Raw genomic sequence first — 72089 nt, forward strand, 5'->3', positions numbered from 1 at the left:
TATGGAATACAATTCTGTCTCCTAAAATATATCAATCAAACTACAAGTCTTCTAGTCCTCTAACTATTTCTATGCATATCTTCTATTGTTTTAGCCCAGATATTCTCTTCTGTAAATCAGCTTCTTTCCTTATCTGAAAGTCTTCCCGCACTTAAATTCTGATATGACCTTAAGTTCTGATATTAAGTTCTGACTTCCAGTAAGTCCTAATTTCAGTAAGTCCTGATATGTCCTGTTGTTAAGTTCTGAATACTAAACACAAATAAAGGATTGAAATACTATCTAACATTACATTAGGGAGATTGAAATACTTTGTTCAATAAATAAAGGAAAATATTACGTTGTCAATTTTACAATCTTAACTCACGAGCACATATAGCAACAAGTAGTAAATTAATTTATTCCCACGAAAATTATTAATAAGATGTTAAATACCAAATATTATATTTCTCTCAATTCAAGTATAATAAAAATTAAGTGATTTTTTTACTAAATTATCTTTTTTCGCGCATTTTAATTTTTTTTTTAAATCTTGCCTTAAGAAATTTTGTTGGATTTAAGAAAAAAGTCTACTATACTCTACAAATTCTGCATGAATTTTATCAATTCTATATTGATTCTATGTAAATTGTTAAATTAGCTAAACTCTATCAAAATCCATGAATTATTAACGATCCGTTAAAATCTGAATTGAATACACCCCCGGATGGCGGTTCCAGATGTACTTTTAATCTCTAGACCATTTTAGAATGAAAGAGAGAATCTCATTATTTTAGCTTGAGCTGTTGAATCGTTCAATTCTGACTTCTGAAATTAAAAATAGAGTCCAGACAAGGTAGCATGTGTGTGTAGTCCAACAAATCCAAATATCCTTCTAATAAATCTCTAAATTCAGCTTTATGTTCTCCATTCTAGGGGTGTTCATGGGCCGGGTTGGCCGGGTTGGAGGCGTTTTTACGACCCAAACCAATTAAATCGGTTTAAATTTTTTTAACCCGACCCAAAAAATATAAAATTGTAACCCAACCCTACCCGTTGTGCATCATTTTGGTTTGAGTTGGTTCAGTTTGAACATGTTAACTGATAATATAAAAAAGTTTCAATATGATATATCATCCCTAATTTAAAATATTTAAATAAAATAAAATACGTGTTACTTACTATTATAATACTTATTGAAATTTGATTAACATTGAGATTTTAGTAATGTATATTATGTCGTAAATCATATGCACTTACACGTAATGTAACTATAAATATAAATATATTGTATTGCATAATGTATAGTTATATATAATATATAAATTATATTTAAATTATCGAATAAGACTTAAGTTAAATCGGGTTGTTGGCCGAACAAATCTTGAACCGATACCCAACTCATTTAATGCGGTTTGATTTTTTTAACCCAACCAAGTATCATGTCTTTTTAATAGATTTAATGACCGAAAAGAGGGACGAGTTGAGTCGGTTTGATTGAGTTGATGAAACTATGAACATCTCTACTCGAATCCTTCCAAGTTTAGGATTTCTTACTTTCAACAATAAAATATTAGAACTTATTTAATAAAAATTCAACTAAATTACTCCATCCGTCCCGATTTGTTGTCCACAATAACCTTTTTCCTCTGTCCCAAAGTAATTATCCAGTTTGATAAATTTGGTAAATAAATGATGAACAAAAGATAAGTAAAAGATCGGTAAATGGTAAAAATTGTTATTTCAGTTTTATATTATGAAAATTATCATTTTATTTGATTTGATTGAATAAAAGGTGGGTTTAAATTGATGGACAAGGAAAAACGTAATGAAGAGAGTATAATCTTTTGATATTTCGTGGACTTCCAACTTTGTTTTTTTCAGTATAGTTCAAGTATTTTAAATTTTTATTGATACTTGACTCAATTTTAAAAAAACTCGAGATTTAATCCGAATCGTGATATACGATTATCAATTTATTAAATTTCTTTTAAAAATGTAATTTAAATACCCAAAAATTTAAAATCCAAAAAATCCAAAAAAGTGAATGGCCGGACACAAACAAGCCACGCCCAAACAGTCTAACTTCTGAACTTACCCAGTTTCGTATGTTTGTCGGAGAGTTATCTAACACACACACACACACACTTAACAAGCACACAATCTAACCAAACACACACACACACACACACACACACACTTAACAAGCCCATGTTGCTTAATCTTGAAATTGTAATGTAAGTAACAAAATATTCAAGAAATGAATGGTTGCTTTTGCTGCTGCTGCTTATGGGTTGAATCAAGATGATGATTAATATTATTATTCTAGTAGAAGACTAATGAAAGCCATTTCTTTATTATCACCAGCCTTTGCTTTCTCTTCAAACATTAAAATTGTTGCCCAGAAGAGTAAAAAGCCCAAATCATCCTCCTCCTCTCCTGCCAAGGTCTTCGGTTCTTTCGTGTTCTGTACTTTCGTGTTTTGTACTTTTTTTTTCTATAAATGGTTGCGTGTTTTCCTTTTTCTAATAGAATGTAGTGCAAGATTATTTGTAGCCCAAAAGGGTATTTTTGTGTGTATTTTTAATAGAATGTTAGTAATATTATATTCTGTTTAGGTGTTTATTAGGCCTTGATCGAATTTAAATTTACGGAATTTTGGGATTTTTGGGTATGGAACTTAAGTAGGGAAATAATTAAGGAGGGGTTAGTAAATTTAATATGTATATCGGGCATTCGTGCTTATGTGTTTAATTTTAGTTTATTTTTGATATTGATGAAGGCTTGGCAAATTGTTTTTATGTTTTCATATGCTTATTCTACTGCTAAAATTGGTTCATGAACAGTTTATATTATTGTTCCAGCTCAAAAGCAACATATATGACCTTTCGGATGTAAAAGAACATATTGTACTAGTTTTTAGTTTTATTGAGCTAGATCCTTATTAGCTTTGGTTTGACAGAGTTCTGAAGTAGCTCCTCCGAGGATTACTTCGAATGTAAAACAGAATTTGCAGTTCTTGAAGTTGTGGAAGGTAAATATCTAACAGTGATAATGAAGTTCGTATTTACTTGTAAAAGGTATTTTTTTAGATCATCTCTCATGTTTAAATTCCAATTGTAGGAGTTTCAAATGAGAAAATCTGGTGCACATGTGCCTGCAACTAGTTACCGCAAAAAGAAGGTGGAGAAGGATGACATCCCAGATGATACAGATCTCTATCGTGACCCCACGCTGACCCTTTATTAGTATGTTTTTCCCAGATGATCTCATATGGTTTTGACAGTAATTTATAAAACTTCTAAATTTTGAATTTTCTAATGTTGCGCAACAGTACAAATCAGGGTATTATCACCGCAGTTCCAGTGTTGCTTGTTGATGGTTACAATGTATGTGGCTACTGGGCGAAGCTAAAGAAACATTTTATCAATGGAAACCTTGATATTGCTCGCCAAAAGCTTATTGACGAGTTAATAACATTCAGTATGCTTAGAGGTTACTTTTGCTTTTCCTTTCGCGTAAAACAGGAAGCATTTTTAGTTGATATGTCAAACAGTCAGATTGCTTCATTGAAATTTAATTCTCATATAAAATTATGATACACACAAACTCAGAGTAAAAAAACTTGAGAAAACGTTCGTGGTATGTGCAAATCTCTTTACTGCGAGGCTAACTGATCTTGATGGCCTCTGTTAGCTTTATTTGGGTACCCAGGCAAACTACTATATACCTGTAGCACCAAATAAACATATTTGTGATCCTTTGACCAATCCTGGTATGCAAAATAATTTTCCTAGGACTAGGAGTCAAAACTTACTAAGATAGTAAAGTGGTACATTCAATTAATATAAAGACTAATACGCAAAATAATGGGAAAAATTGTAACCGCAAAGTTAGCAAACTGAACATAATCGTGTTGCTCTAATGATTCAGAGGACTACTTCCTATTCACTATTAGCACCAAAAAGTTTAGGTCTGTCGTTGATTTGTCTGTCTTAAAAATGTAAACTAAAAGAAATCCTGATATAGGGCAAGAACTAGGAAAGAAATATTACTTTTCCCCCTAAAATAATTATATATAGATATATAAAATTTTCTTTCAGCTCTGTCTTGCTCCCCGTTCCGCTATAAAATGGTTTTCTGTTTATTTTTTTCTTTATTGTCATGTTAAATGCTAGGAGTTTGAATACAGTAAAGTTTATGAATGGTTTAATGTAGCAATTGTTAGATTGTGTCGTATGATGCCTTATATTCCATTCTAATTTATATGCAGAGGTAAAGGTTGTGGTTGTGTTTGATGCTATGTTGTCTGGGCTACCCACACACAAAGAGGAGTTTGTTGGGTAATTTCTCCTAAACCTAAACTACCATAAAGGATAATCTACATGCTAGTTATTTATGCAGATATTGTTTTTTTCTTGTTAGACTGGATACAATTTTAGTGTTAAAGTTTTCATTTTCCATGGAAATTGTAGTCATAGTAGTTTATACTTAACATGCACCCTTTTCCCTTTGTTGGTTCCTGTTTCTTGGTTATCAGCATGCTCAAGGTTTTAAAAGATGAGCATCTTGAAATCAACACCTTAATAAATCTATGGAAGATCAAAGATTTTGTAAAGCTTTACTTATTTGTAAGCTACACACTCATAACATGTTGCATAGCTAAGACTGTGAGATATGACCTAGACTGGGCTTGATATGTTTTATGGACTCATAAATTGGTTGGTAGAATTTGAGATAATCACAGCCCTTCTGCTTTAATTTGGAAATTTGAAATACCTGTCCACCTTGCAAAATGTGAGGTTTATGGACGTAATGAAACAAAATATGAGGTTTATGTTTGTCGTGAAATGCCAGTATTTTTTTCTCTAGCTAATCTACAAGTACAAGCATCCTATGATGAGTGCTTTCACTGGGCTGTAGTTCATGATTTGCGTCGATATTGGACAACCACAATTTTCTTTAGTAAGACTTTTGCGGATCTATTTGTTTATCAATTATATTTACTTTGTTTTCTTAAGGTCTATCTGACTGATTCACAGTTGAAAACTCTTTCTCAATTTTATGTGTAATCATGCATATCAATTTATTTTATTTTATTTTTAATTTTTGATGCTAGGAATGACACAGTTTCCAAAAGCCATTAACATTGAGCTAGCAAAGATATAAGAAACCATTATGTTTTTTTCCCTCTAATGACATGGATGTTATTAAATGTGATTTTGTGAGCATGGCAGAGATGAATTTGGTTTTTGTTAGATTATTGTCTAAGTTTTCAAGCTTTTTAAGTGATAGATTATTACTGGCGAAGCATACATAATCACAGATAATCTATAGTGGCTTATCACTATTTACTATGTCATTTATGAATGTTTTGATGTGACTATTTTATAATTTTTATACATAAATGTAGATATGAAAATTGATTTTACCGTCTTAATTTCCAGTCCCCTGAAATTAAATTTATGGTCCTTCAATAATTTAATAGGAGTTCATGATGTTGCAGAATTGATGTGGTGTTCTCAAGCGAAACCTGTGCTGATGCTTGGATTGAAAAAGAGGTGCGAGATAGCAAATGGTTGTAGATTGTTATGCTTATATAGAAGATTAAACCAATATCTCCTATGCATCACTCACTCATCCAGTAATCTCTACATAACTTCTCGTTTCTCTACTTATTGTTATAATTATATACAAAGTTATTAATTAAATAAAATAAGTAGCGTGTCCTTGCACAGAAGTATATGTATTATCAGAAGTTCAGAACAGATGTGCAATTTTTTGTTGGCTTTAGAAAGAATGGTATGGAGCAGGAAATAACAGATTACATCCTTTGCTTTTAAATAATTAAAGATTAAAGTGAAGTTCCATCTCGTCTCACCCTTGATAAGGTCAGAGATTTGAATCATCAATACATCATGCGGAGTAGGGGTCCTCTTTATTACCCTGCTTTCCTTTTATTAGTTGTTTGTTCAGAAAAACTTAAGTACTAGCATGCAGCTGTAAGTTAGCTGCAGGAAATGGTGAAGGTTCTCTCTGAAAAGTCAAAATCCCAAACTTTCTAAAATCAAAAAGTTTTTATTCTTTAATGGAGTATTTTTACCAACTCACAGCTGTCTTCAGAACTTTCATAAGCCATGAGGCGGTTTTTTTAACAGTTATATTTTGTTAAACAAATTTGTCTTTATTACTGACAGAAATCTTGGCAAGAAAATATCTGAATTTTTGAATGTCATAACTGGAACTCTCAAACACTTACAGCCCCTCTCTTTGTTTGGTATTACCTTTTTTTTGTATCATCAGAATACTGTATAAAGTCTCAGGATGAGACTCTTGCCTCATAGTAGGAGGCGTCCTGCTGTTCATTTTAAAGTCTGCAACTTATGTTTACATAGAGGCAGCAATTTTTTTTTTGTTTTATCAGAAAAAGAACAATCACGAGTATGAATCTTGTAACATTTCCTATGAATTAGTCAAGTATACCATGGACACTTTATAACCTAGGTTGTTGTCTTAACAAAATATCAAAGTCTGGTTAAAGGACTTTATAACCTAGGTTGTTGTCTTAACAAAATATCAAAGTTTGTTTAAAGGTTAAACAGACTACAAGGCACCAGAGTAGATAAACATCATAATGTATATAATAAACGTGATAGGTGCCTAGGTGGGTTTAGTGGTGTTAACAACAAGTCGGACATAAAACTGGTCCAGATCCGATCCATTTAGATATAATTAAAAACTTCTTCCCGATCAGAGGCGGATTTAGGGGGGGGGTCCGCCCCCCTTAAAATTAGAAATATAATCAATTTAGTACATTTTTTCCGTATTATCTGTAGCTTAGCTGGTAATTTGAAGTGTCTTTGTCCCTAGTGGCCAGTGTTCGAAACTTTGTATCTCTCTTTTTTTTTTTCATTTTTTGCCGTTGCTTCACTCTTTTTCTTCACTTTTTCTTACCATGCTAATATTCTGTGCAATTACAAGTCTACAAGTCCTGTCACATTATACTAAACAAGTCCAGGATCACGGCATGTTAAATTGTTGTCATGTGTATGCAAATTACAAATTCCTTTCAACATCTTAAACCGAATCAACTAATAAGATTTAACTATTTTCCAACAGAATTAGTTTGACTCGTGGTGTTTCAACTTACTTTTTCATTTTCAGATTCAACTTGAAATTTTTAATAAACTCCCTTTACTTTTACTCATAAATTATATGTAAATATATTTTTTTTAATTAATTCTTCCTCCCCCCCCCATAAAAATATTTTCTGTGTCCGCCATTGTTCCTGATAGAGAGCTTTGGACCGATGAGAACATTTGGGCCGATAGAAATTATATTCCCAACCGGATATAAAGCCTTATCAAATATTATTTTAAACATATTTTTGAGCCTATTTAGCCTTCAAGGTCATTATTAACTAAGGGTTTATGGCGGTGGAACAGTCCTATTTTGATAAGGAACTTGGCCAATGAAACTCATTTCCATGAGGTGACTTGCTCCTGAAGAGTTGGGATATTGACAAAGATAGACTTCTAAACGGAAGAGGTGATCTTGACCAACAGAGCTACGGAGACTCGATTTTAAATGTAATAGAGATACGTAGGCAACTTGAGAGGACATTCTAGAGAACAAGCCCTCTAGCACAGTCTAAAATTCTTGAGCACCTTACACAATTCGTCAAGTTCTTTAAGCGGAGACCTGATACATTGAAACTGTTATAAGATGAAAATCGGCTTCAACACCCACATATACCAAATCTGTTTAATTGAAATCCTTTAACGAAACCGAACATACCCTGTGTGTTCCACTCGGACATAGGTTCTAGGGAGGGTGAGATCTACACAGATCTTACGTTGTCTCCTAGATTAACTGCTACGGCTTAGGAATACGAAGATTGATTTTGTGAAGAATTACTTGGAAATTTCTAGAAGATGTTGAAAATTAAAAAAAAAAATCTAGAATTATCAATTTTTTTTTTTTGAAATTTTATCTGTAGCTGCAAAAGGATATCAAAAGGTAAGCATTCATGTGAATAGCAGGAGTATCAGTTTAAGCAATAAATATATGGTGAAAAATTGGCTATAAGAGCATAAAAAACTGTATCATTAGATGATGTCCGAATTCAAAGTTTAAGAAAAAGGTAATATCACTGTACACATGCTTCCTCCATGGACTACTTTGAAACTTGGCAAAAGAACTCTCTTTGTCATGATCTCCAGAGCATGCATAGTTTATTGTGTGCACAAGTGGGGAAGAGCTGCAACAAACACTCAATACGTGTTTCTGCTCTTTTATTTTATCTTGAGTTTTGTTAACTTTATCAATTCTAATCACTTTAAAGATATCGTCAAGCTTCAGGCAGCTGTTGCTTATGTTTACTTCCTATGGAAGGACCTAACTTATTATCATTACTGATTACATTGATCAGAAATAACTGTTGTCAATTTCATTGGTGGTATTCCATTGAATTCATTGTTATTGTAGTCGGTTTAAGCAATAACTATCATTTTTCCTGATATTTTACGTTACAATTTAAATTGCTTCATATGACTTCATTGTTGACACATCGCTGTAATTTTGTTCTAGAGTTTAGGCGTGTGATCACTGTTACCAATAATCTTTGGCAAATAGCTGACTGGTTTGGCTGATTTGCTGTAATTAGGTGATTGCTGCTTTTTATATGGTTTGACAACCTTGTTGCATAAACAGGTTGTTGCTTTAAGGGATGACGGATGCCCAAGAGTCTGGGTCGTAACATCTGACCGTTGTCAGCAGCAAGCTGCACATGGTGCGGTATGTGCTTCTCATTAAGAAGGGCTCTTATTAATATGTGTGAAACCATTTGAAGATACAACAGATGTAAAATGGAGCTTGTAGGCTTAAAGCTTTATATTTATCTTTTCTGCTTCCTCTTTCGTGATTCCTTAAACTAAAGTGCGTCCAATAGTCCATGACTTTGGTCATATGGTTGTTTTAGGGTAGAAAGGATGACGTATATTTTCAGTTACGTAATCCTCTGTGACTGTAGTCTCTTTCAGTAAGGTAATTTATGTTATCTCAATTTCTTGTGAATATGTCATTTAAGGTAAATTCAAAGTTTAGGTTTTAATATATTTTTTACAAAGTTAATATCGTATTCGTAGATATCCATTTTAACCACAGTACCTGCGGTTATAGGTATCTCTCCCAACCCAAATACATCTAACATAACTTTACAGATGTCCATAGACTCACCGAAACAAATTTTTTATCTACAGTTATTCCACAATACTAATTTTCATATTCATACAAACTAAAATTATCTAGTGCGATCTTTTGGTACCTTGTTTTTTAAGGGGATGTGTGTAGATTTTTAGGCAGGAGTAGTTTTACTCAACCAAAACTGTAAAAAAAGAATTTGGTATAAGCTGATTGTTTGCTTATGCCAAACTTTATTGGGCGCTTATGACAAACTTGATTGGCTTCTTATAAACTTTCTAATTTTCATCAGGGAGCTTTTGTCTGGACTTGCAAGGCACTGATCTCAGAGGTTAGTGCAGACTCTGCTTCTTGTGTAACATGGATTTGACATTCCAAAAGTTATGTACAGTACAAAGTTCCTGTTCAGAAAATTGATGCAAGCATTCTACCTAGTATCCTATTGTTAATACAAATCACTCAATAGCCTATATTACCAACTTTCCCCGCTTAAACATATGCTTTCATACCTCCAAAAGATCTTTTTCCAGCAAGCCACCTGAAATTGGTTTTTCTTACTTCAATCTGTATATTGTTTTGATACACTTTTAAGTAGGTTTGAAAGCTTCTTGTTCCTGCACCTCCAACTACGTGATGTTTTCTTAGATCAAGTTAGTGTCATTAACTTGATCAAAATCAACCTGGTTATCGTTTATTATTTGGGCACCTTTCAAAAGTGGAATTTAGAGGGGGACCAAAGATATATCATATTTGTATCTGGCCAATATCTTTCTTTCATGTTTCATGATATGAAAAATATCTGACATTACAAGTATAGAATTAGTATCCCTTTCAGATAAGTGTTATAGGCATGGAGACTGAACAATAATATAGATATGAATCTGATAGTATTACAAGGATTTCCAATTTAGTTGAACACTGGAAAGAAATCAGGGTCATTGGATGAGCATTTGTTAGATACATGGCATGTTTAATAAAATTAGTGCACTAGTAAATTATCACTTCCTTGATGGTACATGCATTGTAAGCTTTATTGCATTCCATCCTAATATAAGCTTTATTGCAAGACAGATCAAAGCTTCACAGAAGGAGGTTGAGACAATGCTTCAAGAACAGAGGTTTGTCTTTTGCTATGAATGTATTTATATACGTGCTCCACAAGTTTATTGGTCTTGAAATTTAATTGAGTATAGTTTTGCTTTTGAATAGTGCCTGAAAGTAATCTTTACTTCCATAGAGTCAAATAGTACAGCAGGACAATTTGGCATAACCTTTTTTTGTTATAGTTGCAAATGTATAATATATATTAGTCATAAGTTTTAGAAGAAATAATCAATTATTCCAATGCAAAGAACTAAAGAAGAGATCAAAGAGGTGCATAATAAAGGAGGGTTGTATAGTATGAGATTTAAAATTTATAAGAACAATAGCAAATAAAGGAGGTGCATAATAAAGGAGGGTTGTATAGTATGAGATTATAAAACAATATTTAATAAATTTAAATAGGAAAGGCTAGCAGTTTATAGATAAACCCAAAATTTTCGCTTGTCAATGCATAATAAGGAATTGAAAGAGTCAAATGCCCCATACCCTTGAACCACCTTGTCTCTGACTAGAGACTTGGAGAGGGAATTTAAAAAGCTGCTACTTGCAGTTAAGAACTAACAATATGAAATTTTCGTAATAAGTATTCCCTTTCATTGTTATAGCAGAATGGACAGATTACATATATGTGTATCTATGAACCTTGAATTTAAGGAATAAAGAGTAAAAGGCATTCAGTTTGCTACCTAGGGAGAGGAAAAACTGTAATAATAGGACGTTGTATATAAGTCAGGAACCAGAACAACCTGAAGCTTTCATGTGTAATCACCTGTTTCCATGTTGTCACTGTTATTTCAATGGTTGAGATAGCAATATTGTACTTGATTTGGACAATAACTAGAATCAGGGTTTTATTAACTTTTGATGAACAAAGACCACACTTCCAAATGGATGATTCAGATATTAGAGGATGCAGAGGCCAAAAACCAAGACAAAAACGTTTAAACTATATGGAAGGCTCTATCTCTCACTGGATGAAACATGATTTTAAATACCGGGGTTTGACACTGGTCATTGTTGCATAATTGCATTAAGAAGCATTTCCATTATTTGTCCAATATGTTCTGTTTAAGATGCGTTTACTGTCATCAGTTTTATATAATATATTCTGTATTTGTCATTGCTAAAGTTTTTCTTTTGAAATTCTTATCTTACATTTCAGGAGTTCCTCTATGCAAGGTAAATTGTTAAAGCACAATCTTGATTCTCAAGTTGTAGACGCGCTCAAGGATCTCAGAGATAAGCTATCTTAGATTGAGTTGTAAATGCAATCAAGGTAAGCCATCTAAAAATGAGTTCTAACGGCTCTAAGGGATCTCAGGAACAAGCTGTCTGAAAACGAACTGCACAGTTATTTTAGAGATGTCAAACCTTCTAACCTCGGTTGTGCAACTGAAAGCGCTAGTACAGGCCACTAAACCATGTCATCCTTCTTAGTCCTCTGTTGTACAACTTCTGAATTTATGTCGTAATTTTTCTTCTTAAGCAATTTTTCTTCTTAAGCACTGCTCTTTTCTATTTTCTTCCAAATCATATGCAATGCGTACAGTTTTGTATTGATAGTTTGCTAGTGCAGTATTGATAGATTTGTATGTGAAAATGACCAGTTCTTGGTGCTTTACGAGTCTCTTTATTGTGCAGGAAATGATTAGTTTGATTCTCGTTTAAGTACATAATTTATCATTGTTGTTGAGCATTCATAGACATTGTTCAACAGTTAACATCAATTTATTATTAAAAATCTTCAATTTCTTCCTAAACGTACATAAAAAATATCAGTTTTTCGGTCTTTCTATTGTGTGCCCATCGGCACGTGATAAGTGCGAAAACTTATAATTTTAGGTCAATCACTATTCCATTCGTTCCTAAATACAAGTCCTCTTAACTTTTTACGCGTATTTTAAGGTATGTAAAAATCATAACTCCGCATATTTTTTTCTAATTTTTCTTTTCTTGAATTAAAATTTAATATGTATACTTTTATTCAGAAAAAGAAAATTTGAAAAATAATTTATGGAACTATCATTTTTGTTCAATTTAAAATACACGTAAAAAGTTAAAGCCACTTATATTTTGGGACGGATATAGTAATCAAGATGCATTAAAATTATAAGTTTCCACGTTTATCATATGTCCATGAACACATCGTAAAAAAAGTAAATTGAGACACTAAAACAGAATTTCTTTGACACTAAAACAAGGCAAATTTATGTTATTTCTAGTTCAAAACTACTAAAGAAGCACTATTTTATTTCTTATAAAATTGCGTTTTCGTTTGTCAGCAATTTTTGATAAATTATTAAATAAACCGAAAAATGTGTTTCAAACAATTTAAATTCATTTATAAACCGAACCAATACAATATATGACTCGATAATAATTTATGTCACGGCTAAGTTGAACCGAACTGTGTACACCGCACATTCTTAAAACACATTCGTAAAATCAAACACTCACTCCGAGTCTCTGACATGCATATTTATCTCAGAGAACAACACAAAATAGCAGAACAAAAAAAGAGAATTGTTCTGACAATGAAGAAGTTGAGTGGCAGAACAAGATCTGCAGGTCTTGTCTTGAATGTGTTTTTCATGGAGTATAAATTGGATTCAAAACATGTAATAATTTAAGAAGAGTCTGACAGTCAACAAGAATGAGTCAGAGAGTCAACCATGTCAATTTCTTATTAATGAGGAGAAAGCCAAGCTTTAAATGTGAATGAGATTCCAACGGTGGATTTGGTAGCCTCTCAATTTATGTGTATCTGTGAGTTTCTTTTCGATAGTTGCTTGACTTTTTTTTTTCCGTAGGTGACCTGCAGCCACGGGCTCATGTAATAGTCTGCAAATAACGTGAACCAAGAAGAACCGTATTTAAGCGACAGACTCTGACTCATGAAACATAATCATAAATTCTCCTCCCGTGAGATTCGAACCTGTGACCAAGAGAATAGTCATCCCCTCTTTAACCAACTGAGCCAACCATTGCGGGCATAATTGCTTGACTTGTGTGTACTTATTTTGAAATACTTTAATGATATAGTTAAAATAATAATTTTTATTTTTTTTTCTGAATAAAAATATATAACTTAAATTTTTATTTACAATTTTTTTTTTAAAAATGATGATTTTTACTATGCGATAAATATATCTTATTGTGTAGAAAAGTTAAGAGACAGTTAAATTGCGGCCCGTTCTTTTTTGACGCATTTAAAATTTTAATGGGCTCGGTTGAGGTATTTCTAGATAATATCTTTTCGATTTTCTTTTTGTTTTATATAAAAATTTATGTAACACAAACTTCTAATTGTGGCGCAGGTAAATATTTTATCACAAGTTAAAATATCGGAACGAAAAAATTGTCAAAATTAACAAAAGGGCTCACATGGAATATCATAATAACTTACTATTTATTTTTAAAAAATTGTCAAAAGTTAAAATATCAGAACAAAAAATCCCATATTTGTTTTGTAGTAAAAATAGTGAAGAATTATCTAAATATTATAATTCTTTAAATTATCCTATCGAATGTTTGTTTTGTTCGAGGATAAAACTATAATCCGCTATAGTACTTGATGGTAGGAGGTATTGTTTGTATCCTCTCTTATAAGTTATTTTTAAAAAGTCATTTTTAAACAATTATAATTGCATGTGAAATAAACATAAGCTACATTTGATAAAAATTTGTCAACTTTATATTACTGTCTACATATGCTAAAAAAACACTCGTAATGATATGTCATCATCATCTATTATTATATTAAAATAATATAAAATATTTATAATAATTTTAATAATTTTTAAAATATAACCAATCATTACTGAACTGCAGATTTTGGCAAACAGCGTTGGAGAACTTTAAGGGATTAATTGATTTAAAATGGTAAAGAAGACGGAGGAACTGGAGTAATGGTTAAAAATACCCATTTTTGGGTTGAAATTGCTCAAAATACCCATTTTCAAAACATATGTTGAAAATATCATTTTGGTTACGCATTTTTTAATTGGGTAAGTGTAATACACATTTGAGAATTGAGTATGTAAAAAAATTACTAAAGATACGTATTTATAGTTTTTTTTTATCGTAGGTAACCCCGCAGCCGCTACCCTTTGAGTGCGCACGGGGTAAACCCTACGGGCTCACGCAATAGCCTGCAAATCACGTGAATCAAGGTAAACCGCATTTAAGCGACATACTCTGACTCGGAAGCCATAATCATAAATTCTCCTCCCGTGGGATTCGAACCTGTGACGAAGATGATAGTTATCCCCTCTTTAACCAACTGAGCCAACCCTTGCGGACAAATGAATATTACCATTTAGATACGCATTTAACAAATGGGTAACTAATACAAAATAAAATATCTAAATGACAAATACGTATCCAAGAATTTTCAGCAATACACTACTAAAATGGATATATTGAGTATTTTACATAAAAAAATGTTATTTTTAACCTTCTTTCGATGCATATACGAGGCTTATGTCCAGAGGCCGAATTGGTGAATAAATAAAAGGTCCAATTAATTGTGCGGTGGCTCGGAGTTGGTATTCATGTGCATGCGTACGTGTCAACTTAATGATAAGACATTCGGGTCTATTTCTAATAATTGACATGGACGTATTAAGGAAAGAACAGTCCGGAGTTGTGCGGTACCAAATTGCAATTTGGTATCAAAGCTTGTTTCTAAAAGAAATGAAGTTGATAATTTTAAATTGCTTTATCACTAAAATTTATGTGAATATAGGTTTTATTATTATTAACTATATAATAGCTATATAACATCGGACCGCACCTTCACGGTTCGATTCGGTCGATAACTATAACATTCAAGACCATAACTGAATGTGTACCGGGACCCAACAACCACTCACCACCTGAAAAAGCTAGCGATTTAGTACATGTTAGCTATTGACTTGTATTTATCGATGTGGAATTTTACAAACATCCCCTTTTATAGAAAATATGTCCTCGTCGAAGTCACAAATACACATACGAAACCCGGGCAGTGCCTCTGCACTTCCGGCCGAGCAGAGCTCTAATACCACATGTCAGTCCAAAAAAAGCCAGCGATTTGATACACGTTAATTGTTAACTTGTATCCATAAAAGTTCCAAACACTCTTATTCTTATCGATGTAGGATGTTATAGTAACGATTTGAAACCTAACTAAACACATAAATGTTAAAAGTTATTATTTTTTAAGATTTAGATATAACTATTACACATAAAATACTGAAATACTAATATGAAGATATTAAATAATAAAATAAACATATAAATTTATAAAATAAACTTATGTAATTAATTGATATGTCTGTATATCTTTAAAAACTATATATAATTATTTATAAATATATTAATATATATTGAAACGGTCCGGTTTGACCTTAACGAGCCGCGATTTGAAGATGAAAATCAAATTGAAACACAAAATAACGATTTTTATTTATACTAAACCTAAATCAAGTCGAACCATCGAAAAAACCGAAAAAACAGTTTGGCCTGTTTAATCCGGTTCGATTCGATCGGTTTGACTATTTTTTTCACTCAACACTAGTGTCAATTTTGAAAACCAATTCGAATTTTTTCGCAAAAAGTCTATACCATACTATATATAATTTCTTTTTACCAATTTAACATGCGGATCCACATGTATTTTTTCAATATTATTATCATATAAATAATATTATATAACTATAATATAGTTATATAATAATTTATATTTATCCCATTTTTAGGTAGTCATTTATTTTTATACCATTTTAGGTAGTCATTTTTGAAATATAATCATTCATTTAACTAGTTTCACTGAATTAAAATATCCTATTACAATAACTTTCAGCCCGAGTAAAATTTCATATTATTTTAATCAATTACGGACAAAACCATTAATAATGCTGTAAAAGAACAAGAGAAATGTTATTTTCAGAGTTCTTTTTTTGTTTCCAGAGCAAAATAATGCGAAAAGACCAAACTACCCTTATATTCATATTTTTCAGGGCTTTGATTGTAAATGCAGGGAGGACAGTTTTTTCTTCTCACACTCATGTTACTCTGGATATAAAGAAATAACTCTGAAAATAACATTTTCCAAGAACAAAACTTACAACAGAATTAAAATAGTTTCCTAACACACCGCTCAGAAGATATTGCTGTGTGCAGGCCACCCTGTTTTAATTGTTTCAAATGTCCTCCTCTTAATTCATCTTTCTAGTAGGCCCAATTATCTTATATAGTTCATCATTGCATCTACATCTTCCACTAAATGTTTTAACAATCTTCTCTCCATTAATTCTCTTTCTTTTGTACCTCTTTCTCTAATTCTCTTGCACACCTATATATATATAGCTATAATATTCAAACTTTATTCAAAAACTGTATCGGATCGAGGTGCGTGTAAGCTGGCTCTCACATTTAGTATATATAAATATAGCATAATATAGAAATAATTGAACTCAGAATCTGAAATAAAAATATATGAAACAATGGACATCAATCCCTTAACCACTAAGTTGACCAAACTAAAGATCTTAGGTAACCAGCGGCCGCTAACATTCGGGTGCACCCGGTAAATCCTAAAAATACAAAGAACTCCTTAGAAAAGGAGCTGTAAAAAAATGGATGGAAAAAATGGATGGAAAGGAGAGAGTGATATCTTATCTTTACTAAACATGTACAACTTGCACAACCACTGTCATTGTGTACCATACTTGACACATATCTATATCAAACCACTTCATATTAAATGTATACATAAAATTAGTTGCATGCCCTAAATTGTTCAATTGTGCTTAGTTTATGGCAATAGCTTCAACCATGAACCAAGATCATCAACATCATAATAGCGACAACAAAGATGATGAGCATGATCATGACATGGTGATGCCGGGTTTTCGATTTCACCCCACCGAAGAAGAACTCGTGGAGTTTTACCTTCGCCGTAAGGTTGAGGGCAAGCGTTTCAATGTTGAGCTCATCACTTCTCTTGATCTTTATCGTCATGACCCTTGGGAACTTCCTGGTATATATATATCCCCTCTCAACACACACAAGCACACGACCAATCACTACAACAAATAAGGCCATTTACGAAAGACTTGGTATTTAAATCCACAGTCAATAGCATGTTTTGTTGTAGTCACTACTAGAAAAACTGCAATAGACATCGGCTATAAAACGATGTTTGAGAATTTTTCAACCGATTCGTGAGTATATGTAGTCATGATCTATGATGTACTGTATTAGAGTTATTATAGATCATGAAAACATAAATTTGTTTATATCTAGCTAGGGTTTGCTAATTGTGTATTGATTGAATGTGTATGGTTTATTGTTTTATAGCTTTAGCAGCAATTGGAGAGAAGGAGTGGTATTTTTATGTGCCTAGAGATCGAAAGTATCGAAATGGGGATAGGCCTAATCGTGTCACAACTTCCGGTTACTGGAAGGCCACAGGAGCTGACAGGATGATTCGAACTGATAGTTTCCGGTCAATTGGATTGAAGAAAACCCTTGTTTTCTACTCCGGAAAAGCTCCCAAAGGTATTCGAAGTAGCTGGATTATGAATGAATATCGTTTGCCTCATCATGAAACCGAAAGGCTCCAAAAGGTAAACTAACCAACTCAACTCATATCAACTCATATTGAAGAAGATCACATGAGAACAGAAAATATTACATTTATGTAATTAAATCATTAGTACTCCAGTAGCTAGGGTTTATCTTATACTTGCTATTTGATTTGAAGCTAAACTTATCTAATCCTGATTTTGTTAAAGGTTTTTGTTATTCACAGTAGTATATGAATCGAATTTTGTTTTTTCTTCCGATAAGTTGATGATTTTCTGAACTACCTTGCTGAAAGTTTCTGATGGGGTTTGATTGAAAATGAAATGTGATCTTTCTTGTCTGTCAGATAATTTGAGTTTAGTGTTCATTTGTTAAGTCCTGTAGTTTTATTACAGAAACTTTGGTAACATATATATATAAGTTAATTTATGCAGAAACAAATCTTGTATATGAACATTAAACTCAGAACTATATCACCGATATCATTTATTACTGTTAAAGATCTACTCATTAAACTCTAGCTAGTAATGATTGTGGGTGACTACATAGCTAGGGACTGTTTGGAACATGAGATCTTGATTCACGGAAATGAAATTGCAGTGAAACTCATTCTCATTTTTGCTAACCAGGTTGAAATCACGTGATCCAAATGACACCTCGTGAATTATAACTCTTTGTTATTAACTTTGAAAAATATTTACAGGCTGAGATTTCGCTTTGTCGGGTGTACAAAAGACCAGGAGTGGACGACCACCCGTCTCTTCCCCGCATTCTTCCTACCAGAGCTTCCACATCAACCAGTGGCAAAAATTCGACCCACAATTCGTTAGAAAAACTTAAAAATATCAGACGGGAAACTCATCATCAAGAAGAAGCCCATGACAAAATCAGTGATCAAACAAGTGGAAATAGTACTAGCACCGATGTTGGGACTGCTCTAGGACTTTCTTATAATGTCAACTCCTACATTACCCTGGACCCTAATATTTCCACACCAAATTGCAACATCTACTCAACCGTCTCGTCGCTTGTGCCCTTGCCTAATGCCATTGATGATCTTCATAGGCTTATAAGTTTTCAACAAGCTTCGGTTAATCAGCATCATCAGCAAGTGTTTCATAATGTCGATAACCCTAATATCGCTGACGTGTTATCGGCTGGTTCAGTTCAAGCTACCTTCCCAGAGAGGCTGTGGGAGTGGAGTTCAATCACCGGAGCTGCAACCAAAGATTATGATGTCCCTTTCAAGTAACTAATCAGTATCTTGCATATATTACAGGTGCTTAACTAAATGGTACTAGTAATTTATATACAGTTTCAATAAAGTGCAGGTACTGCTGTTCATTTACTTTATTTTGTCGCTGATTAGGGCATTTGGCATCATATTTGAATTCAGAAACTCTAAATATATAAAATTTCTTTAGGTTGAACTACCAATATTCCGGTTAACTGGATTGAAATCCCATGCTCCGAGAAGTTTTAAGATACAATATATTGGTCCCTCAACATTATTTGAAGCCTATGTTAATTAGTACTCAATGGATCTAAATCCTCAAGATGCTTGGGGAATTGAGGGAGGCCGGGAATATAAGTTAGCCAAACACTGGCAATATCTCTTGATTATCACCATGCAATGCAATATGAACAGTAAATAAAATATAAGTACTTTGAATTCAAGGAAGAAGGTTACTGTGTATTATTGTTACTTGTACATTTTATGCTTGAAGGGTTTTGGTTAGGATGACGAATCATTTGCTGTCTACCATTTATCTGCAAACTTTAACATGTAAATTTTAACCAGATTAGGTGACTTTTGCATTGACATAAAAATAATCAAATATTATTCTTATATTCCTGATTTAAATAGAAGATAAATCAAATAAAAATATATTTTTTTTTTAATTTAATAAATCGCCCATAAATCACAATTCGGCAGCTCAACCTACTAGTTCGATTTACAAAATGTGCAATCATGCTCCCTTACCAGTTATTTACATTTTATTTTTTTTCAAAAGTAGTAACTTCTTAAAATATAAAATTTAATTACACTCACTATTTTCATCTATCTTTCCAAATCTATCACTTACTTTTATTACATCTTCTACATTTTCTAACGACCCTAATAAAATCCAGAGCATTTTTCGAAAACCGGGTGAAGTCCCGATTATATGGGTGAAGAACCAAACCGAAATCTATGGATCCGAGATCCGATCCGAGATCCGAATTATATAATCCGATAATTATCCGAAAACCAAATTAAACCGATCCGAAAATTACCCGAACCGAAAATTTAACCGAAAATGATCCGAAATACTAGATCCGATTATAAATTGGAACCGAACAAAACCGATTCATATAATATTTGAACCGAATATGATCCGAAATAAGCAAAATTCATACTTAAATGTATCTTATATTCGTGATAATTTAATTATTTAATTATAAATTAATGTAAAAGTACATTATATTATATTAAAAGTACTACATTTAATAAAAATATATTTTTTTAAGTCTCAAAATATGAAAAAATAAATAAGTTAAGATCCGAAATATCCGAACCGAATTTAATCCGAATCGAATTTTGTCCGATCTTTATCCGAATTTCATCCGTTTTTTATCCGAATTAGACCCGAACCAAATCACATCCGATCCGATCCGAATGACCTCGAGTTATATCATAATCCGAAAGTGGAACCGATCCGAAACCGATCCGGTTATCCGATTTGCCAGGTCTAGTAACAACTAGCTCACAGCATGCCCCTAAAAGATCATAATTTGTTGGTACACCTAGTAGTAATACTTTAACTTATAAACGGGAAATCTTATCGATGTGGGACTGGGGCGTTACGGCCATAAAAAAAATGGATATGTCAGGCACAGCACAGGTCTGAGACCCATGAATCAAAAAATTGCACAAAGAACAACTTCTGTATTTAACAGATACCAGTACTGATCATTCTCCGTGTCTAATCCTTAATAGTAGATACAGCTACATTCTTCTTCGTCCTCTTGATCTAAACTAGAATAGCTAGCTATATAGCTACATAAACATCCCGGCATATATGCACGCGTCTCTGAGGATTCGAACTTTGAGTTTTTAATAGCCTAAATAAAAAATGAGTAATACTCCCTCAGTACCTTCCAATTGTTTATATTTCTGATGAAGTGTCTGACACGCATTTTAAGGTGCATAAAATGTATAGTTATGTAACTTATTTTTACAATTTTCTTTTTCTTAATAAAAGTTGAATATTTTAATTTTTATTCAGAAAAACAAAATTATATAAAAAAATACATAACTATACTTTATATGCACCTTAAAATACGTGTCGGACACTTTCTGAAAAATGTAAGCAATTGAAAGGTACGGAGGGAGTAATAGATAATCCAAAATTTATATCAAAATCGTTATAAAATGATATGACAAGGACATGTGTCGAAATTTAATTCGTTTACGTAAATAAATGCATGCAGGATCTCATATTATAACGAGAAAAATCATCATTTATAAAATATTTGAATTTTTTTTAACAATATTCAGGCCTCATGTCGGCATGCATGCGCCTCTGAAAGAAATACAGATAATTGGTCCATCTACACTACGAGTACATATGATGATAGGTCCTTTGATTAGAAAGGCCACCGCTATACTATAAAGAAGATAATTATTACTCTCTCACACCATGAGGGGTAAAAAAAATCACGTTATGCATATTTTTAATTATAATATCAATTACAAAATTTAGAATATGAATTTTAGTTTGATATCAAAATTTTAATTAAGTAGTACTATATAAGTTTCATATTTTGACAACAATTTTAATCCCACTTTTGAAATTTTAAAAAGGATCCATAAATCATGTGTATTCTCTTATTTGATTTGGAGCACTACACATGTGCATCATGCACATATGCTCAAAATTAAATTTGAAAATACGCATAACACATATGGACCTTTTTTGCAAACTACTTTCATCAAGAATTAGGGGAGTACATTGCGTGAGCACGTAGGGTTTATCCAGTGCGCATCCGAAGGGTAGAGGTTGCGGGTTATCTACGATAAAAAAAAAGGATTAGGGGAGTAATTGGAATCTCGACTTGAACAAATGGAACTCGATTCGGTTCAAACTTGTTATCGAGTTCGAGTTTGAAAACATATATAAAAAACTCGAGTTGATCATCATTTTTTTGAAATCGGCTCGAACTCCATTCTTTTTTAAAAAAAATTAAAAAAATATATTTATGTGTTTGTTAATTGGGTTTGGATGTTATATTTAAATTCCCAAATTTCTCTGTACGAAAACCAAAATGCCCTGCCACGAAAAAAATGACCAAAATAACTTATTGATACGAATGTGAAGTATACATATACCACCAAAAATCCGCATATACATCATGCGCATTCTCTGTTTTGATTTGGAGTAATACACATGTGCATCATGCATATACGCTCAAAATTATATTTGAAAATATTCATGACACACATGCATATTTCTTGGAAAAATTGAAAAGTCAGACAACACAGTACTCACATTCGTATTTAACGGGTATTTTGGGCACTGTAACACGCTGGTTATTATTTTGGGCATCGGGTCTTCAAAAATGGAGCAATATGGACATTTTTTCTTTGTTAATTTATGCATCATCATTAAACATCTAAAATACTGTTTTTTTACAAATTAACTTACCATTTTTTCCATATATTGCATAAATGATTTATTATATCTGATAAAAACTTTAAATTAAATTATTTTAATACGAAAGTATGATAAATTTAATTATACAGTACTTTTCATAATTGATTTATAAAATTATTTTTTATTATAAAATTCAACAGAATTTTAGTAATTAGATCTTTTCATTTGCAAAATGCAGAACTGCAAAATTTACATGTTTATATTTTTATTAAAATATTCAGTTTTGAAAAATGAGAGGATATCAGAACTTTGAAAAAGAAAATATTAAATTATTATAAAATCAAAATAACTCTGATATCGCGATTAATGTGTTTTTTGACAAAATATGTGAACTATTATTTTAATTTATCTTTTAAACAATTCTTAGTGGATGTATGAATTAAATGATTGTCAATTTCTCGAGTTTTACATCCAAATACTTTGTAGAATTATAGGTATAATAATAAGAAGGTAACATTGTAGCATGCACCATTAATGTTAAATTAAAAATATTAATAATGACTTTTAATACAATTAGATGGTTTTTATGAAATTATCGAATTCAAAATTTGAAAAATTCTATATGAAACTAATAAACTCGAAACTCGACTATAACGCGATATTTGAAAACTCGATAAAAACTCGATAAAAACTCAATAAGCTCATTTTTTTTATCATTTTTATCAGTATTACTTACGTTAAATAAATACAACATTCGAGATTTAGAGTTGGACTAATATGTTTTAATTATTGTGGCTACCGGTTGTCAAACTTAGATAGATCGAGACATGTTGATAAGATTGCAAGAAAAGATGATCGACTTTTTCACAATTTGTGATGACGATCTAATTAAGGTGTTCAAAACTCATAAAGATGTCAACAAATTCAGAAAATCAATAAAGAGATATTTGATATAATGTTTGACATGAATGCGTAGATTATATTGTACATAATAATAAATTTAAGTTCAATGACTGTGAGACGTGATTGATCATTGCAACAAAATATTAGTGTTGGCCAAAGAATTCACATGTGGCTAAAAATGAGATTTTGAGTATATATACAATTTATGGGGATATTGTACAGGATGCCAAGTTCAATTAACATGGATACCGCTTTAGTTTTGAATATCATAATCAAAATTGCACATCATCTTTAATCACGTGATTCAGAGTGGAACATGATTGATCATTGTAACAAAATTTTGGTATTGGTGTGACAGTGGATAAAATGAGTTTTTTGAGAATACAAAATTTGCGGGGATATTCAACAACAAACCTAACCCATATAACATCGATAATAATTTTAAGGTTGAATAACACAATTAAAATGCATATGAGCTTTCCGCAACTTCGATTATGAAACACTATTTGATAAATAGTCAAAAGTAATTAAAATTATGCTTACTTAGTTCAAGAAATATTCCAATCAAGTTATCAAAACAAGTTACAAGGAAGAGGTACGTCCTTTGAAGTAAAAACTTTAATCCATATTAATAAAGAAAATATTTTCTATTGAAGATTACTAAAAGTATAAAAAGACTGAATATTGAAAATAAGAAATTCCGAAAGTTGCATATAAAGTTAATATGTGAGAGTTTTGTGTAATTATCGATTTTTTTTGCTTAACAAATATTTGGCTTAGGGTTTCCTCGTAGCCAGTCACAAAACCTACACACAACCTACAATAGCTATATTAGTCAAACATATGTACAACCGCAAATGTGTGTATAATTAAAATTTTGTTGTTGACATAAATCGTACACAGGTAGAAGATTCCAAAGATATATACACAAATAATCGTATTTATCAGTATATAAGTGGAATTTTGATAATATAATAGGGAAAAGAAGGAAAACACAATTAGATGCGTTCAACAATTACAAAATTATAGCTTATAGAAAACTTAAATTAAAATAGTATACAACTGTGCATCTATGATTTAAATCTTACACTTCTTATATAATAACTTTTAAGATTAATCATTTTTATCAATTTGATTTGAAATATCTAACGGATGTGAAATGAGTGACCAAAACTACAGGCGGATTAGAGTACTAAAGAAACTTTCAATATAATGTAGATTTGTTAAGATTTTAGAATTCTGTCTTCAAGTATTATTTAAATAAATTCATATAATAAAGAATTATCAACAAAGAAAAAAAGAGTATTATATGAATAAATCTAAAATTTGCATATAAAATTATTAATAAATTACATACCTCGAAATGTGAACTTTCAAAAATGTCAAGGTTTTGATTTCTAGTATGCGTGATTTTAACTATGTATATAAAAAAAGTATTATAAGGATAAATTCAAAATTTTTAAAGAAAATTACATACTTCTAAAAGAGGTCGAGGTTTCGACTAGTAACGTATGCGTGACTTCAACTATATATATAAAAATGAAAAGTATTACATGGATAAATCCAAAATTTTCAAGGAAAATTAAAGACCTCTAAAAGAGGTTAAGGTTTCGATCCCTGACATGTAAAGTATTATATGAATAAATCCAAAATTTTCAAAGAAAAATAAGTATTAACTTATTTTTTCATAGAGTATCTCATTGTTTACATCAGAAATCCTACATATATATATTGAAATAAAAGAATAAACGCAGGTGCCTTTCAAATAATGACTAGTATTTAAATTATGCTAAATGAGATAATTTTTTTTTAAATGTATACATTCTGAATTCGAAATTGGGTTGAAAATTTGCGTTCTAGTAGGGCGGATAAATAATTTCTAGATCTTATTGAGTTCAATTCAAAGGTTTTTTAGAATAAAATATTATAAAATCCAATGCAAATTATCGAGTTTGATTTAAGTCAAAACTTATAACCAAATTCAGTTAAATACGCGAAAATGTAATGAAATGTAAATATGTAAAAAATTCTTGCAAAACCTAAATTTGAACCAAAAAATTAAATGAAATTTAATATTTATTATGTCATATTTTAAAATTAAAACTTTTTATTTGCATAAAAATTCAAAATATGATGTTTGGCTTTGTTTGATCCAATCAAACCAAGATTAAATGAAGTAACCATCATGTGAATATATAAAAGTAAATATTAGTTTTTTAAAAATTAGGATTAACTATCATTTACTGACTTGTACTATAAAAAGCTAAAATTGATGAATATTTCAAAGGCGTCATATGATATATGCAAAGATCAAACAAATGTTTGAAAATCAGGCTCTATTCCAAATATCATGGAAAAATGGTAAACTTATATATGAAAACGTACTCTGTTTGTTTTGCGGTGGAAGAACTAATGGTATGATAAAAAACTGGTAAGAATATATAAGTTTTAGTGCATTCGATGTTTTAAGAATTATATCAGTTTTTCATTATGTAAAAATTTGATATCCGTATGAGAGTTTCGGCGAAAGATCGAGGAAATTCTAATGAGGATCGTATAATGTGGGGATTAAAGAATGCTTGATTTGGACTTTAATTAAGCAGTTTAAAAAGTATAGAATGTTGTCCAGTAAATTACAAATGTATAAGAGGAGTTGGGATACTATTTTTTATAACAAATTCAATTATCAAACAAATATGAAACATGTTTTATATATTTACGTAAAAATTGTTACAAGCTCTCTTAAGAGATATTTATGTTCTTGAGAGCTATTAGGTTCGACAACCAATAATATTTTTGTGTTATATAACCGACATATCAATCTCTTGTATAAATCCCGGATTAACAAATATCATCAAATACTGATTAAATCCTGACAAATTAAAAATTCTGACGGCATAACAAATCCTAATGATGTCTTCCTACTTAAAAAAAAAGATTATACAGGATTGTTCCTAGAAAGTCAGATACTTTTTTCTAAATACAGTTCATAAATATGTCAAAAATATAAAGATAGGTTTATATTTCTAATATATCATATTCCGCTTGTTCTTTTAGATATTTTTGAAGACGATATCTCCTGGTTTGTCCCATTCTAGTGCATTCGCTGGAATTAGATTGTGATGCTGACTCATCCCAATATACAAAGATGAAGTAGATAAATTATTTCAACCCACCGGGGATTGATACAAGGTCTCAAAACTAGTTGTCGCCTTCAAGTAATGTAGAAAGAAGCACCCAAAAGTCATCGTCCGTTCCCTAATATCATTTCACAAATGATTTAATAAGATTATGTAGAAGTTTATAGTTTAGAATTTGAACTGCTAAGATACTACTATAAGATATAATAATGGTGTTGTTGCTGCCCGAATTTGCGTTGTTCACCACCATTTTTCTGCTGCACATAATATGGAGTCGAATTTAGGTTTAAAAGTCTTTTATATATTATTTTTGTTGAATTTTACATATATTGAGTATATATGTTGACCATAAACTCGGGGAGGCGATTTTATGGTCTTCAGTATCACTCGTCGGATCCGAAGCTTATCCGTTTTCTCCCTCTGCATTTCCGGCACTTCCTCTCTCAAATCCATCATCAACTTAAACCGATCTGTAATCATCCTTTCTGGAGGGCCCCACTCGGTCCACGCGCGCAGCGTGCCGTCATTCCTAGATGGGTTCGTTGAGTATGTTGAGACTAAAGGCATGTTTCTTTTGGGGATTTGTTATGGATTACAGTTACTTGTGGAGAAATTTGGTGGAGGGAGAAAGAAGAGTATGAAAGAATGAAGATTCATATTTTGAAGGAGAGTTATGGGTTGTTTGATTGTCAAAAAATTGGGGATAAATAGATGATCTGGATGAGTCATGGCGATGAGGCGGTGAGGTTGCCTGAGGCTTTTGAAGTTGTGGCTAGGAGTCAGTAGGGAATCTCTTGCGTTTCAATTTATTTTTTCCAAGCCTTGTGCTTAAAGGGACATCATCAATGGATTCATGACTAGAAGTAGACATGTTGAAAACTTTCGGATCCCGAGAAGAGTTGAAGATGGTGCAACATCGAATCCTGTTACGTTACTTCGAATTGAATCTTAGCCCACCCCCCTGTGATTTGATTTCTTCAAAATCTTGAGCTTCAGCCTCAAGGAAAGATGCCGTCCTATGATACTCAGGTAATTTTGGAATGAAAGAAAGAGCGAATGGGGAATCAAAACCCAATCGTCTGTTGAAAGCTTCAAATGGATGAAATAGAGAGGATGAAGACGCGCCCTCGCCTTCCAGCTGAAATAAGAAAGTAAAAATGCTAAGGGCGCGTCCATGATATAAAGAAAGGTAAAAGAGATAGGACGCGTCCATAAGAAACACACAACACAACATATGGGCAGAAAGATGAAGATTTCTGAAGTGAGGACGCGTCCTAGATATCTATCACATGTGATTTACGATGAATGAGAGGCTCAACTGGGAGAAATGTGCAAGTAATTAGGGAGTCAACTAAAAGGTTAAAAAATACAGCACATGACGCGTCCTTGTTTGAAGACGCGTCCATATCATCTTCGTCATAACAGAATAATCAGTATCGACTAAGTTATGTAACAAACAAAATACTAGGACGCATCCTGAGATATAGACGCGTCCACGTCGCTAAAATACAGAGGAATGCTAATCGATTACGGGTCAATTTGGGGAAAAAATTATGTAACCCTAGAAACATGTGATTGAAAATCAAAAGATCAAAATATGGTAATTTTCCCAATATATACACATATACATACAGAATAAGGGGAAGAACAGTGAAATGAAGTTAAAGAATAAGAACAATTTGTTAGGTCATACACACTGTAGAAGGGGGTTGAATACATTGTATAATACAATCAAATCGAATTAAAAACATAAGTATGTAACAAAGAATAATCTTATTAATAAAACAGTATTGCAATGGAACTATTCTCTCTCAGTAATGAACAATATCACTAAGAGCTGCTAGGGTTACAATGAATAATATTCTCGATAGTGGTAACACTTCTAGTGTAAACCCTATGCTGTGTTTATATACTACACATTTACAAGATAATCTCTAATTGATATCGAATATAATTCTGTATCCAAAAATATATCAATTAGTTATCTTTTCCTCCAAGTCTTCTATTCTTCATAGAATTCTTCTCCATGCATATCTCTTCTTATTTTAGTCTTGATCTTTTTTCCCTTCAATCAGCCGCCTTTCTTATCTGAAAGTCTTCTTAAGTCCTGATATTATCTTCTGATGAATATCTTCTGATATCTTAAGTTCTAATAACTTAAGTTCTGATATCTTAAGTTCTGACTTCAGTATAAGTACTAATTTCCAGTTAAGTCCTGATTTGTCCTGTTAGTCAAGATCTGAAAACTAAACACAAATCATTATTAGACATGACATCACAAATATATCTAACAATCTCCCCCAACTTGTAAATTAGCATAATATACAAGTTCAATAGATATTTGATGATGTCAAAAACATTAAGTACAAATGCATATGAGAATTTTTCTAAATAACTACAACTCACAGTCCTTATAGCTTTTACCATCCTTAAAGTCTGATATCAGCTTTAGCCTGTATATCTTTCAAAATTTAACAGTTGTAGTCCTCGACCTGGCTTTAGTGTGTGATCTCTTGAATGTCAGGAGTTGTTCTGAGATAGTTCTTCAGAAGAGTTCTCTTAGCATATTCAAGTTCATTTATTATCCTCCTTTTAGCATCTTTAAGTTCAGCTGTATCTTCTCCTGTAAAGATAGCAGCCCTGAGATCATTAATCTTTGCTTTCCTTATCTCCTGATCCAATCTGATCAGATAAGCTTTGTCAGACTCCAGATTAAATTCAACACCCTTAATACCTATAAAAGTAGTAATCTTGGCGGTATTGGGCTTCATCTCAACTAAATCACCATTGCGAGCTCTGTACTTTGGATAGTATGGGCTGTCAGACTTTATAGAGTAAAGTTTCTTCTGCCTTTGAATATCAGATATTAAGTATCTGGTAGCACCATCTGTTGACCTGTTCTTCACTTAAAGTAGAAATAAAACATATTGCAGTTCTTCATAATACTTCAACCGAATTGTATCCTTTCTTATCTAGAATACTCTCCCATCTGTCATAAAATAAAGCATTATGTCTTCTTTCAGCTTGGAGTTGTAAACCATATGTACAGACTCTAATTGATTTAGTCTTTCTGGAGTTGTCCCTACTCTTGGTTCAGTAAGGGATGTAGGATATGAGGTAGAGTTGTTTATTCTTTTCTCATTAGCATTACCCAGTCCTTTTTTATCTCTAGCTTCCTTCCCTTGGATCAATCTACCCTGAAAAACATTTGTTGAAGTCTTCATAGGTTGAGCAGATTGTTGAGCTTTAGTAAATCCAGGTAGTAGAACTGTTGAAAATTTAACATGAGCAATGTCAGAGGTTTCCTTTTATTCTGATGTCAAGACAACTTGAGCTTTGTCAGAGGTCGCTTGAATATTCCTTTTCTTCTTCAAAATCAGACTTGTATCTTCATCAGCATATACTTCCAGATCCATAGTTGGCAGATATATCTTTACTGATTCATCAGCTTTTGCCTTACCCTTGAATCTAGGATCAACTTCCACCTGTGATTTGGACTCGGCCTTAGATGCCTCAATATTTGTCCTCTCTTTGATCACAATGCCCTTAGACTTAGGTGGTTTCTTTGCTGTGACTTGAGTTTTAGACTTTGACTTAGATTTGTTATTTTCAGCTTTCAGTCTAATCTCTTCTTCCTTCAGACTTTTAATATCCATGCCTGGATTGTCCTTTAGGAACAGCCTTTTGGAGATCTCTTCATCAAGTTTCAGAGTTTGTTCATCAGAACTTATCCTTTTGGTATCAGAACTTGTTCTTTGACTTATAGTTCTGGCTTCCCTTGATAAAGAACCCCTGCCTTGACTTAGACCTCTACTCCTTTCAGAGTTTCCCTGGTCTTCATTATCATCATCCTTACCCTTCAGTGGTTGATCAGTTATGCATTTGGACTTAATTACTTTCTCCCCCTTTTTGGCATCATCTGGTAGAAGCAGGGAGACAAGCAATTCCACAGAGTTTTCGATTTCATTGAGTTGGTTTTGTTGAGCAGCTTGATTCTTTAAAATATCAGATAGTTGAGCTTGCTGCTTTTCTTGAGTCTTTTCTATATACTCAATGCGGTCAAAGGCTAGCTTAAAAAACCTTTTCTTGTCCAATGTGACATTCATGGTTTGCTTAGTCACTGTATCTTGAATTTGGTCCACCTTGGCTTGAGTTATTGAGTGTTGACCTTGAAGGTTCCTGGTACTCAATGCAGTAACTCTGAGCTGTGCTTTGAAGTCATCATTCATCAGCATCTCATCAGCTTTAGCCAGGTGCTCAGCAAGAACATCTGCAGTAAGAACAAAATCAACTTTGTTCCACTCCTTGATCCACTCTCTTCCTCTATGAGTTTCACTCCAAGGAACTGGTGCATCCTTTCTCACAAACTACTTAATTAAGTAAGCTTTATCAACTGTTTGTGAAGGTGTATGTCCTAAAGGACCAGCTGCATCAGCATTTATATTTGTAGCAGCTTCACCAGTATTTTCTTCAACAGAACTTGTAGAATCTTAAGTATCAGCATCTTGTGATAGAATGATTATATGTGAAATAATAGAAGATTCATCTGCATGGACATCTAGCAATGGAGTTATTGGTGGAGTGTGTTGAGAAAGATGTGAAGTAGATGGAGCTTCCAGATACAAGACCATAGGCAAATCCAAGTTGTTGATATCAATTTCAGCACTTGTGCCTGGGTTGTCAGCATGTACTGGAGAGTTTATTGGAGACACGGGAGGTGTAGGCATTGGAGTAATCTCTGGCTCTTGGATTGGAGATTTGTGAGCTTCATGAAGTTCTGGCTCAACACTTAGAAGAGATTCAACTACAGTAGGTTCTTGTGGGATCAGAGATTCCTGACCCCCTTTCACAGCTGCTATTTCCATTCCTTCTTCAGAGATTGATTCTTCTACAGCCCTCCTTGCTCTTTGCTTTTTAAGTCTCTTAGCTGGTGGAGAGACTCTGGGAGCTTGATCATCAGAGTTTAACTTTCTAAGCCTTTTTAGAGGCCTAGAAATCCCAGTTTCTTGAGCTGTCTAAGAAGAGACCTTCTCAGCTACTTCAATAACAGGTTCTGATGGTTGAACCTGTGCCTCATCATCAGACTCATCTCTTAAAATCATCTTCCTTCTTTTCTGCTATGCCTGAGGTACTGTCTTAGTCCTCTTTGCTCTAGAAGAAGAAGGCTTCACCTGAGTATGTGCTGATGGCTGGCTGACATGTTCAGATGTGTGTGTTTGTTGAGTGGCAGTAGTAGGTTTTGATGGCTGTTGTGGTTGTGGTTGTTGTTGTGGAACATCAGGATATAATACAGAGTAAGTATCAGCATCAGCATTTACAAGGGCTTGCTTTACTGCTAAAGGAATTCTAAGGGGCCTCAGAACTTTCTTTTTGTTATCAGCAGTTAAAAGGTCAGTAAAAGCCCTTTTTGCTAACCTAAAAGGTTCTATGTGTTCACTTGCTAGTTGTGGTTCATCTAATCTACAGTAACTGTAAATTAACTGACAGAACCTAGCAAAGTAAACTACATTCCTGTCCTCTTCCATTCTATCTCCTATAAAACATAACACAGTCTTGGCATAATCAAAGTGAGACTGGTTTAGGAGAGCATACCCAATTTGTTGAGTCAGAATCGGAATGGCGTCAAAATTTGAGCATTTGTTTGCGAACGCCTTGGTGATGCAATCGAAGAAAAAGCTCCATTCGCTTCGAATATGTGGGCGTTTAAGTTGGCCCAACTTTGCCAAACTCTCCTCATACCCTAAATTAGCCATCATTTATTGTAGCAATGGCTCCTCAACAGCAGAACTGAACTGGCAGTTCTCAGGTAGATGTAGAGCTTTCCTGACTGTTGCCAGAGTAACAACGTACTCCACCTCCTTTGCTGTAAAAATGATGCTTGGAATCCCATCCTTACCACCATCATCATAAAGTCCCGTTCGCCAGAACGTCAGAACTTAAGTTCCAGATAGAGTGGATGGCTGCGTCAAAGCGAACCCTATTTCACTGTGAGCCAAGAAGTCCTGAACAAAATGAAGTTCCGACGGAGCGTCACTCTTGGTTATAATGGTAGTGTAGTTGTTGGGGACGAACTTTGCTCCATTAAAGATTAGATCCTTGGGTGCCATTGAAAAAGAAGTGAGAAATAAGAATGACTGAAAGGTGTTTGGTAAAATGTCTGTGTAAAAACCGTCAGAGAATATAGAGAGAATAAGAGAAAAGAGAGAGAGTATAGAATACAAAAGTAGATAAAAGATTTAAAATCTTTTCTCTCTTTTACTTATACACGCCACTTGATAGAAGTTAAGACGAATTGGAACAGTCTTTACACCTGTCAGCCATTCAGTAGTTAAGACAATAGTTAATAGGCACATGAAATAAGTAATGATTACTATGCACATGCAGTTTTTCAATAAAAAAACTGTTCCCACTAAACAAATGATTATGATTGTCTTTATCTCACTTAAACCAATATTCTGATAAAATAGAACCGTTCAAGTATTAACCAAAAATATATCAAGTAAATAAATACTGCCACATAAGCATCAGAACTTGATTATTATCAGAATTTAAAGGTCTTCAGAATATGGCTTCTGTACTCAAAAAGTGAATGTTTATTTCTGTATTTCTTCACACAAATACTGATATGGTTTCCGCAGAACTTAATCATCAGAACTTCCATCAAAACTTGTCCTCAGAATTTATGCAACTGACACTTAAACTGTTCATCTAAAACAACATTGATCATCACAGTAATTTTCATCATTCATATGGAGTGTAAGTGTGTGCTTTAAGCTAAATATCAGACAAAGAGTAAAGTCTAATTCACTTCAGTACATCTTATAAATAAGGCATAACTAAGAACTTTGCTCAAAATCTGTCATTAGTCTGAAGTCTACTATAAAATGAGTTCATGCACGAGTCCACCTCAACTGTCTTGTGCTCATTTTATGCATCTTTTGATATTCTTTTTCACAGGAGCTCCTCAGTGTAAGTGAGTCACAACTGCTTATCAGAATTTATACTATTATCAGAGTATTTCTCCAGTAATCAGAGAATGTGAAAAGTCACCAAGAAAATTTTATTTTGCTTTTCTAATGCATATTACTTAATACCAGCAATGCACTTGGGTCTTCCCTTCCACATATATTTTTCTCTAGATCTCAAAGGAGTACCTAATATTTATTTCTTTTTTTTTGATAAGTGAGGCTTAACAACACGTAGTACATCCATATGATTTACCAACATCAGAACTTAACAGATAAGAAGCACTATTCTAGTTTTTGACTTAGTAAAAAGATACACAAAGTAAACCTAACCAAACTCAATATTAGAATTTTCTTGTGTTAAAAGATTTCCATATAAACAATTACTTCAAACATGGGATCTTCAGTATATTAGAGACTACTAGGTCAGCATCTAGCACAGTTATCCTCATTGGATTGAATAGTCACAGACACATTCATATCACTATCAGAGTTTAGAAATTCACATCAGACAACTATCAGCACTTAGGAAAATTTCAATTTAAGCACAGATTACATAAAGATAGTAATATCTGTAAATACTGATCATAAAGTCTGATGTATCAGAACATAAACTAAACAGATTTAGAGAAAGAACCTGAAACCATTCCAAGTTCATTTACCAATCTTGTAAAAGTAGCTTCACATACTGGTTTTGTGAAGATATCTGCTAGTTGTTGATCAGTTGGAACAAAATGCAATTCCACTATACCTTTCATCACATTTTCCCTTATGAAGTGGTACCTAATGCTAACGTGTTTGTCATTGAGTGCTGAACTAGATTACCTATCATAGCAATAGCACTTTGAATATCACAGTAAATGGGTATTTTTGAATATGTTAACCCATAATCCAGTAACTGATTCTTCATCCAAAGAATTTGTGCACAACAGCTTCCTGCAATAATGTACTCTGCCTCTGCAGTTGATGTAGAAATTGACTTTTGTTTCTTGCTAAACCAAGAAACTAATCTGCCTCCAAGAAATTGGCAGCTTCCACTTGTGCTTTTCCTGTCAATTTTGTACCCTGCAAAATCTGCATCTGAGTAACCTATTAGCTTAAAGTCTGATTCCCTAGGATACCATAATCCTAGATCAGATGTACCCTTAAGGTACTTGAAAATTCTTTTCACAGCTGTTAAGTGAGGTTCTCTTGGATCTTCTTGAAATCTTGCACAAAGACAGGTAGCATACATGATATCAGGTCTACTTGCAGTTAGATAGAGTAATGAGCCAATCATACCTCTGTAATCAGTAATATCTACTGATGTACCAGTATCCTTATCCAATTTTGTTGCAGTGGCCATAGGAGTGGATGCACTTGAACAGTCTTGCATTCCAAATTTCTTCAACAAATTTCTGGTGTACTTAGATTGACAAATAAAAGTTCCTTCTTCATTCTGCTTGACTTGAAGGCCCAGAAAATAGCTAAGTTCTCCCATCATACTCATTTGATATCTTGACTGCATTAGCTTGGCAAACCTTTTACAAAGTATGTCATTTGTAGAACCAAAAATGATATCATCAACATATATCTGCACCAAAAGTAAGTCCTTTCCATGGTTGAGATAGAATAAAGTTTTGTCAATAGTCCCTCTGTTAAATCCACTTTCCAGAAGAAACTGAGCTAATGTCTCATACCATGCTCTTGGAGCTTGCTTAAGGCCATAAAGTGCTTTATCAAGTCTGTAGACATGATTAGGAAATTTTGAATCTACAAAACCTGGAGGTTGTTCAACATATACTTCTTCTTCCAATTCTCCATTAAGAAAAGCCCTTTTTACATCCATTTGAAAGACTTTAAATTTTTGTGAGCAGCATACGCCAGAAATATCCTTATGGCTTTCAATCTAGCAACTGGTGCAAATGTTTTATCATAATCAATTCCCTCCTGTTGAGAATATCCTTTTGCAACCAGCCTTGCTTTATTTCTTGTAATTATGCCATCACTATCAGTTTTATTTCTGAACACCCACTTTGTACCAACAACAGATCTATTCTTTGGTCTTGGCACTAGGGTCCAGACTTTATTTCTTTCAAATTCATTTAACTCTTTCTGCATTGCTTGCACCCAATCAGCATCTTGAAGAGCTTCTTCCACTTTCTTTGGTTCAGTCTGAGAAAGAAAAGAATGATAGAGACATTCATTTGATGTTGCTGTTCTAGTTCTAACACCTGCTTCAGGATCTCCAATAATTAAGTCAGGTGTATGTGCTTTAGTCCACTTCCTTGCAGATGGAAGGTAATCTCTAGAACTGGATGCTCCCCCATGATCCATGCTGTCTCCATCAACATTTTCTAATACTCCCCCTGAAATTATGCTCTCTGAGTTGGATCCTTCAGAATTTGAGTTTCCAGAATTATCAGAACTTGGCCCATCAGAACTTGATGAATCAGAACTTGAAGAGCCTGTTCTAGGTTCTGATGCTTCTTGAGATGTGGTTGGATCTTCAATATGCTCCCCCTGCACAGGTGAATTTTCCTTTAGCGTAGTCACCACAGTTTCAATAACATCAGAGTTTAACCCATCAGAGTTTGCAGTATCAGGATTTAGACTATCAGAATTTACAGAATCAGAATTTAAAACTTCATTCTCAAATCTCAGCTGATCATGATCATTGAAATCTTCAAGTCCAGTAATCTTCTTATCATCAAAAGAGACATTGATAGATTCCATGACAACCCTTGTTCTTAAATTGTAGACTCTGAAGGCTTTTGTGGAAAGTGGATATCCAATAAAAATTCCTTCATCAGCTTTTAGATCAAATTTGGATAGCTGTTCAGGATGAGTCTTAAGAACAAAACACTTGCATCTAAATACATGAAAGTACTTCAGATTTGGCTTCTTTTTCTTCACCATCTCATATGGTGTCTTTCCATGCTTGTTGATAACTGTTGCATTCTGAGTAAAATAAGCAGTCTGCACAGCTTCAGCCCAAAAGTAGGTTGGTAACTTTGCTTCATCAAGCATAGTTCGTGCAGCTTCAATAAGAGTTCTATTCTTTCTTTCAACAACTCCATTTTGCTGTGGAGTTCCAGGAGCAAAGAATTCCTGCTTTATTCCATGGTCTTTGCAGAACTCTTCCATGATCAAATTCTTGAACTCAGTGACATTATCACTTCTTATGATTTTCACAGAGTCTTTGACTAATTTATCCAGTTTTTTGACATGATCAATCAAGATAGATGCAGTTTCACTTTTTGTGTGCAAGAAATACACCCATATGTATCTGGTAAACTCATCTACTATGACCATAACATATTTCTTCTTTACAATAGACATAACATTCACTGTACCAAATAGATCAACATGTAGTAGATGATAAGGCTCAAGAATTGAAGATTCAGTCTTTCTCTTGAATGAAGATTTTCTTTGTTTTGCCTTTTGACATGAATCACAAAGGCCATCAGGAGCAAATACTGATTTTGGCAGTCCTCTCACAAGATCTTTCTTGACTAGTTCATTTATATTGTTAAAATTTAAATGAGAGAGTTTCTTGTGCCAATCCCAGCTTTCTTCAATTGATGCTCTGCTTAACAGACAGATTACAGAACCATCAGAAGTTGTTGAAAGCTTGGCTTCATAAATGTTACCATGCCTGTATCCCTTCAGAACAACTTTGCCTGTAGATTTTCTTACAACTTCACAGTGTTCTTCAAAGAAATCCATATAATAACCTCTGTCACAGATTTGATTAACACTCAGCAGATTGTATTTAAGTCTTGAGACTAGAGCCACTTTTTCAATGATGACATTCCCAAGATTGATATTGCCATATCCCAGAGTTTTTCCCATGTTGCCATCTCCATAAGAAACTCCTGGGCCAGCTTTCTCCACAAAGTCTGATAGCATGGCTTTATTTCCAGTCATATGTCCTGAACATCCACTGTCCAGAACTAGGATATTCTTTCTGTTGCCCTGCAATCACAAAGACCACTAATGGTTAGTTTTAAGGACCCAGACTTGCTTGGATCCTTTGGACTTATTAAGTTTGTTAGCATTTGCAACGGATTTAACTTCAGAGTTTATGCTAACATTTTTCTTATCAGATTTTACAGTATCAGACTTTGCATCAGAACTTACACTAGAAGGAATAATGCTAACTTTCTTTAAAGAAGGTTTTATTTGATAATAATCATAATACAAACTATGATATTCCTTACAAGTATAAATGGAATGCCATAAACTACCACAATGAAAACAAGGATTTTGTGGTTTAAAACTAACAGTCTGACTCTTAACTCCTGAATTAGGAGGTAAAGAGTTTATATCCTTATTCTTCCTACAAAAAGAAGCAAGATGGTTAGAGTTTCCATATTTATAGCATTTCTTTCTAGGAGCATTAGGAACAGACTTATAATTATTGCTTTTATTCACACCTTCCTTTCCATTCCTATTTTTCCTAGGCGGCTTTACCTTATTTACATTCTTAATCTCTTTCAGCTTATACTTAAGCTGCTTCTTTGTCATTAAGCCTATGTTAACTTCAGTTAGCTTAGCCTGTTTTAATTTGTCAGAAGTTGACTCTGAGTTAACTTCTGTCTCAGTATCTTTCATCTTTTCAGAATCAGACTTTACAGTTTTAGCTACAAACTTAACAGGATTTACCCTTGGCTTGACGGTCTGTTTAACAGTAATTGGCTTAATTTGTTCAGTTCCTATTTCACTTTTATCATCTCCATAACCTAAGCCCTCTTTCTAGTTTCCACTACTTAGCAAATTCTGAGTTGTTCTACCAGAGTTAGTCCAAGTCCTGATAATCTCTCTTTCTTTTTCTAACTCAGTTTTTAGAGATTGATTTAATTTGAACACTTCATCTCTAACATAAAAAGCATCATCTCTTTCTTTTTGAGTTTGATGGAACATAACTAACTCTTTTTCTAAATAGTCATTCCTTTTCTTAAAAGCCAGATTTTCAGAAGTTAACCTATCACATGTTAAAGTCCGATCTCTATAGCTAATGAATATGGTTTTAAGATAAGATCTCAACTCAGTAATATCATCAGTATGAAAAACATAAGTTGTTTGAGGTACCTTTAACTTAGCAGCATCAGAACTACTATCAGCATTTGCCATCAAGGCATAGATCACCTCATCTTCAGAATCTGAAGTGTCTGTCCAGCTTTTCTTCTTTGTGACAAGGGCCTTGCCTGTGTCACTCTTTCCTTTCTTGCAATCATGAGATATGTGGCCTTTCTCACCATAATTGTAGCATTTAACATTTGAGTAATCTCAGCTGTCAGACTTTCCTCCTTTGCCTTCAGATTTTCTGAAACTTTTCTTATCAGAACTTCCACTTTTCCTGGAAACCTTCTTTCCCTTTCTGAATTTCCTGTAGGTTATCTTTGTGATACCCTTCACCATAAGAGCACACAATTTCATCATCTCTTCATCAGCATCCATCTCAGATAGACTTTCAGTTTCTGAATACTCATCATCATCATCATCATCAGAACTTGATGAATCTGAATCAGACTTTATGATGAGAGCCTTTCCTTTGCCTTTCTTTGAGACAGCCTTTTTGGAGGATTCTTCCTCAGCCTTAAGAGCAATTGTCCTTGAATTTCTCCCATGTCTCTTGCTTCTTTGATCCATCTCAAGTTCATGAGTTTTGAGCATACTATAAATTTCATCAAGAGTAGTTTCATCAAGAGCATAATTGTCTCTTATAGTAGTTGCCTTCAAATCCCAACTTTCAGGAAGGGCTAAAAGGAATTTAAGATTTGAATCTTCAAGATCATATTCCTTATCCACCAGTGACAGATCATTCAAGAGTTCGACAAATCTGTCATATAATTCAGTTAATGACTCATCAACTTTTGAGTCAAAGTACTCATACTCTTGAGTGAGTATAGTCTTCCTGTTTTTTAATTGCATCAGTTCCCTGACACCTTGTTTCCAAAGCATCCCATATCTCCTTTGCAGTCTTGCAGTTAATTACCCTGTTTGACATGACATTATCAATGACACTATGCAGCAAATGCCTTACCTTTGCATCCTTGGCAATAGATGAGATATCTTCACCTGTATACTCACTTTTCTCCTTTGGTACGATCTTTGCCAGCTGATCTACAACTACAACAGAGAGCTTGGTTGCATTATGTGGTCCTTCATTAATTTTGTCAAGGTATCCTAGATCTGTAGCTTCCAGAAACATAGCCATCTTCACTTTCCATATGGGATACTCAGAAGGTCTCAGCATGGGAACCCTAATAGTCTCATATCGACTGTGAATTTGAGTCTTTGGAGTTTCTTCAGTTTTGGTGGGCTTGGTTGGAGTTTGTTCTTCTTCAGACATGATTATTTTGGATCTTTACTGTATATATGTTAACAGATAGGCTCTGATACCACTTGTTAGGTCACACACACTGTAGAAGGAGGTTGAATATAGTGTAGAATACAATCAAATCAAATTAAGAACACAAGTATGTAACAAAGAATAATCTTATTAATAAAACAATATTGCAATGGAACTGTTCTCTCTCAGTGATGAACAATATCACTAAGAGCTGCTAAGGTTACAATGAATAATATTCTTGATAATGATAACACTTCTAGTGTAAACCCTATGCCGTGTTTATATACTACACGATTACAAGATAATCTCTAATTGATATCGAATATAATTCTGTATCCTAAAATATATCTATTAGTTATCTTTTCCTCCAAATCTTCTATTCTTCATAGAATTCTTCTCCATGCATATCTCTTCTTATTTTAGTCTTGATCTTCTTTCCCTTCAATCAGCCGCCTTCCTTATCTGAAAGTCTTCTTAAGTCCTGATATTATCTTCTGATGAATATCTTCTCATATTTTAAGTTCTGATAACTTAAGTTCTGATATCTTAAGTTCTGACTTCAGTATAAGTACTGATTTCCAGTTAAGTCCTAATTTGTCCTGTTAGTCAAGATCTGAAAACTAAACACAAATCATTATTAGACATGACATCATAAATATATCTAACACGATTTTTTACACATTTCAAACGATTTACATGACAAAATGAAGAAATTAGCACATATTAACATGCCTTGTAAGTTGAAGGATCGATTAAACACAAAAAATTAAAGAATGAGTGAAGAAATGGCCGGATTCTTCGAACTCTTATAGTGGCAACAGTGGTTTTTAGTGAGAGAAAAGAGTAAAGTAGGTTTCTTACTTTATTTGGGTATTTATAGGCAAGAGGGAAAAATGAAATGGTGACCTGTATGACAACTATGATGCAACCGTTAAAAGTGATACAAAATCTGATAGGTGCTCGTACAAAATGTTGACGAGCCCATGGTGGACGACGCGTCCTACTGCTTAAAAGAAGGCAGTCCAAATTTTTACTAAAGCTTCAAAGGTTGAAATTCCAATTCTGTTTTCAACTATAAATAGAATTTGGGGTAGTTGTTATAGCCAAAATTTGACATTAGATCATTTCGGGTCACGAACAAGTCAATTAGAATCAAATTGGGCAAAGGAATGAAGGATTAGGTTTTAGGCCATAAGGAATGAAGGGTGGTTGTGTCCTAGGTGGAAGACGCGTCCTCTATGGGTGAGATACATGGTATGGATCGTTGGAGATTAAGATTGTAATAGGAAACGAGAGCGTCTCATGGAGTGGGGACGCACCCAAGTTGTAGGACGCGCCTTCATGGAATGAAATACATAAAATGGACTTTCTACACGTTTGAGTCACAATAAAAGGAAAATGTGTGCATTTCACAAGGTGAGGACGCGTCCTGGACTAAAAGTTTGTATGATTTTATATTTACTTGGACATTTTGGGCTTGTCCTCATATAGGACAAGACAAACAAGAGCAAACTCAGGAGAAGTGCAAGTATGGAAGGAACAATAAAGGATTATTTTCACTAATGTATTTGTTGTAGGTACTCTTTGAATAATTCCCTTCTTGAGTCGGTCAAGGAGGGGGATGTCCGTGAAAAGTTAGAAGGCCTCCAGGGGTATTCCTGATGATTGAAGGCCTCCTCCTGTATTCAACGAGTATCCTCGTTGGGGATGCGGGGTTAATATTGGTGTGTACTTTGAGAGCTCTGTTCTTGTATTCAACGGGTGTCCTCATTGGAGAACTTTGGAGTCATCCTGCAATTTGCACCCAAGAGATTGGGATCACCTATCCTGCTATCTGGTGGGTTATCATCATTCAGGGGATAGGGACATGTCTGACATTTGGGGTGAATCGTGACTATACCTACGTTCATAAATCAAGGGAGATAGCTGTAACAGAATGTTATCCTTGCTCAGGGAGATGCACTATCCGTGAAGTCCTACGATTATAAACAAGCCTTGGGCCTTCGCGGTTGGGCCTTATAGTTGGACATTCTTAAAGCTAGAGGAAGACGGATTCTGGGAAGACTTCTACCAGGCCTAGGAATAGGAAATCTAAGCCCATTATATTTTTTGTTCCCCACGAACTACGTCAGGCTTGATCCCTATATAAATGGTACGTAGGCACATTGAGAGGGGTAAGAAGTTGAGAGCTGATAAGGAGCCACCACTAACCCTAATCAATCTCAGCCACCAATTAACATACAACCACCACACACCACTTGATTTTTCGACGAAAAACCACTGTCACAGATCTTGATTCCGGCGAAAAATTTCAAACTTTGTTGTTACCAGATTCCTCCATCAACAAAATGTGTTTAATAAATTATAATTGTATAAGGGCAGTTGGATATAATTTTTTACAACAAATCGAATTATCAAACAAATATGAAATATCATTTATATATGTATGTAAAATTGTTACAAACTATCTCAAGAAAATAATGATGTTATTGAAAACTGTTAGGATATGATGTATTAAGTTTGACGATCATAAAGATAACATATTTATATATAATAGACACAAATGTCCTATCAATTATAAGACATGTTCTAGTAGTATAATCTTGTATCTATACATGTCTAAATAGATAGCTCCCATCATAAACCGATATATCAACCTCTTGCTATTAATATGCGATTAACAAATAACATCACATACTGATTTATCTTCAAATCTCGACAAGTTGCAAATCCTTACGACATAGCAAATCCTAATGATGTCGTACTGATCAGAAAAAAACTTATGCAGGATTGTTCCTAGCTAGTCAGATACTTTTTTCTAAATACAGTTCATAAATATGTCATTATACTTTAGTAATAATTTATTTATAACATATTAATTCTAACATTATATACAATATTATATGAGAACAAAATAAAATTTTGCATATCAGTATGGTATTTGTATTTTTTTAAAGATATGTGACATTTCTGATTTATCCTCTCCCACTTGTTCTTTTAAGATATCTTTGAAGACGATATCTCCTGGTTTGTCCCCTGCTAGTGCATCCGGTGGAATTCGATAGGGGATATGAATCATCCCAATATAAGAAGATGAAGTAGATAAAATTTGTTTTTTCAACTCACCGGGGTTGATATAAGTACTCAAAAACTAGTTGTCGCCTTCAAGAAATGCAGAAAGAAGCGCCCAAAAGTCATCATCCGTTCCCTAATATCATTTCACAAAGGATTTAATAAGATTATATAGAAGTTTATTATTTAGAATTTGAACTGCTAAGCTACTACTGTAAGATAGGATAGTACCTGCTGATCATCATCAGACAACGTATTTCCTATCAATCCGAAACTGGAAATCTCAGTATTGTCTGTTGAGTTCACGATGCGTCCATTATCATGCTTCTATAATATTTGACATATACAGTATGAGTTAAGCATTGAAGTTGATGAGCATAAGAGACTCATGTTCATTTTTAACACATGGTATGTAACACCCTATTTTTATAACAATAAAGCTACACGATATAAATAAGTCTAAATTATATAAACTGCAATAAGGTAACAAAATCGAATAACATAATAAAATTCCATAGTTTAAACCTCCAATAATAATAGATAAAGGATGTAAAATCCACTAAAAATGTTCTCAAATTTATTAAGTCCACTAAGCTGAATCTCAACTAAATACTGGGTGTCACTCATCACTCTTCCCGCTTTACCCCTAATTACCTGCGGAAAGAAAACAAAAAGAGTGAGCCAAATGCTCAGTACGAATACAATCTAAACAATTTGCGATGTATAAATACGAATAGATTGTGTCTTACCAACACAGAGAATAAAAATAAAAATGACAAAAAGGTCAAGAATATAGATATGAAACAATGTATCAATATTTATCGAATCAACATAATATAATTTAACATAATTGGACTAATAATGAATCATAAAGTAAGGTTGAATGGCAAATAAGGTAGGTACAAATACGGGCCTCTTACACAAAACTATACTCGCTAAACTCCAATCACCAGCGAAGTATAGGATAATGGTTTCTTCCTCGGTAATCCAGAAGAAGAAATAAGGAATGCAAAATACATCCCGATAATACAATAGCGATCATGATCTAATCACATCTCATACCCCAGAGACGCGCTCGTATACTCACCCACCGATACGAGTTGGTGCCTAGTTCACCTTTACTCCGAACTCCATGTGAACATTATCCGTGATTAACCCACACAGATCGGTCTAAGAGCCCAACAAAAATAGGTTACAAAGGTCGCTTGACTCGTTGTACGAAACGAAACAAAGGAAAATAATGTCGCAAGCAAAATGCGAAATAGCAATATAAACGAGTCAAGGCAACAATAAATCGAAGAATATGGAATCGAAATGAAAATAAAGTGTACAAATAGATACACATCGAGTACAATAAGCTCACAATTTTTTAAAAAAATGATTTAACAATAAATTTAACGAATATTTTATTATTTAAAAAAAAAGAGAGAAAATAAGAAATTCGTACCTGATATAATACAAAGATAACTCTGAAAAATCCGGAATGAGGTGTGGCGATAATACTCTTTACGCAATCTAAAAACGGATGTATGGCGATATATTAGTATTAAAACATACTTACCTGCCGAGAGCCAAGTACTTTTCATTTGATTTTAAATTAATATACATGTAGTGCACGATAATATATTCACAAGAATTATAAATAAAATAATATATAATAATATAATGAAAGAATGAGACTCGTCTAATTGGACATTTGGTGCAAGGCTCTCTAACTAGTAATACAAAGCTCAGGTTCGGGAAAATATATAAAAGAAAACGAAATTGATTGCTAACGACAACCAACCTAAAGATTATTTTAATAACAACTAAAATTTTGGTTAACAAATTAGATAGGTTAACACATATATTGAGTACCACATCAACTCATGAAAGCAATATATTTAAAAACAAAATAGCCAAAACATGTTTGGTTGAATTAAGTACAATAAGTAAATAATTATAATAATTACTAATAATAATAAAATAATGATAATAAAAAGATTAATAATTAATCGCACCAAGGAGTTATGAAATTAATAATAGTGGTATAAGATGACAATAATTATTAGTACCGGAAATAACTTACAAGTCATACTCATCTATCAATACACCGAGACAATTCACACCCACAATAACAAAGCTGTATGTTGAATAACTAAATAACTAATAAATAAAAAGCAATGAGTAAAATACTATAATTTCCCAAGGATAAGAGGTGATGCTCCCCAAGGCTTCATGTACGGGTACAAGAACATGCACCTATATTACATAATGTGAGACTAAGTTGTGATGCACCAACATTAGTAAAAAAATATTGTAACAATAATAATAATAATAATAATAATAATAATTTAAAACTTCTTTCCTTCTTATCCGGCTAATTATATCATCTCGAATTGACAAAATAATCCCACATAAAATTCCACAATTAACAAAAAAATAAAAAAAATAAAAAAATATAATAATAATAATTGAAAACTAATATCAAATTTATGATTACAAATTATTGCATGCTACGTTTAATCTTATAAATAAAAAAAAATACGAGAGTATAATCGTGATATATTATAGTAATACGCGTATATTTAATAAAATTCACAGCTTCGTTTCAATATAAGGTTGAGCAAACAAATAATACAAAAGTGGATGTATAACTTACAATTTATGCTCGTGAAGATTCAATAATTCACATGTAGAATGTCTGCATAGGACGAGTGCAACTGAAAATATATACGTACAATAGTTAATCAATATCAAAATTATATAAGACCATTACCTAGTTATTAGTATAACTAACATACCTTTGTTATTTTTAGTTCTTACTTAGTACAAGTCCGCACCGAATTGATTAACACTCGATTTTCCTAGTTCCTGTACAAGGACATTAGGTAGTATGAATATATATAAATAATAAAATAGAATTTATACACATAGATCACTGGATGCTCACCTGGACTTCTCTCGCACCGACTCTCTTTATAAATTTGTGTGTGGTTGTACACTAGAATATGTCTCTACTACCTTATATTTATAGTAGTAAAATAAGATAAGTAATAGCTAATCAAAAGTAGGTTAGAAATATATCACTTAAAACAAATTTAGTCTTATCTCTAAGAGTCATATCTGATTTCAACTCTACTTTTGACTTCTAGAAAATTCAAGAACCCCAAATATAAACATACAATTTAACACATAATTAATAAGATTTAAATTCTGACAAATGATTATTTAAATAAATAATAATAAAAATATCGGAGTATTAAATTCTTCTCCCCTTAAAATAATTTCGTCCTCGAAATTCAAATACCGTACCTGATTCGAAAAGATAAGGATATTTTATGCGTACAGAATCTTCCATCTCCCACGTAGCCTCTCGAGCATCGTGATTTTTCCAAAGAACTTTCATAAAAGGGATAGTCTTTTTACGCATAACTCTTTCCTCTCTCTCCAATATAGCTTCAGCTTCCTCCTCACAAGATAGATCCTCGTCAAATGCGTATAAAGGATATTGAACAATATAGTGTGGATGATAAACGTACTTCCTCAAAACTGATGCATGAAATATGTTGTGCACTCGCGACAACTGGGGTGGCAATGCAACTCTATATGCTACTACTCCAACCTTCTCGAGAATCTCAAATGGACCAATATATCTCGGACTCAATTTACCTTTCTGACCAAAATGCTGAATGCCCTTCATCGGAGATACTTTAAGAAAGACCTTATCTCAAATCTTAAACTCATACTCTCGTCTATCCTTATCTGCATAACTCTTTTGTCTAGATCGAGCTTGTCTAAGCTTCTCCAGAGCGAATGTTACCTTATCAGTTGTGATCTGAACTAAGTCGGGACCTTCCAAAAGTTTCTCTCCTATTAGCATATTCAAGTTCATTTATTATTCTCCTTTTAGCATCTTTAAGTTCAGCTGTATCTTCTCCTGTCTGAAAGATAGCAGCCCTGAGATCATTAATCTTTGCTTTCCTTATCTCCTGATCCAATCTGATCAGATAAGCTTTGTCAGACTCCAGATTAAATTCAACACCCTTAATACCTATAAAAGTAGTGATCTTGGCGGTATTGGGCTTCATCTCAACTAAATCACCATTGCGAGCTCTATACTTTGGATAGTATGGGCTGTCAGACTTTACAGAGTAAAGTTTCTTCTGCCTTTGAATATCAGATATTAAATATCTGGCAGCACCATCTGTTGACCTGTTCTTCACTTGAAGTAGAAATAAAACATGTTACAGTTCTTCATAATACTTCAACCAAATTGCATCCTTTCTTATCTAGAATACTCTACCATCTGTCATAAAATAAAGCATTATGTCTTCTTTCAGCTTGGAGTTGTAAACCATCTGTACAGACTCTAATTGATTTAGTCTTTCTGGAGTTGTCCCTACTCTTGGTTCAGTAAGGGATGTAGGATCTGAGGTAGAGTTGTTTATTCTTTTCTCATTAGCATTACCACCATCATCATAAAGTCCCGTTCGCCAGAACGTCAGAACTAAAGTTCCAGATAGAGTGGATGGCTGCGTCAAAGCGAACCCTATTTCACTGTGAGCCAAGAAGTCCTGAACAAAATGAAGTTCCGACGGAGCGTCACTCTTGGTTATAATGGTAGTGTAGTTGTTGGGGACGAACTTTGCTCCATTAAAGATTAGATCCTTGGGTGCCATTAAAAAAGAAGTGAGAAATAAGAATGCTTGAAAGGCGTTTGGTAAAATGCCTGTGTAAAAACCGTCAGAGAATATAGAGAGAATAAGAGAAAAGAGAGAGAGTATAGAATACAAAAGTAGATAAAAGATTTAAAATCTTTTATCTCTTTTACTTATACACGCCACTTGATAGAAGTTAAGACGAATTGGAACAGTCTTTACACCTGTCAGCCATTCAGTAGTTAAGACAATAGTTAATAGGCACAGGAAATAAGTAATGATTACTATGCACATGCAGTTTTTCAATAAAAAAAACTGTTCCCACTAAACAAATGATTATGATTGTCTTTATCTCACTTAAACCAATATTCTGATAAAATAGAACCGTTCAAGTATTAACCAAAAATATATCAAGTAAATAAATACTGCCACGTAAGCATCAGAACTTGATTATTATCAGAATTTAAAGGTCATCAGAATATGGCTTCTGTACTCAAAAAGTGAATGTTTATTTCTGTATTTCTTCACACAAATACTGATATGGTTTCCGCAGAACTTAATCATCAGAACTTCCATCAGAACTTGTCCTCAGAATTTATGCAACTGACACTTAAACTATTCATCTAAAACAACATTGACCACCACAGTAATTTTCATCATTCATATGGAGTGTAAGTGTGTGCTTTAAGCTAAATATCAGACAAAGAGTAAAGTCTAATTCACTTCAGTATATCTTAGAAATAAGGCATAACTAAGAACTTTGCTCAAAATCTGTCATTAGTCTGAAGTCTACTATAAAATGAGTTCATGCACGAGTCCACCTCAACTGTCTTGTGCTCATTTTATGCATCTTTTGATATTTTTTTTCACAGGAGCTCCTCAGTGTAAGTGAGTCACAACTGCTTATCAGAATTTATAATATTATCAGAGTATTTCTCCAGTAATCAGAGAATGTGAAAAGTCACCAAGAAAATTTTATTTTGCTTTTCTAATGCATATTACTTAATACCAGCAATGCACTTGGGTCTTCCCTTCCACATATATTTTTCTCTAGATCTCAAAGGAGTACCTAATATTTATTTCTTTTTTTTGATAAGTGAGGCTTAACAACACGTAGTACATCCATAAGATTTACCAACATCAGAACTTAACAGATAAGAAGCACTATTCTAGTTTTTGACTTAGTAAAAAGATACACAAAGTAAACCTAACCAAACTCAATATCAGAATTTTCTTGTGTTAAAAGATTTCCATATAAATAATTACTTCAAACATGGGATCTTCAGTATATTAGAGACTACTAGGTCAACATCTAGCACATTTATCCTCATTGGATTGAATAGTCACAGACACATTCATATCACTATCAGAGTTTAGAAATTCACATCAGACAACAATCAGCACTTAGGAAAATTTCAATTTAAGCACAGATTACATAAAGATAGTAATATCTGTAAATACTGATCATAAAGTCTGATGTATCAGAACATAAACTAAACAGATTTAGAGAAAGAACCTGAAACCATTCCAAGTTCATTTACCAATCTTGTAAAAGTAGCTTCACACACTGGTTTTGTGAAGATATCTGCTAGTTGTTGATCAGTTGGAACAAAATACAATTCCACTGTACCTTCCATCATATGTTCCCTTATGAAGTGGTACCTAATGCTGACGTGCTTTGTCATTGAGTGCTGAACTAGATTACCTATCATAGCAATAGCACTTTAAATATCACAGTAAAAGGGTATTTTTGAATACGTTAACCCATAATCCAGTAACTGATTCTTCATCCAAAGAATTTGTGCACAACAGCTTCCTGCAACAATGTACTCTGCCTCTGCAGTTGATGTGGAAATTGACTTTTGTTTCTTGCTAAACCAAGAAACTAATCTGCCTCCAAGAAATTGGCAGCTTCCACTTGTGCTTTTCCTGTCAATTTTGTACCCTGCAAAATCTGCATCTGAGTAACCTATTAGCTTAAAGTCTGATTCCCTAGGATACCATAATCCTAGATCAGATGTACCCTTAAGGTACTTGAAAATTCTTTTCACAGCTGTTAAGTGAGGTTCTCTTGGATCTTCTTGAAATCTTGCACAAAGACAGGTAGCATACATGATATCAGGTCTACTTTCAGTTAGATAGAGTAATGAGCCAATCATACCTCTGTAATCAGTAATATCTACTGATGTACCAGTATCCTTATCCAATTTTGTTGCAGTGGCCATAGGAGTGGATGCACTTGAACAGTCTTGCATTCCAAATTTCTTCAACAAATTTCTGGTGTACTTAGATTGATAAATAAAAGTTCCTTCTTCATTCTGCTTGACTTGAAGGCCCAGAAAATAGCTAAGTTCTCCCATCATACTCATTTGATATCTTGACTGCATTAGCTTGACAAACCTTTTACAAAGTATGTCATTTGTAGAACCAAAAATGATATCATCAACATATATCTGCACCAAAAGTAAGTCCTTTCCATGGTTGAGATAGAATAAAGTTTTGTCAATAGTCCCTCTGTTAAATCCACTTTCCAGAAGAAACTGAGCTAATGTCTCATACCATGCTCTTGGAGCTTGCTTAAGGCCATAAAGTGCTTTATCAAGTCTGTAGACATGATTAGGAAATTTTGAATCTACAAAACCTGGAGGTTGTTCAACATATACTTCTTCTTCCAATTCTCCATTAAGAAAAGCACTTTTTACATCCATTTGAAAGACTTTAAATTTTTGTGAGCAGCATACGCCAGAAATATCCTTATGGCTTTCAATCTAGCAACTGGTGCAAATGTTTTATCATAATCAATTCCCTCCTGTTGAGAATATCCTTTTGCAACCAGCCTTGCTTTATTTCTTGTAATTATGCCATCACTATCAGTTTTATTTCTGAACACCCACTTTGTACCAACAACAGATCTATTCTTTGGTCTTGGCACTAGGGTCCAGACTTTATTTCTTTCAAATTCATTTAACTCTTTCTGCATTGCTTGCACCCAATCAGCATCTTGAAGAGCTTCTTCCACTTTCTTTGGTTCAGTCTGAGAAAGAAAAGAATGATAGAGACATTCATTTGATGTTGCTGTTCTAGTTCTAACACCTGCTTCAGGATCTCCAATAATTAAGTCAGGTGTATGTGCTTTAGTCCACTTCCTTGCAGATGGAAGGTGATCTTTAGAACTGGATGCTCCCCCATGATCCATGCTGTCTCCATCAACATTTTCTAATACTCCCCCTGAAATTATGCTCTCTGAGTTGGATCCTTCAGAATTTGAGTTTCCAGAATTATCAGAACTTGGCCCATCAGAACTTGATGAATCAGAACTTGAAGAGCCTGTTCTAGGTTCTGATGCTTCTTGAGATGTGGTTGGATCTTCAATATGCTCCCCCTACACAGGTGAATTTTCCTTTGGCGTAGTCACCACAGTTTCAATAACATCAGAGTTTAACCCATCAGACTTTGCAGTATCAGGATTTAGACTATCAGAATTTACAGAATCAGAATTTAAAACTTCATTCTCAAATCTCAGCTGATCATGATCATTGAAATCTTCAAGTCCAGTAATCTTCTTATCATCAAAAGAGACATTGATAGATTCCATGACAACCCTTGTTCTTAAATTGTAGACTCTGAAGGCTTTTGTGGAAAGTGGATATCCAACAAAAATTCCTTCATCAGCTTTTAGATCAAATTTGGATAGCTGTTCAGGATGAGTCTTAAGAACAAAACACTTGCATCCAAATACATGAAAGTACTTCAGATTTGGCTTCTTTTTCTTCACCATCTCATATGGTGTCTTTCCATGCTTGTTAATAACTGTTGCATTCTGAGTAAAATAAGCAGTCTGCATAGCTTCAGCCCAAAAGTAGGTTGGTAACTTTGCTTCATCAAGCATAGTTCGTGCAGCTTCAATAAGAGTTCTATTCTTTCTTTCAACAACTCCATTTTGCTGTGGAGTTCCAGGAGCAGAGAATTCCTGCTTTATTCCATGGTCTTTGCAGAACTCTTCCATGATCAAATTCTTGAACTCAGTGACATTATCACTTCTTATGATTTTCACAGAGTCTTTGACTAATTTATCCAGTTTTTTGACATGATCAATCAAGATAGATGCAGTTTCACTTTTTGTGTGCAAGAAATACACCCATATGTATCTGGTAAACTCATCTACTATGACCATAATATATTTCTTCTTTACAATAGACATAACATTCACTGTACCAAATAGATCAACATGTAGTAGATGATAAGGCTCAAGAATTGAAGATTCAGTCTTTCTCTTGAATGAAGATTTTCTTTGTTTTGCCTTTTGACATGAATCACAAAGGCCATCAGGAGCAAATACTGATTTTGGCAGTCCTCTCACAAGATCTTTCTTGACTAGTTCATTTATATTGTTAAAATTTAAATGAGAGAGTTTCTTGTGCCAATCCCAGCTTTCTTCAATTGATGCTCTGCTTAACAGACAGATTACAGAACCATCAGAAGTTGTTGAAAGCTTGGCTTCATAAATGTTACCATGTCTGTATCCCTTCAGAACAACTTTGCCTGTAGATTTTCTTACAACTTCACAGTGTTCTTCAAAGAAATCCATATGATAACCTCTGTCACAGATTTGATTAACACTCAGCAGATTGTATTTAAGTCCTGAGACTAGAGCCACTTTTTCAATGATGACATTCCCAAGATTGATATTGCCATATCCCAGAGTTTTTCCCATATTGCCATCTCCATAAGAAACTCCTGGGCCAGCTTTCTCCACAAAGTCTGATAGCATGGCTTTATTTCCAGTCATATGTCCTGAACATCCACTGTCCAGAACTAGGATATTCTTTCTGTTGCCCTGCAATCACAAAGACCACTAATGGTTAGTTTTAAGGACCCAGACTTGCTTGGATCCTTTGGCCTTATTAAGTTTGTTAGCATTTGCAACGGATTTAACTTCAGAGTTTATGCTAACATTTTTCTTATCAGATTTTACAGTATCAGACTTTGCATCAGAACTTACACTAGAAGGAATAATGCTAACTTTCTTTAAAGAAGGTTTTATTTGATAATAATCATAATACAAACTATGATTTTCCTTACAAGTATAAATGGAATGCCATAAACTACCACAATGAAAACAAGGATTTTATGGTTTAAAACTAACAGTCTGACTCTTAACTCCTGAATTAGGAGGTAAAGAGTTTATATCCTTATTCTTCCTACAAAAAGAAGCAATATGGTTAGAGTTTCCACATTTATAGCATTTCTTTCTAGGAGCATTAGGAACAGACTTATAATTATTGCTTTTATTCACACCTTCCTTTCCATTCCTATTTTTCCTAGGCGGCTTTACCTTATTTACATTCTTAATCTCTTTCAGCTTATACTTAAGCTGCTTCTTTATCATTAAGCCTATGTTAACTTCAGTTAGCTTAGCCTGTTTTAATTTGTCAGAAGTTGACTCTGAGTTAACTTCTGTCTCAGTATCTTTCATCTTTTCAGAATCAGACTTTACAGTTTTAGCTACAAACTTAACAGGATTTACCCTTGGCTTGACGGTCTGTTTAACAGTAATTGGCTTAATTTGTTCAGTTCCTATTTCACTTTTATCATCTCCATAACCTAAGCCCTCTTTCTAGTTTCCACTACTTAGCAAATTCTGAGTTGTTCTGCCAGAGTTAGTCCAAGTCCTGATAATCTCTCTTTCTTTTTCTAACTCAGTTTTTAGAGATTGATTTAATTTGAACACTTCATCTCTAACATAAAAAGCATCATCTCTTTCTTTTTGAGTTTGATGGAACATAACTAACTCTTTTTCTAAATAGTCATTCCTTTTCTTAAAAGCCAGATTTTCAGAAGTTAACCTATCACATGTTAAAGTCCGATCTCTATAGCTAATGAATATGGTTTTAAGATAAGATCTCAACTCAGTAATATCATCAGTATGAAAAACATAAGTTGTTTGAGGTACCTTTAACTTAGCAGCATCAGAACTACTATCAGCATTTGCCATCAAGGCATAGATCACCTCATCTTCAGAATCTGAAGTGTCTGTCCAGCTTTTCTTCTTTGTGACAAGGGCCTTGCCTGTGTCACTCTTTCCTTTCTTGCAATCAGGAGATATGTGGCCTTTCTCACCACAATTGTAGCATTTAACATTTGAGTAATCTCATCTGTCAGACTTTCCTCCTTTGCCTTCAGATTTTCTGAAACTTTTCTTATCAGAACTTCCACTTTTCCTGGAAACCTTCTTTCCCTTTCTGAATTTCCTGTAGGTTATCTTTGTGATACCCTTCACCATAAGAGCACACAATTTCATCATCTCTTCATCAGCATCCATCTCAGATAGACTTTCAGTTTCTGAATACTCATCATCATCATCATCAGAACTTGATGAATCTGAATCAGACTTTATGATGAGAGCCTTTCCTTTGCCTTTCTTTGAGACAACCTTTTTGGAGGATTCTTCCTCAGCCTTAAGAGCAATTGTCCTTGAATTTCTCCCATGTCTCTTGCTTCTTTGATCCATCTCAAGTTCATGAGTTTTGAGCATACCATAAATTTCATCAAGAGTAGTTTCATCAAGAGCATAATTGTCTCTTATAGTAGTTGCCTTCAAATCCCAACTTTCAGGAAGGGCTAAAAGGAATTTAAGATTTGAATCTTCAAGATCATATTCCTTATCCACCAGTGACAGATCATTCAAGAGTTCGACAAATCTGTCATATAATTCAGTTAATGACTCATCAACTTTTGAGTCAAAGTACTCATACTCTTGAGTGAGTATAGTCTTCCTGTTTTTTAATTGCATCAGTTCCCTGACACCTTGTTTCCAAAGCATCCCATATCTCCTTTGCAGTCTTGCAGTTAATTACCCTGTTTGACATGACATTATCAATGACACTATGCAGCAAATGCCTTACCTTTGCATCCTTGGCAATAGATGAGATATCTTCACCTGTATACTCATTTTTCTCCTTTGGTACGATCTTTGCCAGCTGATCTACAACTACAACAGAGAGCTTGGTTGCATTATGTGGTCCTTCATTAATTTTGTCAAGGTATCCTAGATCTGTAGCTTCCAGAAACATAGCCATCTTCACTTTCCATATGGGATACTCAGAAGGTCTCAACATGGGAACCCTAATAGTCTCATATCGACTGTGGATTTGAGTCTTTGGAGTTTCTTCAGTTTTGGTGGGCTTGGTTGGAGTTTGTTCTTCTTCAGACATGATTATTTTGGATCTTTACTGTATATGTGTTAACAGATAGGCTCTGATACCACTTGTTAGGTCACACACACTGTAGAAGGAGGTTGAATATAGTGTAGAATACAATCAAATCGAATTAAGAACACAAGTATGTAACAAAGAATAATCTTATTAATAAAACAGTATTGCAATGGAACTGTTCTCTCTCAGTGATGAACAATATCACTAAGAGCTGCTAAGGTTACAATGAATAATATTCTTGATAATGATAACACTTCTAGTGTAAACCCTATGCCGTGTTTATATACTACACGATTACAAGATAATCTCTAATTGATATCGAATATAATTCTGTATCCTAAAATATATCTATTAGTTATCTTTTCCTCCAAATCTTCTATTCTTCATAGAATTCTTCTCCATGCATATCTCTTCTTATTTTAGTCTTGATCTTCTTTCCCTTCAATCAGCCGCCTTCCTTATCTGAAAGTCTTCTTAAGTCCTGATATTTTCTTCTGATGAATATCTTCTCATATTTTAAGTTCTGATAACTTAAGTTCTGATATCTTAAGTTCTGACTTCAGTATAAGTACTGATTTCCAGTTAAGTCCTAATTTGTCCTGTTAGTCAAGATCTGAAAACTAAACACAAATCATTATTAGACATGACATCATAAATATATCTAACACGATTTTTTACACATTTCAAACGATTTACATGACAAAATGAAGAAATTAGCACAGATTAACATGCCTTGTAAGTTGAAGGATCGATTAAACACAAAAAATTAAAGAATGAGTGAAGAAATGGCCGGATTCTTCGAACTCTTATAGTGGCAACAGTGGTTTTTAGAGAGAGAAAAGAGTAAAGTAGGTTACTTACTTTATTTGGGTATTTATAGGCAAGAGGGAAAAATGAAATGGTGACCTGTATGACAACTATGATGCAACCGTTAAAAGTGATACAAAATCTGATAGGTGCTCGTACAAAATGTTGACGAGCCCATGGTGGACGACGCGTCCTACTGCTTAAAAGAAGGCAGTCCAAATTTTTACTAAAGCTTCAAAGGTTGAAATTCCAATTTTGTTTTCAACTATAAATAGAATTTGGGGTAGTTGTTATAGCCAAAATTTGACATTAGATCATTTCAGGTCACGAACAAGTCAATTAGAATCAAATTGGGCAAAGGAATGAAGGATTAGGTTTTAGGCCATAAGGAATGAAGGGTGGTTGTGTCCCAGGTGGAAGACGCGTCCTCTATGGGTGAGATACATGGTATGGATCGTTGGAGATTAAGATTGTAATAGGAAACGAGAGCGTCTCATGGAGTGGGGACGCACCCAAGTTGTAGGACGCGCCTTCATGGAATGAAATACATAAAATGGACTTTCTACACGTTTGAGTCACAATAAAAGGAAAATGTGTGCATTTCACAAGGTGAGGACGCGTCCTGGACTAAAAGTTTGTATGATTTTATATTTACTTGGACATTTTGGGCTTGTCCTCATATAGGACAAGACAAACAAGAGCAAACTCAGGAGAAGTGCAAGTATGGAAGGAACAATAAAGGATTATTTTCACTAATGTATTTGTTGTAGGTACTCTTTGAATAATTCCCTTCTTGAGTCGGTCAAGGAGGGGGATGTCCGTGAAAAGTTAGAAGGCCTCCAGGGGTATTCCTGATGATTGAAGGCCTCCTCCTGTATTCAACGAGTATCCTCGTTGGGGATGCGGGGTTAATATTGGTGTGTACTTTGAGAGCTCTGTTCTTGTATTCAACGGGTGTCCTCATTGGAGAACTTTGGAGTCATCCTGCAATTTGCACCCAAGAGATTGGGATCACCTATCCTGCTATCTGGTGGGTTATCATCATTCAGGGGATAGGGACATGTCTGACATTTGGGGTGAATCGTGACTATACCTACGTTCATAAATCAAGGGAGATAGCTGTAACAGAATGTTATCCTTGCTCAGGGAGATGCACTATCCGTGAAGTCCTACGATTATAAACAAGCCTTGGGCCTTCGCGGTTGGGCCTTATAGTTGGACATTCTTAAAGCTAGAGGAAGACGGATTCTGGGAAGACTTCTACCAGGCCTAGGAATAGGAAATCTAAGCCCATTATATTTTTTGTTCCCCACGAACTACGTCAGGCTTGATCCCTATATAAATGGTACGTAGGCACATTGAGAGGGGTAAGAAGTTGAGAGCTGATAAGGAGCCACCACTAACCCTAATCAATCTCAGCCACCAATTAACATACAACCACCACACACCACTTGATTTTTCGACGAAAAACCACTGTCACAGATCTTGATTCCGGCGAAAAATTTCAAACTTTGTTGTTACCAGATTCCTCCATCAACAAAATGTGTTTAATAAATTATAATTGTATAAGGGCAGTTGGATATAATTTTTTACAACAAATCGAATTATCAAACAAATATGAAATATCATTTATATATGTATGTAAAATTGTTACAAACTATCTCAAGAAAATAATGATGTTATTGAAAACTGTTAGGATATGATGTATTAAGTTTGACGATCATAAAGATAACATATTTATATATAATAGACACAAATGTCCTATCAATTATAAGACATGTTCTAGTAGTATAATCTTGTATCTATACATGTCTAAATAGATAGCTCCCATCATAAACCGATATATCAACCTCTTGCTATTAATATGCGATTAACAAATAACATCACATACTGATTTATCTTCAAATCTCGACAAGTTGCAAATCCTTACGACATAGCAAATCCTAATGATGTCGTACTGATCAGAAAAAAACTTATGCAGGATTGTTCCTAGCTAGTCAGATACTTTTTTCTAAATACAGTTCATAAATATGTCATTATACTTTAGTAATAATTTATTTATAACATATTAATTCTAACATTATATACAATATTATATGAGAACAAAATAAAATTTTGCATATCAGTATGGTATTTGTATTTTTTTAAAGATATATGACATTTCTGATTTATCCTCTCCCACTTGTTCTTTTAAGATATCTTTGAAGACGATATCTCCTGGTTTGTCCCCTGCTAGTGCATCCGGTGGAATTCGATAGGGGATATGAATCATCCCAATATAAGAAGATGAAGTAGATAAAATTTGTTTTTTCAACTCACCGGGGTTGATATAAGTACTCAAAAACTAGTTGTCGCCTTCAAGAAATGCAGAAAGAAGCGCCCAAAAGTCATCATCCGTTCCCTAATATCATTTCACAAAGGATTTAATAAGATTATATAGAAGTTTATTATTTAGAATTTGAACTGCTAAGCTACTACTGTAAGATAGGATAGTACCTGCTGATCATCATCAGACAACGTATTTCCTATCAATCCGAAACTGGAAATCTCAGTATTGTCTGTTGAGTTCACGATGCGTCCATTATCATGCTTCTATAATATTTGACATATACAGTATGAGTTAAGCATTGAAGTTGATGAGCATAAGAGACTCATGTTCATTTTTAACACATGGTATGTAACACCCTATTTTTATAACAATAAAGCTACACGATATAAATAAGTCTAAATTATATAAACTGCAATAAGGTAACAAAATCGAATAACATAATAAAATTCCATAGTTTAAACCTCCAATAATAATAGATAAAGGATGTAAAATCCACTAAAAATGTTCTCAAATTTATTAAGTCCACTAAGCTGAATCTCAACTAAATACTGGGTGTCACTCATCACTCTTCCCGCTTTACCCCTAATTACCTGCGGAAAGAAAACAAAAAGAGTGAGCCAAATGCTCAGTACGAATACAATCTAAACAATTTGCGATGTATAAATACGAATAGATTGTGTCTTACCAACACAGAGAATAAAAATAAAAATGACAAAAAGGTCAAGAATATAGATATGAAACAATGTATCAATATTTATCGAATCAACATAATATAATTTAACATAATTGGACTAATAATGAATCATAAAGTAAGGTTGAATGGCAAATAAGGTAGGTACAAATACGGGCCTCTTACACAAAACTATACTCGCTAAACTCCAATCACCAGCGAAGTATAGGACAATGGTTCCTTCCTCGGTAATCCAGAAGAAGAAATAAGGAATGCAAAATACATCCCGATAATACAATAGCGATCATGATCTAATCACATCTCATACCCCAGAGACGCGCTCGTATACTCACCCACCGATACGAGTTGGTGCCTAGTTCACCTTTACTCCGAACTCCATGTGAACATTATCCGTGATTAACCCACACAGATCGGTCTAAGAGCCCAACAAAAATAGGTTACAAAGGTCGCTTGACTCGTTGTACGAAACGAAACAAAGGAAAATAATGTCGCAAGCAAAATGCGAAATAGCAATATAAACGAGTCAAGGCAACAATAAATCGAAGAATATGGAATCGAAACGAAAATAAAAATGTGTACAAATAGATACACATCGAGTACAATAAGCTCACAATTTTTTAAAAAAATGATTTAACAATAAATTTAACGAATATTTTATTATTTAAAAAAAAAGAGAGAAAATAAGAAATTCGTACCTGATATAATACAAAGATAACTCTGAAAAATCCGGAATGAGGTGTTGCGATAATACTCTTTACGCAATCTAAAAACGGATGTATGGCGATATATTAGTATTAAAACATACTTACCTGCCGAGAGCCAAGTACTTTTCATTTGATTTTAAATTAATATACATGTAGTGCACGATAATATATTCACAAGAATTATAAATAAAATAATATATAATAATATAATGAAAGAATGAGACTCGTCTAATTGGACATTTGGTGCAAGGCTCTCTAACTAGTAATACAAAGCTCAGGTTCGGGAAAATATATAAAAGAAAACGAAATTGATTGCTAACGACAACCAACCTAAAGATTATTTTAATAACAACTAAAATTTTGGTTAACAAATTAGATAGGTTAACACATATATTGAGTACCACATCAACTCATGAAAGCAATATATTTAAAAACAAAATAGCCAAAACATGTTTGGTTGAATTAAGTACAATAAGTAAATAATTATAATAATTACTAATAATAATAAAATAATGATAATAAAAAGATTAATAATTAATCGCACCAAGGAGTTATGAAATTAATAATAGTGGTATAAGATGACAATAATTATTAGTACCGGAAATAACTTACAAGTCATACTCATCTATCAATACACCGAGACAATTCACACCCACAATAACAAAGCTGTATGTTGAATAAATAAATAACTAATAAATAAAAAGCAATGAGTAAAATACTATAATTTCCCAAGGATAAGAGGTGATGCTCCCCAAGGCTTCATGTACGGGTACAAGAACATGCACCTATATTACATAATGTGAGACTAAGTTGTGATGCACCAATATTAGTAAAAAAATATTGTAACAATAATAATAATAATAATAATAATAATAATAATTTAAAACTTCTTTCCTTCTTATCCGGCTAATTATATCATCTCGAATTGACAAAATAATCCCACATAAAATTCCACAATTAACAAAAAAAAATAAAAAAAATAAAAAAATATAATAATAATAATAATTGAAAACTAATATCAAATTTATGATTACAAATTATTGCATGCTACGTTTAATCTTATAAATAAAAAAAATACGAGAGTATAATCGTGATATATTATAGTAATACGCGTATATTTAATAAAATTCACAGCTTCGTTTCAATATAAGGTTGAGCAAACAAATAATACAAAAGTGGATGTATAACTTACAATTTATGCTCGTGAAGATTCAATAATTCACAAGTAGAATGTCTGCATAGGACGAGTGCAACTGAAAATATATACGTACAGTAGTTAATCAATATCAAAATTATATAAGACCATTACCTAGTTATTAGTATAACTAACATACCTTTGTTATTTTTAGTTCTTACTTAGTACAAGTCCGCACCGAATTGATTAACACTCGATTTTCCTAGTTCCTGTACAAGGACATTAGGTAGTATGAATATATATAAATAATAAAATAGAATTTATACACATAGATCACTGGATGCTCACCTGGACTTCTCTCGCACCGACTCTCTTTATAAATTTGTGTGTGGTTGTACACTAGAATATGTCTCTACTACCTTATATTTATAGTAGTAAAATAAGATAAGTAATAGCTAATCAAAAGTAGGTTAGAAATATATCACTTAAAACAAATTTAGTCTTATCTCTAAGAGTCATATCTGATTTCAACTCTACTTTTGACTTCTAGAAAATTCAAGAACCCCAAATATAAACATACAATTTAACACATAATTAATAAGATTTAAATTCTGACAAATGATTATTTAAATAAATAATAATAAAAATATCGGAGTATTAAATTCTTCTCCCCTTAAAATAATTTCGTCCTCGAAATTCAAATACCGTACCTGATTCGAAAAGATAAGGATATTTTATGCGTACAGAATCTTCCATCTCCCACGTAGCCTCTCGAGCATCGTGATTTTTCCAAAGAACTTTCATAAAAGGGATAGTCTTTTTACGCATAACTCTTTCCTCTCTCTCCAATATAGCTTCAGCTTCCTCCTCACAAGATAGATCCTCGTCAAATGCGTATAAAGGATATTGAACAATATGGTGTGGATGATAAACGTACTTCCTCAAAACTGATGCATGAAATATGTTGTGCACTCGCGACAACTGGGGTGGCAATGCAACTCTATATGCTACTACTCCAACCTTCTCGAGAATCTCAAATGGACCAATATATCTCGGACTCAATTTACCTTTCTGACCAAAACGCTGAATGCCCTTCGTCGGAGATACTTTAAGAAAGACCTTATCTCCAATCTTAAACTCATACTCTCGTCTATCCTTATCTGCATAACTCTTTTGTCTAGATCGAGCTTGTCTAAGCTTCTCCAGAGCGAATGTTACCTTATCAGTTGTGATCTGAACTAAGTCGGGACCTTTCAAAAGTTTCTCTCCTATTAGCATATTCAAGTTCATTTATTATCCTCCTTTTAGCATCTTTAAGTTCAGCTGTATCTTCTCCTGTCTGAAAGATAGCAGCCCTGAGATCATTAATCTTTGCTTTCCTTATCTCCTGATCCAATCTGATCAGATAAGCTTTGTCAGACTCCAGATTAAATTCAACACCCTTAATACCTATAAAAGTAGTGATCTTGGCGGTATTGGGCTTCATCTCAACTAAATCACCATTGCGAGCTCTGTACTTTGGATAGTATGGGCTGTCAGACTTTACAGAGTAAAGTTTCTTCTGCCTTTGAATATCATATATTAAGTATCTGGCAGCACCATCTGTTGACCTGTTCTTCACTTGAAGTAGAAATAAAACATGTTGCAGTTCTTCATAATACTTCAACCGAATTGCATCCTTTCTTATCTAGAATACTCTCCCATCTGTCATAAAATAAATCATTATGTCTTCTTTCAGCTTGGAGTTGTAAACCATCTGTACAGACTCTAATTGATTTAGTCTTTCTGGAGTTGTCCCTACTCTTGGTTCAGTAAGGGATGTAGGATCTGAGGTAGAGTTGTTTATTCTTTTCTCATTAGCATTACCACCATCATCATAAAGTCCCGTTCGCCAGAATGTCAGAACTTAAGTTCCAGATAGAGTGGATGGCTGCGTCAAAGCGAACCCTATTTCACTGTGAGCCAAGAAGTCCTGAACAAAATGAAGTTCCGACGGAGCGTCACTCTTGGTTATAATGGTAGTGTAGTTGTTGGGGACGAACTTTGCTCCATTAAAGATTAGATCCTTGGGTGCCATTGAAAAAGAAGTGAGAAATAAGAATGCCTGAAAGGTGTTTGGTAAAATGCCTGTGTAAAAACCGTCAGAGAATATAGAGAGAATAAGAGAAAAGAGAGAGAGTATAGAATACAAAAGTAGATAAAAGATTTAAAATCTTTTCTCTCTTTTACTTATACACGCCACTTGATAGAAGTTAAGACGAATTGGAACAGTCTTTACACCTGTCAGCCATTCAGTAGTTAAGACAATAGTTAATAGGCACAGGAAATAAGTAATGATTACTATGCACATGCAGTTTTTCAATAAAAAAAACTGTTCCCACTAAACAAATGATTATGATTGTCTTTATCTCACTTAAACCAATATTCTGATAAAATAGAACCGTTCAAGTATTAACCAAAAATATATCAAGTAAATAAATACTGCCACGTAAGCATCAGAACTTGATTATTTTCAGAATTTAAAGGTCATCAGAATATGGCTTCTGTACTCAAAAAGTGAATGTTTATTTCTGTATTTCTTCACACAAATACTGATATGGTTTCCGCAGAACTTAATCATCAGAACTTCCATCAGAACTTGTCCTCAGAATTTATGCAACTGACACTTAAACTATTCATCTAAAACAACATTGATCACCACAGTAATTTTCATCATTCATATGGAGTGTAAGTGTGTGCTTTAAGCTAAATATCAGACAAAGAGTAAAGTCTAATTCACTTCAGTACATCTTAGAAATAAGGCATAACTAAGAACTTTGCTCAAAATCTATCATTAGTCTGAAGTCTACTATAAAATGAGTTCATGCACGAGTCCACCTCAACTGTCTTGTGCTCATTTTATGCATCTTTTGATATTCTTTTTCACAGGAGCTCCTCAGTGTAAGTGAGTCACAACTGCTTATCAGAATTTATAATATTATCAGAGTATTTCTCCAGTAATCAGAGAATGTGAAAAGTCACCAAGAAAATTTTATTTTGCTTTTCTAATGCATATTACTTAATACCAGCAATGCACTTGGGTCTTCCCTTCCACATATATTTTTCTCTAGATCTCAAAGGAGTACCTAATATTTATTTCTTTTTTTTTGATAAGTGAGGCTTAACAACACGTAGTACATCCATAAGATTTACCAACATCAGAACTTAACAGATAAGAAGCACTATTCTAGTTTTTGACTTAGTAAAAAGATACACAAAGTAAACCTAACCAAACTCAATATCAGAATTTTCTTGTGTTAAAAGATTTCCATATAAATAATTACTTCAAACATGGGATCTTCAGTATATTAGAGACTACTAGGTCAACATCTAGCACATTTATCCTCATTGGATTGAATAGTCACAGACACATTCATATCACTATCAGAGTTTAGAAATTCACATCAGACAACAATCAGCACTTAGGAAAATTTCAATTTAAGCACAAATTACATAAAGATAGTAATATCTGTAAATACTGATCATAAAGTCTGATGTATCAGAACATAAACTAAACAGATTTAGAGAAAGAACCTGAAACCATTCCAAGTTCATTTACCAATCTTGTAAAAGTAGCTTCACACACTGGTTTTGTGAAGATATCTGCTAGTTGTTGATCAGTTGGAACAAAATGCAATTCCACTGTACCTTCCATCACATGTTCCCTTATGAAGTGGTACCTAATGCTGACATGCTTTGTCATTGAGTGCTGAACTAGATTACCTATCATAGCAATAGCACTTTAAATATCACAGTAAATGGGTATTTTTGAATACGTTAACCTATAATCCAGTAACTGATTCTTCATCCAAAGAATTTGTGCACAACAGCTTCCTGCAACAATGTACTCTGCCTCTGCAGTTGATGTGGAAATTGACTTTTGTTTCTTGCTAAACCAAGAAACTAATCTGCCTCCAAGAAATTGGCAGCTTCCACTTGTGCTTTTCCTGTCAATTTTGTACCCTGCAAAATCTGCATCTGAGTAACCTATTAGCTTAAAGTCTGATTCCCTAGGATACCATAATCCTAGATCAGATGTACCCTTAAGGTACTTGAAAATTCTTTTCACAGCTGTTAAGTGAGGTTCTCTTGGATCTTCTTGAAATCTTGCACAAAGACAGGTAGCATACATGATATCAGGTCTACTTGGAGTTAGATAGAGTAATGAGCCAATCATACCTCTGTAATCAGTAATATCTACTGATGTACCAGTATCCTTATCCAATTTTGTTGCAGTGGCCATAGGAGTGGATGCACTTGAACAGTCTTGCATTCCAAATTTCTTCAACAAATTTCTGGTGTACTTAGATTGACAAATAAAAGTTCCTTCTTCATTCTGCTTGACCTGAAGGCCTAGAAAATAGCTAAGTTCTCCCATCATACTCATTTGATATCTTGACTGCATTAGCTTGGCAAACCTTTTACAAAATATGTCATTTGTAGAACCAAAAATGATATCATAAACATATATCTGCACCAAAAGTAAGTCCTTTCCATGGTTGAGATAGAATATAGTTTTGTCAATAGTCCCTCTGTTAAATCCACTTTCCAGAAGAAACTGAGCTAATGTCTCATACCATGCTCTTGGAGCTTGCTTAAGGCCATAAAGTGCTTTATCAAGTCTGTAGACATGATTAGGAAATTTTGAATCTACAAAACCTGGAGGTTGTTCAACATATACTTCTTCTTCCAATTCTCCATTAAGAAAAGTACTTTTTACATCCATTTGAAAGACTTTAAATTTTTGTGAGCAGCATACGCCAGAAATATCCTTATGGCTTTCAATCTAGCAACTGGTGCAAATGTTTTATCATAATCAATTCCCTCCTGTTGAGAATATCCTTTTGCAACCAGCCTTGCTTTATTTCTTATAATTATGCCATCACTATCAGTTTTATTTCTGAACACCCACTTTGTACCAACAACAGATCTATTCTTTGGTCTTGGCACTAGGGTCCAGACTTTATTTCTTTCAAATTCATTTAACTCTTTCTACATTGCTTGCACCCAATCAGCATCTTGAAGAGCTTCTTCCACTTTCTTTGGTTCAGTCTGAGAAAGAAAAGAATGATAGAGACATTCATTTGATGTTACTGTTCTAGTTCTAACACCTGCTTCAGGATCTCCAATAATTAAGTCAGGTGTATGTTCTTTAGTCCACTTCCTTGCAGATGGAAGGTGATCTCTAGAACTGGATGCTCCCCCATGATCCATGCTGTCTCCATCAACATTTTCTAATACTCCCCCTGAAATTATGCTCTCTGAGTTGGATCCTTCAGAATTTGAGTTTCCAGAATTATTAGAACTTGGCCCATCAGAACTTGATGAATCAGAACTTGAAGAGCCTATTCTAGGTTCTGATGCTTCTTGAGATGTGGTTGGATCTTCAATATGCTCCCCCTGCACAGATGAATTTTCCTTTGGCGTAGTCACCACAGTTTCAATAACATCAGAGTTTAACCCATCAGACTTTGCAGTATCAGGATTTAGACTATCAGAATTTACAGAATCAGAATTTAAAACTTCATTCTCAAATCTCAGCTGATCATGATCATTGAAATCTTCAAGTCCAGTAATCTTCTTATCATCAAAAGAGACATTGATAGATTCCATGACAACCCTTGTTCTTAAATTGTAGACTCTGAAGGCTTTTGTGGAAAGTAGATATCCAACAAAAATTCCTTTATCAGCTTTTAGATCAAATTTGGATAGCTGTTCAGGATGAGTCTTAAGAACAAAACACTTGCATCCAAATACATGAAAGTACTTCAGATTTGGCTTCTTATTCTTCACCATCTCATATGGTGTCTTTCCATACTTGTTGATAAGTGTTGTATTCTGAGTAAAATAAGCAGTCTGCACAGCTTCAGCCCAAAAGTAGGTTGGTAACTTTGCTTCATCAAGCATAGTTCGTGCAGCTTCAATAAGAGTTCTATTCTTTCTTTCAACAACTCCATTTTGCTGTGGAGTTCCAGGAGCAGAGAATTCCTGCTTTATTCCATGGTCTTTGCAGAATTCTTCCATGATCAAATTCTTGAACTCAGTGCCATTATCACTTCTTATGATTTTCATAGAGTCTTTGACTAATTTATCCAGTTGTTTGACATGATCAATCAAGATAGATGCAGTTTCACTTTTTGTGTGCAAGAAATACACCCATATGTATCTGGTAAACTCATCTACTATGACCATAGCATATTTCTTCTTTGCAATAGACATGACATTCACTGGACCAAATAGATCAACATGTAGTAGGTGATAAGGCTCAAGAATTGAAGATTCAGTCTTTCTCTTGAATGAAGATTTTCTTTGTTTTGCCTTTTATCATGAATCACAAAGGCCATCAGGAGCAAATACTGATTTTGGCAGTCCTCTCACAAGATCTTTCTTGACTAGTTCATTTATATTGTTAAAATTTAAATGAGAGTTTCTTGTGCCAATCCCAGCTTTCTTCAATTGATGCTCTGCTTAACAGACAGATTGCAGAACCATCAGAAGTTGTTGAAAGCTTGGCTTCATAAATGTTACTGGAGCTAATATTTTCTACCTATCTGTCAAATTAATGGTTGACAGATACTGGAGCTAATGTGCATATTAGTTTATTTATAGCTTACCAATAGAGTCATAGCTTGACTGTGAAGATGGGGAATGCTAGTGCTGCTCAAGTACTTGGAATAGGAAATATGGATCTGAAGTTCCCTTCAGGACGTATACTATCTCTGACTAGAGTGCATCATGCTCCCGGCATGCGTAGAAATATAATAAGTGGAAGCTGTTTAGTTTCTAGTGGTTTTGAAATTTCTTTCAAGTGTAATAAAGTATTTCTTATTCATATTGGTACATGTTTTTGGAAAGGGATACTTGTCAAATGGTTTATTTGTTATTAATGCTGAACCCATTTTGGGGACATTGAATAATAATATTATTCCTTCTGTTAACTGTATTGAATCCTCGAATATATGGCATGCTAGACTAGGTCACTTAAACTTTGGTGCTCTTAAGAATATGATGAACTTAGAGTTGATTCCAAAACATACCATAGAAAAGAATTCTAAATGTCAAGTATGTGTGTCTGCTAAACAAATAAGGAAACCTTTTCACAATATTGTTAGAGATTCAGACTTATTAGATTTAGTATACACTAATATTTGTGAATTTGGCGGTGTGTTGACCAAGGACTAGTTTAGATACTTAATTACTTTTATAGATGATAGTAGTAGATATTGTTATGTTTATTTACTTAGACATAAGGATAAAACACTTAGTAAATTCATTATATATAAAACTGAAGTAGAAAAACAAACTAGCAAGGTACTTAAACGGTTGAGATCTGACATAGGTGGTGAGTTTACGAGTAATGCTTTTAATATATTTTGTGCAAATAATGGTATAGTTCATGAAGTTACTCCACCATACACGTCTGAGTTTAATGGGGTTGCTGAGCGAAAGAACATAACATTTAAAGATATGATTAATAGTATGCTTATTAACTCTCAGTTGCCTAAATACACGTGTGGAGTGGATCTAAATATGGCGTGCCATATTTTAAATAGAGGCCCTCTGAAACACAGGATAAGACACCCTTAGAGTTATGGAAAGGTAGGATGACTAGTCTTAAGTATCTTCGTGTGTGGGGCTGCCTTGCTAAGGTGCTTGTTCATGAACACAAGAGAAAGAAACTAGGTCCAAAAACTGTTGATTGTATCTTTCTGGGATATCTTGAAACAACTATAGCTATGATATTTTTAGTATTAAAATCTGACATAGATGGTATAGTGGCAAATACGATAGTTGAATTTCGAGATGCCATATTTTTTTAGGATGTCTACCCTATGAAGACTGGAATACCTGAAAAGACTTCTGAGGAAGATCCTACTCACACATCGAGTTCTATTCCTGATCATGTGGAAAAGATGACAAATGTGGGGGCGGAACCTAGTAGTAGCTCAATTTCGAAGGAAGTAGAGGAACCAAGGAGAAGTAAGCGTGCAAAGGTAGTTAAGGATTTCGGAAGTGATTTTATCACTTACAATGTCGAGGACGAACCTTTAACTTTTCGACAAGCTATGGATTCTTTGGAGTCTAGGAATTGGAAGGGCGCTGTGAAGATTGAAATTGACTCTGTTGTTTCTAATCGAACATGAGTTGGTTGATCTTCCTCCTGGGTGTTCTACTATCGAGTGCAAATGGGTCTTTAAAAGGAAGTTGAACCATGACGACTCAATAGATAAGTACAAAGCTAGACTCTATCTTATTATATAGAGAAATCTATACTTGAGAAATATGGTTATTCACAGTGTAGAATCGCTAGTACACCCTATGATCCTAAAGTTGCCCTTGTCAAGAATACTTCAGGAGTGCCTGTGTTTCAGTTAAGGTATTCTCAGATTATTGGGAGATTGCAATATCTTTCTAACTGTACTAGACCAAATATTTCATATTCTGTGTCTAAGTTGGGTAGATATACAAGCTGTCCAAATAGAACTCATTGGGATGCTCTTGATAGAGTACTTAGATATCTAAAAGGCACAATATACCTTAGTTTACACTATAGGAGATTTTTTGGTGTGCTTGAAGGGTACATTGATAGAAGTTGGATAGCTAAGAAGTCTGGTTCCAATGGAGTGACTAGATATGTGTTCACCTTGGCTGGTGGAGCAATATCCTGGAAGTCAAGCAATCAGACTATAGTGACTCAGTCTACATTTGAGGCTGAGTTGTGTGCACTTGATACCACAGGGACGGAGGCTGAATGGTTACATGGACTTATGTCTACGATACCTGTAGTAGGAAGACCGCTTCCTGCTATTGCTATTCATTATGATTTTCGAACAACTATGAAAAGATTAGAAGTAAAAAGCATAATGCTAAAACAAAGAGACACATCCAAGTTAGACTCAAGTCTATAAGGGGTTTAGTGTCTGATAGGATTATAGCTATAGAGTTCATAGGAACTCAGAATAATATAACTGATCATTTGACTAAAGGACTGGAACCTGCAGTGATACTCAAGTCAAGGTTGGGGATGGGACTGTCAACCCATCACAATTCATCAATAGTGGGAACCCAATACACATGAGAGGAGATCCCTCGAAGTGTATTCAATGTGGTAATAACAAGCTGTAAGGATGAATTGGTAGTACCTTTACTATATAGATGATACTATTGTATCTGAATCTATCCCCTGTAAACCTAGAAGGTACTAACACTGCTAGAAAAGCAAGAGTGTTAAAACTATGAATGGAATCAAGTCATTTGATGACATAGAAGCACTATATCTATGGAGATGCCCAACTAAGCGAATGTAATTTTGTGGTCGAAATTAGAGGAAGGGTTATTCCTTGAAGCATTCGACGAACAGGATCGAGACAAGACCATTAATCTCTCAAAATTGTAGGTTGGCGCCATAGCCTATGACTTATCGTCGTCTATGGAACATGGTTATACTAAACGGATTAAGATTCAAGGTGAAACATTCCATCTGAATCTGGTAGCCATTGAAGTGGAGGACTTAGGAGGGTTCAAACCAAGAAGGGTACCGACTCTGGAAAACAAGTCATGATGAAAAACCTGATCGCATTTCTGTATGGATTTGTGGGGGGTTGTTAGAAAAATGGATTTTAGATCATAAGTTTTATTATGTTCTTGATGATAATTCCAAAATATTATGATTGGAAATTGTTCCTTGATATATGAACTTACACTTTCATGTATGGTTTTAAGATTTTTTCTTAATGAAATTCATAGAGAATTAGAGTTGAACTTAGTGGCTCAAAAGAGCTTGAAAAATGAGAATGTGTTTTGTCCCACATTGAAAATATAGAAAGGGGGTGTTCGATTTATATAGTATCACACACATGGGTAGTGTAAAACTACTAAGGTGTGTGATGGTGTATTGTGTTCTTGTGTGCTTCACGTGTGCGCGCACACACACACACGCGCCGCCGTGCCGCCCCACCACGCACCACACCGAACCAGGTCGGGTCTGGTCGAAGGGCGATTTGAGCAAATTTCTCGGCGTCTCGCATACGCGAGGTGACCTGGGCAAGGATTTTATTTATTTGTGATTTAATTTTTTAATTAGATTTTTTTTAACAGTTTGGACTGGGTTATTACTGATGGGCTGAGTTTGGTTTCTGAATTGGGCTAAGTCACTTTGCAAATGGAATGAATCAGATTCAATGAACCTGATCATTAGATAAGTAAATTATAACTGATAATATATTCAAATTAAAACCTTAAAGATGATATAATGTGAGAGATAAATATATAAGCTGTTATAATTTTATTTAAATTCAAAATCATCAATTTTGATTTATTTAATAAATGTGCAGTTTAATTCTGAAATTAATTCAGGGTGACCAGTTACACTTAGCCTCTAGTATAAATAGAGGACTAAGTTACTGAGTTTGATACACCACACCTACATTCTCTTCTACCCTATGCTTTCTCTTCTCTCCCAAACACCATTCTGAGCTACTGATTTTTCCGGTGACTGAGGTGCTAGTCGAAGTGGAGTTTGTTGTTGCCGTGAACACCAAACTCGGAGCTATTTTATCCTGGAGGAGGTATTTCAAGCATCCCAACACAGGAGGTGGGGGCAATTACCTGTTCAAGATCAGTCAGAGATTCACAAGATTGAACTTGCATTTGATACCATTGAATTGATATTGAAAATCAGAGTTGTAATGTTTATGGCTCGTGATGGAGTTATTACTTGGGCTATACAAATTTCTAACTGAAGAAATACTGCCTTTGTAACAGACATAGAAGATTTTCTGAGTTTGCTAGATAATCTTAATTGATAGATTCTATAAATGGGAAAATGGGTGATTACTTGGGTTAGAGTAATACAATTTGGTTATATACCAACTGGGTCGCTTATATGTTTTAGATGGGTTCACATGCCACTTTTTATCTTCCCATCCAATTTGTATCATAACAGTACATGATTTAGGTAAAAATGATTTCAATGAATAATTTTTTAAGATTGGATAATCCGACCCCTAATTTCAACACATCGAAATAAATACTATAATAAACTTTAATTTCGAGAAAGTTGCGTTTTAGTGGTCATGTGGGTGGTTTGATTCTCTGTACTTCAAAACTTTTTAACAAAAGAATTATTTGCTAAATGCTGAATTGAAGCCAATACTTGTAGAATGAGTAAAAGATGTGGTTTGATAGAGAAAGTTACTGTAGTGATGATGAGTTTATAGAGATTAGAAATGCGTGTATAGAAGAAAAAAAATAAAATGGATGAACATGCACTACAAGAAAAACGGGTAAATACGACCGGTTCAAAATCGGTTGTATTTAGTTAAATTCGACCGCTTCCGGTCGTATTTAACTAAATATGACCGGTTTTTGGACCGGTCACATTCACTTGAGTCATATTTAGTAAATCGGTCATATTTAGTATACGCGCGGCTAAATTCGACAGCTTAAATTCGACCGAAAGCGGTCGAATTTGTTTTTCACCTAAAATTTGAAAATCCCGCCCAAAAATTTGAATTTTTAAAAAAATTTAAGAGTCCGCCTAAACTATAAATTCGACTATATATGGTTAAAAATATTGTTCTAAATTTGACCGAATGCGGCCGAATTAACGAGCATCAGA

The 72089-nt window shown here is 33.8% G+C and overlaps 2 protein-coding genes across 3 annotated transcripts; both read left to right on the top strand.

Annotated features, from left to right (window-relative positions):
* The first annotated feature begins 2037 nt into the window (after window positions 1-2037).
* Window positions 2038-11911, top strand: LOC141668625 (uncharacterized). Its single transcript, XM_074475581.1, has 11 exons — window positions 2038-2426; window positions 2942-3013; window positions 3103-3227; window positions 3314-3474; window positions 4253-4322; window positions 5486-5540; window positions 8692-8775; window positions 9473-9511; window positions 10252-10298; window positions 11447-11463; window positions 11606-11911. The coding sequence occupies exons 1-11, from the start codon at window positions 2319-2321 to the stop codon at window positions 11719-11721; spliced, it is 894 nt and encodes a 297-aa protein (XP_074331682.1). The 5' UTR covers window positions 2038-2318; the 3' UTR covers window positions 11722-11911.
* A 5079-nt stretch (window positions 11912-16990) lies between these two features.
* Window positions 16991-19546, top strand: LOC141668748 (NAC domain-containing protein 35). 2 transcript variants are annotated; one of them, XM_074475746.1, is made up of 4 exons: window positions 16991-17308; window positions 17629-17897; window positions 18560-19135; window positions 19281-19546. In XM_074475746.1, exons 1-3 carry the CDS (start codon window positions 17086-17088, stop codon window positions 19106-19108), a joined length of 1041 nt encoding a protein of 346 aa, XP_074331847.1. In that variant the 5' UTR covers window positions 16991-17085; the 3' UTR covers window positions 19109-19135; window positions 19281-19546. The 2 variants fall into 2 exon arrangements, with proteins under 2 accessions (XP_074331847.1, XP_074331846.1); XM_074475745.1 differs by lacking the exon at window positions 19281-19546 and having other exon boundaries at window positions 18560-19204.
* The last annotated feature ends 52543 nt before the right edge of the window (window positions 19547-72089 follow it).

This window comes from Apium graveolens, chromosome 6 (assembly GCF_009905375.1).
Source record: "Apium graveolens cultivar Ventura chromosome 6, ASM990537v1, whole genome shotgun sequence".
NCBI classification, from domain to species: domain Eukaryota; kingdom Viridiplantae; phylum Streptophyta; class Magnoliopsida; order Apiales; family Apiaceae; genus Apium; species Apium graveolens.

Excerpts from the sequence above, each read along its gene's own strand:
- LOC141668625 (XM_074475581.1), top strand. The coding sequence starts at position 2,319 with ATGAAAGCCATTTCTTTATTATCACCAGCCTTTGCTTTCTCTTCAAAC. Across the intron at positions 2,427-2,941 it reads CCTCCTCCTCTCCTGCCAAG|AGTTCTGAAGTAGCTCCTCC; the intron begins GTCTTCGGTTCT and ends TTGGTTTGACAG. Across the intron at positions 5,541-8,691 it reads ATGCTTGGATTGAAAAAGAG|GTTGTTGCTTTAAGGGATGA; the intron begins GTGCGAGATAGC and ends TTGCATAAACAG.
- LOC141668748 (XM_074475746.1), top strand. The coding sequence starts at position 17,086 with ATGGCAATAGCTTCAACCATGAACCAAGATCATCAACATCATAATAGC. Across the intron at positions 17,309-17,628 it reads TGACCCTTGGGAACTTCCTG|CTTTAGCAGCAATTGGAGAG; the intron begins GTATATATATAT and ends ATTGTTTTATAG. Across the intron at positions 17,898-18,559 it reads AAACCGAAAGGCTCCAAAAG|GCTGAGATTTCGCTTTGTCG; the intron begins GTAAACTAACCA and ends AAATATTTACAG.